Genomic DNA, 69828 nt, shown 5'->3' with positions numbered 1-69828 from the left:
AAGCTCGCTTGCTTGTGGCTGATTGATGGAATCAGACTGGAACCAGTCAGAAGCTTATAAGGTAATAGCTGCACATGATTGAGGCTAACTCAAATCGAAGTTTAGCTCATGCGCATAGTTCATTATGATTCCATGCCACAATATTGTTTAATAATCTTTAAAGCACATATCCTCCTACATTTAATTATAGATACAACTAAATAATAAAAAAATACTTACCTCTTGGAGCGCTATCATGGCTTGTACCAAAGTTGTTCACCTGATGGATGGGCCTTTGAATTGTTTTCCTCATCGGAGTTCAAACCTAAAAAGGTGAACTTGCAAATCCAAAAAAAAAATTGCTGCTTACATTGTCTATAGTAAAACGTTGATATTTTCGTCGTTAAGGACTGGAATTATAAGCCGTAAAGTGTTGTAGAAAGATGACATCAATAACTTTCCAATGATATAAGGCTCACTCTTCAATTATATATGAGCAATTCCAGTTTAGTCCACAAAGTGGAATGATATGCATAGACAGATTGTTGTTTGCATCTTTATTTGTTTCAGAGTTGCTTCATGTTTCGCGTTGGAACTACGCTTGGGTGAGTTTGGAGTTACAAACATACTTTTCATGTCCTCTGAATTAACTTATTCTTGTACTTTAGTTCATAAATGATTGACATGTTGTCTAAACTTAGTCACCTCACTCATTCATTCTAGATGAAGCATTCGGGATTTTGCAGGATTGACTTGAATATTAAGATCACTTTGCAGCGCTCGTTAATCCCAGATTGTAGGAATCCACAAGAATATAGGAAACCTGTCTGATCCTCAATCGAGTTAGGTTTTCGTGTCCTATGGAATAAACATATCTTGTTTGGTGCCCAACAAAATGTGGGGCATCATGGGTCAGTTTATTCACCTGGTTACGATTGGAGTTCTTTAGTCCATGATCGGACTTCGAAGGTGCACTTACTCCGATCTGCCTTACTCCAGATAATTTCAGAGTAAATTAGACTATTAGAGTAACAATGTTGTTCGAATTTCTTCGTGTGTGGGAATCTGAATCCATAATCGCCATGTGATTGAGAAGTCATTCAAAATTCATAAATCTTCTTACTCCATATAGTATGTCCCCTGTTCTTTTCCATTACAAACTAGTAGTGGATGAGGACAATAGTAGAATCACGCAGTGCTTTGTGAGTGACCTTGTTTTTAGCTTGTCAGAGCGGACTTGCATTAGTAGGAATCTTTAAGTTAATTGTTAACTTAGTCATTATTGTGTGTATCCTGGATTTATGGATTGTTCCGGCACGTCGGGTGTCAATTATATGACTTCGGAGGAAGAACTTGCGGAATTCCAGCTTACGCTACAAGTGGTAAACGACGATAATGTTTTCCATGTAGCTTAGAATTGCATTCTTGGAAAAATTTGCATAAAGCTGGCATCCATATCTTCACGATGGTTTATAATACGGAGCCAATTCTTTTAGAGCATGTACAATTTAATCTATCAATTTGACAGTGCTGCTGTGATGTACTGTTTGGGTTAACTTGTTGTTCAACTACCTTGCAAGCCAGATTTGAGGTCGTTATGTCCTTTAGAAAATTCTATAAAATAATAACATTGTAGATACAATCTACTTCTTAGCTTTCTAGGCGTACATGGCACGTCACTTGGAAAAATCGGAGAGGTTCTGAACTCTTAGTTTTCCCTCATCTGTGCAGCTCTAACACGAATACAGCTTCGGATGTCCTTGTTTGAGGAACTGGATGGGTTGGTTGTGTAGAAAATTCTGAAAACTTGACACAACGATCTTCAACATCATAATTTTCATTTCCAACTTGGCTTGTGTTAAAATTCATTCGGGAAATCAATCTTTCGTTCAAAATCATCTAAGTGCGCAGAATTAGCTTTAAGGCACGATTACATTACCCCTAGAGCTTTATAGCACTTGCCGCAGTTGGAATGCTAATGGATTTGGATTTAGTTGTATGAAAAGCTGATTGTAGACCTTAGACGAGAGGTCTACAAGTTGAATTTGCAATGAGGCGTTAGTCAGGGCGAAGCCAAACCTGCCCTTACTTCCTTCTTGCAAGCTTTTGTGAATCAAGTTCATGCTAGGTTAATTTGTTTGGATATGATTTTCCCTAAATAATCAAACTAGTCCTAGTTCATACCCAAAAAAGCTAAGTAACACCATTTGAAAATTAAATAATAATGCCGCCTTGTCCACATAGCACATCACATTAGCCTCTGCCATTTCGAACGCATTGCATTATATATTCACTCTCTCTAGCTTTCTTTCTCTACAATGAAAAGCAGAAGCCTTTTGAGAAAAGTGTAAAGTGGCTTTTTATACAGCGGAGCTTTGAGAGAAAGGTACGTAGAAATGAAGTGAACACTCACAGCTCAGGTTTAAAAGCATCTCCAATGCTGTAGGAAAATATAATAGGCAAAATACTATAATAATTGATGTGGCAAGTTGTCTATTAAATTTGTCTCATGAAAAAAATGTGTTACTCAAATTGAATAAGTGAATCAAGTAGGCAAAATTCTATTTTATTATTTCTTTCACCTTTGATATTTACAGATCTACTATTTGACTATCATACACTATGGCAATGTGGAATCTCAACACGCATCCTTTTGTGAGTAGCTTGTGCCACGTATCCGCGCTCGACGATATGCACAGGATAACAGTTTAGTGATTAGATTTTCCTCACGCTCTTGTGATTCTTTTTTATGGTCTTACTTCGAGACTTGATTATGATATATCCATTAAACATAAATTATAGCAATGGTCCCTCAACTTTAACTCAATTGGAGCAATGGTCCCTCAACTAAAAATCCATTACCATTGGTCCCTCAACTCATCAAACGTGCAATTATGGTCCCTCAACTAAAAATCCATTACCATTCGTCCTTCAACTTTAATCCAACTGGAGAAATGGTCCCTTAACTTTAACCCAATTCGAGTAATGGTCTCTCAACTTTAACCCGATTGTAGCAATGGTTCTTTCAACATAACTCGTTTTGATAAAATTCTGACGAAGTTGATAAAAATGACCATAGCTACACATTTTGATGAGTTAAGGGACCTCAATCGTAGCAATGGTCCTTCTAACATAACTAATTTTGATGAAGTTGATGAAAAAAATCAGAGCTACACATTTTGATGAGCTAAGGGACCAATGGTAATGAATTTTTTAGTTGAATGACCATTTCTCTAATTTGATTAAAGTTAAGAGATCATTGCTACAATGTACTCCAACATATATTGTAATTAGTCTTCTTATTTGGTTTGAACTGTAAGTGTAACACATGAAATCAATCAACGAATTCAAGTTTTGAAAAGATGAGTTTTCATGCCAAGCTCATGATGTTCGAGTTGACATTGACAGATAAAAACAATATACTATAGAGGACTTTATGTTATGTTATTAACTGTCACGTTTAAACGGATGAAAATACTACTAAATAGTAGTTTTACTGATAAATATCAACTCCCCTCTCTATTTTCATTTTCTGTTTTATTTATTTATAAAAGTTTGAGTTGACATTTTAGACCCGATACTATAATGTGGCCCGATGAAACAAATGAATATGAGTTGGCTATAATCGTACCCGTTTCATAATTATGTAAACCTATTTAACATAGTTAATAAATAGTTTGTGTTTCAAGCCAACTCCCTAAACTCAAAAAATGACATGTTTGACAATCATATTATCTGCTAAATCATATACAGCTCATAAAACAATATTACATGTTTTATTTATTTATTTTTTATTTATTTATTTTTTATGGAGTATAACACATTATAAACATTTAAATTTAGGGAAAATTTGAAATAGGTCAAATGACACGTTTAATCCTTTTATTTTATCATTTTTATGTAAACATTATATTCTACATGTGATTTTGTAACTATGAATATTAGTAAATTCGCATATACTAATATACACGTCCGAAAGTATTTTTAAAAATAAAAATATTTCCACACTCGTATCAATCATTTATTAAACTACACATATTTTAAAAATCCAAAATGACATGTACATGTATAACTTCTTAAGTTTAAAATGCATTGTATTTCCCACATTTGTCAATAGTATACATAAAATTACAAGTATACTGCATGTGTTTTGACATATTATTGAAGAAATAATAAAATAAAATAAAAACAAAAATTTTAAAGTGACACACCCCGACCGAGATCGGGGCATGCTGGTCGTCACGTGGAAGTGACGTAACCATGTGCATAGTGCGGAAGCTAATAAAATAATAATAAAAGTACGAATAAATAAAAATCAGCTATACACAAAGTAGGAACATACATGTGCAAGCGTAAGTGTGAAAAACAAAGTTCAGAGCACGGAAGACCTAGTGCAGTCCGGGAGAAACAACACTAAATAAACACACTCAAAGGTGGTCCTACACTGGTGATAATCTGTCAGATATGCCGGGAAAATTCTCTGGGGAACCACCAAAGGCGCTAGCCAAACTAGAACCTAGAGGGGCACAAAACAAAAAGCGTGAGTGGGCAAAAACAAAGCTTTTCAAAAACCATTTCATAAACAAAGTTCTAACCCCTTGCCGTAAAACTTGTATACTTCCCAGAAAATAGAATATATACATATATATAAGTCATGCTCAGAAATATGTCATGCCAAATGTCTCGAAATAAAATACAAGTACTCAGGTAACGCCAAAACAATGCCATGTAATCTGTTAGCCGGAGTCACCTAACGTGACCTGTACGGCTGAATCTAGAGCTCAAATCTCCATCTCACTAACTATACATGCACACGAGTCGGAACCACCTAAAGTGGTCTGTACGACAGGACTGGGTGTATAATAAGTACGCTCAAGTGCTACGATCACGTGAAGGCTAGACGAATAATCACGGGTCACCTACGAGTCGGAACCACCTAAAGTGGTATGTACGACAGGACTGTGCACCTAACTTGGATCCAAGATGAGCGTGTGGTGCGGGAGGTGAACATCACGTGAAGGACTGTGCCCAACTCTGGGCGGGAGCATTAACACCAGGGGTGCAGGTTATGAGCTCTCTATGCATCTCATATCACCACTAAGCCATAAATATAAACCATAACTTACCTGGCACTTACCTGTGCGTCTGCAGCACCAAACACACATATAGATATGCAACTAATAATGTATAATCAACGGCAAACATAATGCATGGCATATAAACGTATAAACATTTCATTTCATTTCATTTTCTAGGAAAAACATAAGTATATAGGTATATACGGAAAACCAAAAGCCCACTCACTGGTATGTAGAAGGGTCGTAACCCCCTTGCCTTGAGTGACCGCGCTCGTCCTCGGGCTAGGTCTCACCACTTTCAAGCACTAAAACTCGAGGAATCTCGTGCGGGAAAACACCACCAACTCCGGCCAAACCTACAACTCACGATCTTGACGTCCAAAACCTTCAAACAAACCACCTCGAGCCTCCTAAGAACCTCACCAAGCTTCCTACAAGCTTGAAATTCCCAAAAACACAAGAATTAACGTGCGCATGAACAGTGACCAAATCAGGGGATCCCGAGTTTGACGTGAAAACGAAGGTATCCTTACCTGAAATGGGTATGGTTGAACCCCTAAAGACCTCACGAGCACGAATATGTAATTTGTTTCCTCGATTTACCACGATTTCGACTTGTTTTGGTGTTGTCCGTACATATGGAGATAGGAAAGGGGGAGAGAGAGGGAAATGGACAGTGATACGGGACATGGAAGGGGTGAGGGAGTGTGGGAGTGTGTGTGTGGTCCAAAATCAGCCAAACAAAACCCAAAAACAACCACACAACGAAACAAACATACTAGGGGCAAAACCGTCATTTCACCCCTACGGTACGAAAAGTCCGGAACGGGCTATCACATAAAGAGATAAACATTAAATTTTAAAAAATACTTTTTTTAACCAATTTACCGAATATATATTTTTCAAGTCAGTATTATACCTATTTTGTATTTTACTAACCTATACCTATAAATATTAAATGAAATAAATGCATCATTACTATGTAAAATGTTTAAATATGTTTGATATTCAATTCAACTCAAAGTCAAAGTTTAGCAAGTGGCCTTTTACCACAATAGTGGAAATGTGAAATTGGTACCAAGCGGAATATCATACAAATAAAAATCTAATTTTGCACAGTAGACTAGTTAAATGAGCTAGTCAACTAGTTACAAGTTAGTCAGTGATATAAAGAGCAGTTGCAAAAACAAATCCTAATTGACCAATACGTCCAACTAATCAAAGTTTGCCCAAATTAGTTTAGCAACAATAATTCCTAAACTTGAACACATTTACATTTCAGTTCATTATGCAAACAGTAGTAACAAAACAATTATGAAACAAAGTACGTTGGATTGACTAGTCAATCTCATCAGTCAACTAAGTACAGATTCGTCAGTTAATCAAACGCAAATCCATGAATCAAACTTAGTTCACTACAAGTTATCCTGGTCAATGACAATTCAATTCATTGCTTATAATATACAGTGTAAACTTAGTCGTAAACACATATCAAATAACAACTTATAGGATGCATGAAACATGTGTTATAAATAAGATATGTGAATAAGTTTAAGAGACAAAGAACACAAGAAGTTTTTGGCCAGAAAAACCCATCTCTGGATTAAAAAATCAGGGACTCTCCATTGAGTCCAATCCACTAGTGTAAACAAGGTTCATACAATGACCACACAAACTCAATTCTTAGATCCCTATCTACGAAACGGTTTTACATTTGTGCAACCTTGCCTTACACGAGATGAACTTTTTCGATCTTCACGAAGTGGCAGTTCATCCTGAGCTCTTCACCTTGTGGCACCGATATAAAGTCAAATCACGAAATGATATGATGTTATGATATATGCATATAAAATCTGGATTCAACAACCAATCAGTTTCTCTAGTCAAACAGTTGAAAGAAGAAATTGATGAGAATCCAAAACGGGTAAGTTTAAAGATTTGAAACTTGGAGAACTTGACCACAAAAATAAAACAAAACCAAGAAGAACAATGTAACCCTATTCTACAATGAGTGGGTGTTTAATGCATGAACATGGTTTTGTAGCTAGGGTTTCTAATGAAGAACACAAGAGGCAATCTAAGGTTTTAAAACACTCTTAGAAAATGTAAAATTTCCCAGCCAAAACAAATGGGCAAACAAGAAGATTTTAAACAAACATTTACAAAGAATGATTTATAAATATTCAAAGAAGGATATTACCCAGAAAAATGTTTGATGCTCCTAGGGAGATTTGAGATGAAGAGGAAAAACAAACCCTCTCAAAATCATAAACTATCTCTCTAAAGAGGAAATGAAATCCTCTAACCCTATTAAAACAAAAACCTTTGATTGCTGCAAACAAAGTACAAAGAGACACTTGTCAAATGTACAAGCAATCTGAGCAAATCAATGGTGAAAAAACTCAATCACGTCTAAAAAGTGCCAGTCAGCCCATGTGGGCTGTCTTAAATTGCATGCCTAGCTAATTGGATAGCAGCAAAAGATTCTGCTAGTCAAAATGCATCAATAAGTTAAACATGAAATGCATATGCATGAACAAACTTCTTGTGTTGATGATTGTCTTTCAGTCAATGCCATTGAACGCATGGTCCAGTAAAATAAACCCACAATAGAGTTGCAAGAACAAAAAGAATCTAGGAGCAGGTGTGGTATCATTTACAACTATTGACAAGGAAAGCCAAACAAATAACTCTAGACTTCACAATCTCCCCATTTAGCTTTCCTTGACAAAATATCTCCAAACCTATGACTAAATTTACAAATATCCCCACTCAAGGTAACATCAATTAACAGAAGAAGACCAAGTAATTATAACAACTCTCACAACAAAAAAAAAATATCTTGGCAAGAAACAAGTGAAATTTATCATAAGTTAGGTAGGTAGTAAAATAACACACGTAATTTATCATATGAAACATCATTAACATAATTTGTCTCCCCCATTTTGTCACGATAGACAAAGACAAGGCGGATATCACACGTAATGTCCAAATTAGCAGCAAAATAACACAACGCGATGATAGCAAAAGCACAGCGGATAACAAAAAATAATAGATCATATGAGCATGCCCAAGCCAAATAAATTAATAATTAAACTAGCAACAAGTAAGCACATGTCATAAAAATAATTCCAAATAAAGCACAAGTGATGCAACTAATAACACAAAGTCCTAAAAGGAAAACTACTCCTAAAAAATTAGGTCTCACCTAAACAACTCACTCCCCCATAAGAAATACTCCGATGACTTTCGAGCTAGAACAAAGGAGATGAACATAGCATCATAACTTCTTAAAATGGAATTCACCCTCAAAGGCATAGTCATCCAACCCAAACTAACTGAAGATATCTTCTTCCAAATTATGGACATAAGCTGCAATAGTACTAAAGGCGCAAAATTCAAAGCATACAACCTCTAGGGTTTTGATGAAGGGACCAAAACCATAGATAACTCAAGGGAATGTTGGAGATATGATAAAGAGTTACAACTTGACATGAAAGAAGCACACAAGATTAGAGTTAGGAAATGAAATTAGTACACACAGAAAAAGAAAAATAAAATCTTACTCTCCCATAACATGAACTCTCAACAAAATACTATACTCCCCTAAAAGGAGTGCTCTCATAAGGCAACATGACTCCCCCGTAATACCCAGATGTGAAGATGGAGAACAACGCATAATATCAACACCAAGTGATAGAATGATACATACGTGCACTTAGGATATACTCAGACTTAGTGGTGTTAGCATAAGTGATGACAAGATAATCATATGGTTTCACTTGAGAAATGTGATTGAGATGACTCCATATAAAAAAAAACAAATAAGAGTATTACTTGCAAATTGACAATCCTAAATGACCTAAGTAACTGTAAAATTGTTCACTCTTCTGACGAGAACCAGTTACTCAACAGAAAAGAAAAACATACCCATTTAAAAATGGTTTGTGCAAGAGCACATAACAATGTACCCAAACAATTTGGACAACACACAACAAAAAAATTGAGATCAAAGAAGATATGCATAATCTCAGCATCAATAAACTACAGCAAACGAGACAATCCATAAGGGAATTGAAACACGGAGTAGTTTGAATGTCTATGCTTCCAAGGTGTGATTAGCAATTCAAGAAATTGAGAAATAGACATGTAGTGCAACTCTAAAATGACAAATCTTCAAAGGCATACATGGACAGTAAAGCACAGATTAACACAAGCTCATAATGCAATAATAATGTGTCAAGGTACAGGAAGAAGGACATGTGATAACCTTCTTGAAATCATAGTTTCATGCCACTAGGCCCAAAGTTAATTCAAAGGCTAACCAAACTTTTAATAGTCTATTAAGCTTAAGAAACAACACTTCCTTCATAATATGAACAAAGGACAAAACTCACAAAGAGCAAGACACAAGCCTTAAAAGAAAGTGAACTTTAGCGTGGAATTTTGAGTGAGGCACCAATTTGAGATATGCCAAGGCCAATTGAATGAAGGTGAATATTTATGAGACACCATTTGATTTTTAGAAATTCAAATCCATGACCTGTAGAAGGGTTTTGAAGCACAACTTCATGTCATTGCATGGAAGGCCAAATTGATGGAAATTTTGCATTTTTTATGATATATGATTTCTTTTTTAAGACACTCCTCTCATACAACACTCTCCCATTTTAATTTTTGTTTCGATTTGGGGAGAGGACAAACAAGAAGAAGAGAAATGACACATGGTTCGAATTAAAGAGTAAGTAAAGTCACTACAACTTAATTAAGACCAAAGTGAACTTAACCCTCAATCAACCCAAGCTTTTGTGAGGTAAGAAAATTGATTTTTCAGAGGCTATCTGAATTAATAGGGAGAACCTTTGACATCACAGTGGAAAAATTATCCAAGGTTAATCCACAAAATACTAACAATGTATGATAGTTAAGAGATGCATACAGAAAAAAAATACAATTATCTGATGGTCAACTGACAAAGCAGAAACATGCACAGAAACTGGATATACTAGAAAAACTTGGAAGCTTCGTTATTCAACCCATTTCATTTAGAATAAAGACAGCTAGCTATTTTTTAGTTGGCACAAAGATTAACGTAAAATTTTTACCTTTGTGATATCTCTAATAGAGTGATGTCGCATGTCAATATGTTTGGTTCTTAAGTGTTGGATAGGGTTCTTCGAAATGTCTCCAAATGGTATGCATTGGCAGATTTAAGTCAAGAAACTTGAGTGAAGATATCATCAATGTTAACGCCTTCAAGTTGAGAGTAACCTTGAGTAATAAGTCTAGCCATATTTCTGATTGCATTTCCTGACCCAACGTACTTGTTCATGTATATCCATTTAGTGCCAGTAATGTTGATGATTGATGGACGAATGCCAATGGACCAGGCAACATTTCTTCCAAGATGATTTGGTTTTTCCTGAACAGTGGAAATCCATTTCTCATCAGTCAACGCATCTTTGATGTATTTTAGCTCGGATTCGGAAACAAACCACACATGATCAGTCCTGATTCTAACCAGAGCAGGAGAACCAGATATAGATTCATTCAGTGTGACATGTATTCAGTGAGAAATTGACGTGAAATGTTAGATTTTTCTCTCAAGAAGCACATTCAGGTGAACATAAAGTATTCATCCATAATTAGTAGACATAAATTGTTTCTCTTCACAGATGGAGGTAGAATTGGACCAACGAGATTCATATGTATTACCTGAAGAGGCATGGATGTTCCAATGTTTGACAATTCCTTGATGGACACCTTAGTTTGTTTCCCCAAAAACCATGATCCACAAACACAAGAGTCAGAGATAAAATGATGTGGCAACCCCCTAACAACCTTTTTCTTGGATAATCTATGTAGATCCTTGATGTTCACATGACCAAATCGTCTATGAAACAACGCACTTGTTTTATCAATTGCTTGGTTAAATAATGAAGATTTACCAATTTTAGAAGCATTAAGGATGTAACATTTGTCTTTGGACTTTAGGAAGATAAGCATATTCTTTCCAATTTTATCGACAATCTGACAATCTCTTTTGGATGAATACAATTCATCAGCTATTTTGTCACATAACTAACTAATATTGATGAGGCTTGACTTCAACGCATCTACATATCCGACATTCTTTAGCTGAGGAAAATCAATAATATTGACAGCACCCTATTTAGTTAATTGAGACTTGTCCCCCATAACCAAACACAACATCACCACCATTAAAGGGAGCAAAAGACAAAAAGGCATTTTTTTTTTTCTTCTAGTTATATGATGAGAAATGACAGTACATTCAGTTTGGTAATTGAAAGTGCGTTGAGTATCACAAGACATTTATCAGAAACTTTCTTAATCCGTTTAGAGCTTGGCTTCAGATGATTCCAACTAGATGATTGAACAAGTTGTGAAATTCTGTTAGCTTTAACGACTAATCCATCAACCTGACCATCCAAGGTGTCATTCTTTCCAGTTTGAAGCAGCCAATACCTTGGTCGAATGTGACCCACTTCATCATAGTGATGACATGTAGGAAAGAATCTTCTCACCGGACTAGGATTGACTTCAGTTGCCACAAGCTTTGATTCATTTACATACTTTGTCTCAGTAACCACAGAGCTTAAATACTTTCAACATAACCAAGACCACTTTTATCACCATATGGCTTTCCAGCACTCGAACATTTTTTCAACCTTTTCAGCTCCAATAATTAGTTGAATGACCATGTTGTTAGCTTTTTTCAATTTGGTTAACTGCGTCAAGTTTATCTCATGGTACATTACATTGTTGGCCTTCAATACATGAACTTGATTTAGCATGTTTTCTTAAGATTTCTTTAAGTCCTAAACTTGAGCGTCAAGGGCAGCAACAACTTGAGCGTAGAGCCTCTGTCGTTTAGAAACTTGACTTAAGCCCCAAGAGAAATAAATTTTTTTCACCCAATTTCATTCCAACAAGTTGGAGTGACTCATTTTGTTTCTGCAGCTTACAGACTTTTCTGGACAACTTAACATTATCCACTTTAGCAACACAAGTTTCATAAAAAAAGAGTCATGATTGATACACAAAACATCATAAGTCACCTCCAAATGATTATCCAACACACGTTCATCAACACTAAGTTGGCCTTCTTCCACTTAAGAAACAAAAGCAACAATTTGTACTTCATTATCAGATGACTGGTTAGATTGTTAAGAGTGCTTACTCTTACAATCACTTGAAGGTTCTGTCTTAACTTTATCTCCTCTATAAATTGGTTTTTTTTTAAGTTATTGGCACATACATCAGCACAATGACCAGCTCTACCACAAGTGAAGCATGATCCAGGCTCACTCAAAGATGTTATATCTCTAAGATTGAAAAGTTTTGCTTGTTTTTTGTCAAAAGACTTATTTTCTTATGAATGAAACTTTGGATCTTTCGAAGAGTCTCTAGTTCTTTTGATATCTCTTCCTTTGTTCTTGAGAGTCATTCTAAATTGTTTGTACAAATAAAGCCAAATCATCTTCAAGAGATAGATCTTTTGATCTCACATTAGCTTTAGCTTATTGAACCCCTTGGAAAGCAACATCCTTCATTTTTTTCCCGTCTGCATCTTTCATATTAAGAGTAAAAGAATCAAGGGCAATCAAACCATGAGCATCGAAGAATATTTGAAACTTCTCACTCCAAGCAGCGTAATTTGTTACATCGAATAAGGAAGGAAAATTAGATGAATCAACAATTCAGTCACAATCCATAATGAGATTCCACCTAATACCAATAACTCCCAGAGATCACTCTATGTATATTTAGATCAAGGCACTGATACCAATTGAAATTGGTACCAGGCAGAATATATTGGTACCAGGCAAAATATCCTGCAAATAAAAATTTAACATTGCACAATATACTAGTCAGATGAGCTAGTCAACTAGTTACAAGTTAGTCATTAATTTAAAGAGCAGTTGCAATAACAAATCCTAACTAACCAATATGTCCAACTAATCAGAGTTTACCTAGATTAGTTTAGCAACAATAATTCCTAAACTTGAAACACATTTTGATATCAGTTCATTATGCAAACAATAATGACAAAACAATTATGAAACAAAGTATGCTGGATTGATTAGTCAAACTCATCAGTCAACTAAGTACAAATTCGTCAGTTAATCAAACACAAATCTATGAATCAAACTTAGTTCACTACAAGTTATCTTAGTCAATGACAATTCAATTCATTGCTCATAATATGCAGTGTAAACTTAGTTGTAAACACGTATCAAATAACAACCTGTAGGATGCATGAAACATATGTTAGTAAATAAGATATGTGTACAAGTTTAAGAGATAAAGAACACAAGAAGTTTTTGGCTAGAAAAAACCAGATCTGGGTTAAAAAAAGGGGGACTCTCCACTAAATCCAATCCACTAGTGTAAACAAGGTTCATACAATGACCACACTAGCTCAATTCTTAGATTCCTATATACAGAACAGCTTTACCTTCGTGCAACCTTGCCTTACACGAGATGAACTCCTTCAGTCTTCATGAAATGGCATCTCCTCTTGAGCTCTTCACCTTGTGGCACCGATATAAACTCAAATCACGAAATGATATGATGTTATGATATGCATATAAAATTTGGATTCAACAACTAGTCATTTTCTTCGGTCAAACCATTGAAAGAATAAACCAATGAGAATCCAAAACGGTAAGTTTAAAGATTTGAAACTTGAAGAACTTGGTTTTGTAGATAGGGTTTCTAATGAAGAACACAAGAGGCAACCCAAGGTTTTAAAACATTCTTTGAAAATGTAAAATTTCCTAGCCAAAACAAATGAGCAAATAATAAGATTTTAAACAAGCATTTGCAGAGAATGACTTATAAATATTCAAAGAAGAAGATTACCCAGAAAAAAATGTTTAATGCTCCTAGAGAGATCTGAGATGAAGAGGAAAAACAAACCCTCTCAAAATTATAAATTTTTTCTCTAAAGAGGAAATGAAATCCTCTAACCCTATTATAACAAAAACCTTTGATTGCTGCAAACAAAGTACAAAGAGACACTTGTCAAGTGTACAAGCAATCCGAGCAGATCAATGGTGAAAAGCTCAATCTCGTCTAAAAGGTAGCAGTCAATCCACGTAGGCTGTCTTAAATTGCATGCCCAGCTAGCTGGACAACATCGAGAGATTCTAACGAGACAAGGTCACTAGTCAAAATGCATCAGTAAGTTAAACATGAAATGCATGTGCATGAACAAACCTTTAGTGCTGATGATTGTCTTTCAATCAATGCCATTGAACGCATAATCCAGCAAAAGAAACCCATAACAAAGTTTTAAGAACTAAAACAATCTACGAGCAAGTGTGGTATCATTTACAACTTTTGATAAGGAAAGCCAAACAAATAACTCTAGACTTCACAAAAGGAGTTGAGCCATTGCTTGATGATGAAGATTCAAACCCCATCAGCGACTAATTTAACATTTAATCTTACAAAATTTATCGTTTGACAAAGAAAACAAAAAAGTCAATTTTTACAAACTAAGGGATGTTATAAACATTGTATTTAAGTGTAATTGTGTAAATCCTAGATTAGATTTGATACTAGTTATTCTTCCATATTAGAACTTATATTCCTTAGAGGAGAAGGATTCTTCCCTCCTTTATTACTATAAACAAAGGCACTGCGTAAGGGGTATAACACATCCTCTACACAACCCTATAAACACATCTTTCTCCTGACTCTCTCTATGTCATGTACTTTCTCTCTCTTTGTTAGATAAAATAAGCCATAGCACATTATTAACACACTCATACCCCTGCGCTTAGGAATCTGACGTGGAAGTTTTCTGCATCAAACCAGTTCATCAATATCATCACGCAATCAGATTCTTCCAAAACAATGGTTTTTATCTCAATATTTTTGCAGCCCTGATAGCATCAACATTCACCATAATGCATGACCTAACTTTACGTTTTCCAAATTTTAGATTCTATATAAATTGTGTACGCATTATATCCAAAATTGGCAAATTAAGTAAATTGATATTGCTATGAATTACATCAAATATCTGCTCATGCCGTGAATTATATGTTGAATATGCATTGAATTATAATTTGGAAATTTAAAAAAAAAAGTTTGAAAAATATATTAGGCTCCCTGAGTTGAGCTGAGTGAACCAAGCCATGCAGCCAAAAGCTCCGAGTTTGTAACCCAGAAAAATCCGACGCTATTAATGGCGTCCTTGTCCATGACCACCACGAGCATGGCCTGCAGCCATCGCCCCGAGCCTTTGGTCACTATCACCGATGACTAGAAGTCATCCCCGACGAAAATTGGATCGAGATTCACTTGAATCTCATCGAAATTTGTTGAAATCTGATTTGAAATATCTAGGGTTTAGTTCTTGAACGTTGAGATTAACCTTCTCTGTTCACCACCATGGTCATCATTGACCCATGTGGCTCGCCCCGAGTTCTCTAAACCCAGACATGGCCGCCAGTTATCTCCTTTGATGCGTACACCTAGCATAGCTGGGGATTTGTGTTTGGTCTGACCCACAACTCTTTAGGCCTGGACTTATCTCGCCCTACAACAATAATTTGAAGAAAAGTTTTTTTCTTGGGTCTACAAACCCAGGCCCATTGGTACTCACCCTAAGCCTATATGACACCAGCCCGTTGGGTTATGGTGTTCTTGTGCATAACGTCACACCAGATCTTATCCTGCAACTGGTGCATCAGTGCACTTGCACTGTGTCACACTGGATCCCAACCTCTGGTTGGTGCATCCGTGTAACCACACACACACGCTCCCAACTCGTTACTGGAGAATCGGTGCACCGCATCATGTCACACTTGATCCACACCTATATGGGCCTCTGGTCTACTGGGCATGTAGCCCACACCTGTTTACCCTAGCCCCATTTATGCCTAAGCCACACGACCATTACTTGCTCAGCTCATCTGTGGGCTTTGGCCCATGTTTTTAGGCCCTAAGCTTAATTGTTTTTTTTTTAATTTTAAACAATTTGGTTTTATAATTTTCACCCACACTTTGATTTTGGCCCCAAGTCCAAATAATTAATTCAAATATAATTCTAGACCTGAAGATCAATTTGCATATTTCTGTATAAATATATATATTTTTTTTATAGGAACATATGAACCTAAAGTTCATAATTCTTTCAAAACCCGAATTTTCTAAAAACATGCTTTGTTTGAAAACATGAAGTTTTCATTAAAAACATCACCCATGAAAACCCGAAGTTTTTTCATGTAAATTTAAACCAATAAATGTCTATTAGAACTTGAATGTTCTACTCTTATGTGATGAATTGATTTTTTTCTCCATTACACTAACCACATTCTTGTCCATTTGTTTTGTGATAGGGACATGTCGAATTTGAACAAACTCAATGTCACCGCTTTAGAGGTCTCTGGAAGAAACTCCCTCAAGTAAGTCTAAGATGTGAAACTCCACCTCATCGCAAAGAATTTGTGTTTCGCCATTAAAGATGAGACGGACAACCCAGTTGGCAAAGCTGAGAAAGCCACTGCCATGATTTTCATTTGAAGACAAAATCATGATGCTCTGCAGACCAAGTACTTTGCTGAGGAAGATCCACAAACATTTTGGCTCACTTTGGCTGATCGTTTCCATCACCAAAATCACATATTCTTACCTGAAGCAAGACACGGCTGGCAGCATCTGTGCTTCCAAGACTTTAAGTCTATGAATGAATATAATTTTGAAGTTTGTCGAATCTGATCACTTCTCAAGTTCTGTAATGAGAACTTGACTGAATAGGATCTCCTGGAGAAAACCTATTTGACCTTCTCTGCTACCAATATTGTCCTACAACAACAATATAGGGCTTATAAGTTCACTAAGTTTTTGGATTTGATCTTTGTTTTACTTCTTACTGAAAAGCAAAATCAGTTGTTGATGAAAAATCATCAAGCTCGACATACTCGGCTGATTGATGCACCTGAAACACACTATAACACAAATCAACACCCAAAATGCTAACATATGCGTGGTAGGGGTGGCCAAAAGTCATTCTGTTAAGGTCAACAGAGGCAAGGCCCATCTAAAGAAGGAAACTGAGCCCAGAAACGCCCTAACCTTGTTCCCAAGGTCCCAAACTTCAAGAATAAGGGCAAAACACTTGACATTATGGACGCGAACATGTGCTACCGTCGTGGTTTAAATGATCATTGGTCCAGTGTTTGTCGTGTTCCTAGAAGGTTGTAGCTAAATATCATTCTAATCGTAAGAAGTTTAAATCAAACTTTATGCAAGTGGATGAATCGGAGAGTACCAAGATGGTGGTTTCTAACTTTTAGGAGGCTATTACCCCTATGGAAGATTAAAATCTTAGACATGAACTATTTTTAGTTGAATTTTTGAACCCTGGTGGCCGAATTCCACCTAGTGGTTGAACCATCCTGTTTTTGGTTTAAGTTTGAACAATTTCCTTTATGTTTAGATTATTTGTTGGTGATTCATTTTTGGATATTAAGTTTTTAATTACCGTTCTTGAATACTTAAATTATTTTGAAGGATATTTGTTTTAGAACTTTTATGCATGTGACTGATTCAAATTAATTTTTATTTCTAGGTATGACTAGTGGGAAAGTTAGTTGTTTGCCAGATAGTGCAACCACGCACACTGTTTTACGTGAACGCATCTATTTCACTAACTTCATACCTAAGAATGCACCTTTGACAACCTTTTCAGGCCCATCCAACTTGATCGAAGGATACGGTAAGGCATATATAATGTTGTCATATGGTACAATCTTGACCATTGATGAGGCACTTTATTCTCCACATTCCGGAAGAACATTGTTGAGTTTCAAAAACTTGGAGATAATAATTACCATGCTGAAATTTATGTCTAAAATGGAGTTGAATTTATGTGCATTACTTTCTACGAATATGGCCAGCAGCGTATTCTAGAAAAGATTGAGTGTATCCCGAATGGTTTGTATACTGCAACCATACACCCTATAGAGAGCCACTATGTGGTCGGCCTTACCTCAGGGACCACGCACGAAATTACACTTTGGCATGATCATTTATGATACCCTGGATGAAAAATAATGTGTTGTATCCTCAAATCTTCACATGAGCATCCACTAACTCGAAGTTTAGGTTCGATTCAAGGAATCATATGTCAAACCGACTCTATGGGAAAACTTATTATTAAGCCTTCTTATGACAAAATTCGTTTGAATCCTCCTATTTTTTTACAAATGATTCATGGGGACATTTGTGGACCGATTCACCCTCCCTGCTGACCATTTAGATATTTTAAGGTTTTGGTTGATGCTTCCACACGTTGGTCACATGTGTGCTTGTTGTCCATAAGAAATGCTATATTCTCTAAACTATTGGCTCATGTTATCAAGCTCAAGGTTCACCACCCAGATTATCAAATCAAATATATTCGATTGGATAATGCTGGAGAATTCACATCTAAAACTTTTGATGACTATTGCATGTCGGTTGAGGTTAAAGTTGAACATCCAGTACCCTATATTCACACCCACAACGGCTTGACAGAGGCATTCATTAAGCGCTTACAAATGATTGCTCTATCGTTGGTCATACGTACCAAGTTCGAGATCGCTGCTTAGGGCCATGCAATATTGCATATAATCATGTTGGTCCATCTGAGGCCTGTTGCAACCCAACCAAATAACACCCTTCAGTTGGCTACTAGATACGAACCAGACATATTGCATCTGTGTGTTTTTTGTTTTGCAGTCTATATGCCATTTCGCTACCCTTACGTACAAAAATAGGGCCTCAGCGAATGATAGGAATCTATGTCGGATAGGACTCTCCTTCAATTATTCGTTACTTAGAACCTTTGACATGCAATCTTTTTACCGCTCGTTTCTCAGATTATCACTTCTATGAGACAGTCCTCCCGTCGTTAGAGAGAGATAAGAACGTCACCGTTTCTGAAGAGCGATGCGAATTATTGTGGACGACTCCCATTTTATCTCATTTAGATCCTGCACAACTCAGTCTGAAACTGAAGTGCAGCGTAAATTAGATATTCAGAGCGTAGCTCAGAGCATGTCAGATGCTTTCACAGATCTAGCACGAGTGAGAAGATCATATATTCTAGCTGCGAATGTATCTGCAAAGATAGATGTACCAATGTATGACGGACTTCCCTCCTAAAGGCTTGGGACGTCAATTTGGCCGATCCACTTACATTAGTGGCTAGCCAATCCTCTACCCCTACATAAAAGCATGGCAGACCTCTTGGTTCAAAATGATTCATACCCCTGGAAAAGAAAACCCACATCACAGGCTGTTGAGCTTACCGTGAATCTGACTGTCACCTACTCATTCTATCCAACTCATGAGGAAAATCTATATTACGGAAGTGTCCTTGAAGAGACGAATCCACTTCCAAGAATTGAGAGATTTTGGTCCATTATGCTAGCTTGAATGATGTTTAGTGTAGAAATAAGATGATCATCGATGATGTATTAGCATATGCAATAGCTATTGAGATCATGTTGAGCGATGACATTGAACCCCTTTCTGTTGATGAATATTGACATAGAACTGATTGGTCAAACTGGAAACAAGCAATCCAAATCGAACTCGATTCGCTTGGGTGTTCGGAACCGTAGCTTCTACTCCTTCACATGTGAAGCTCGTTGGCTACAAGTGGATTTTTGTTCGGAAGTGTAATGAAAAGAATGAAATTATGTGTTACAAAGATCGCCTTGTTGCGTAAGGCTTCTCACAACGCCCCGGGATTGATTATGATAAAACTTATTCACCCGTTATGGATGTGATTACTTTTCGCTACCTTATCAGTTTGGTAGTTTTCGAAAAACTGAGCATCCAGCTGATGGACGTAGTAACTGCGTATCTCTATAGGGATCTTGATATGAAAATTTATATGAAAGTTCATGAAGGATTTACTTTAACTAGATCAAATAGTTCCAAACCCTGGAACACGTTCTCAATGCGTTGAGGTGTTTACTATACAGTTTGAAGCAATCCAGAAGAGTGTAGTATAACTATCTGAGTAAGTATTTGATAGTCAAGGATAAGTGAACAACAAATTATGCTCTTGCGTGTTCATTAAGAAGTCACATTCTGATTTTACGACTGTTGTAGTTTATGTCGACGATATTAACCTCATCGGAACTCCTGAAAAGCTTGAGGGAACTACCGTGCACCTGAAGTCAAAATTTGAGATGAAAGATCTAGGAAAGACTCGATATTGTCTCGGTCTCAAGATAGAGCACCGTTCGAATGAAATCTTAGTACATCAATCGAACTACACCCATAAGGTGTTGTGCCATTTTAATGAGGATAAAATGAAGTCTTTGAGTACTCATATGGTCATTCGATCATTAGATGCAAAATGAGATCCCTTCCGTCCGAAAGAGGATGATGAAGAGATTTTAGAATCGGAAGTTCTTTATCTAAGTGCGATATGCGCTTTATTGTACTTAACTCAATGCACTAGACCCGACATCTCCTTCACTGTTAATCTTTTGGCAAGATAGAGTAAAGTACCTACACCTAAACATTGGACTGGTGTTAAAGACATATTTCATTACATTAAGGGTACTACGAATCTGGGCATGTTCTATCTATACGGATCCTCGAGTGATGTCGTATCCCCTTATCTAAAGTCAATTATCGTCCTGTTGGTTATCCCGACGCATGATACTTATCTGATTTGCACAAGGCGTACTCTCAAACGGGTTATGTCTTTACAGTTTGAGGCACTGCAATATCTTAGAGGTCAACTATACAGACCTTAGCACGAATCTACTTGGGAATGTTTTTGGCTGAGAGCAGTTGTGGGCCATATTTGAAGCTCCTGCAATCTTTACCTCGTCATTGACGTCTTGACGATGATCTATGAAGATAATGCAGTATCCATTGAACAGCTTAAGAAAGGTTACATCAAATGAGACAACACTAAGCACATTGCGCTGAAGTTCTTCTTTTCACATTAACAGCAAGAGTATCAGAAGATTGAAGTCACGCAAATCCGTTCACAAGACAATCTGGTCGATCTCTTTCCAAATCACTACCAAAGGCGACGTTTCAGAAGCTTGTTCAAGGAATAGGTATACATAAACTTTCTGAGTTGTAACATTGTTAGTTATCTTTGGAATTATGTCGAACTCAAAGGGAATATCCTGGAGTATACTTATTTGATCTTAATGTACTATTTTCCCTACGATTAAGAGCATTTTTCCCACTGGGTTTTTACTACCTAATGAGGTTTTGACAAGACACCCACTTTAGGTTGATCATATTCCTGGTGACGTCTCATAGACATTTCATTTGACTTTGCATTACTCATGCATTTTTTCTTAGACTATGGGTTTTGTTCCTACTTGGGTTTTACCATAGCCATAAGGTTTTTTGTGAGACTTAGTTCCATATGCAAGTTCCTACTTTACTTTGAGAATAGCTCGTTCCTAGAATAAGTCCCGACGAGTCGACTTCCTTAACTCTACATGATGTCAAATCTACTTGAGTATTTACACACTCAATGGAGAGTGTTATAAACATTGTATTTAAGTGTGATTATGTACATCCTATATTAGATTTGATACTAGTTATTTTTTTTTCTATTAGAACTTGTATTCCTTAGACTGTCTCCAACCCTTGGGGATAAAGCTTCAAAATTTAAGCCATAACCCAGAAACTGCTTTTCTCCTCCAACCTTTATGGCTTAAAATTTTAGCTCGAGATTATTAAATAATTATTTTAGCCTAATTTTTTTTTTCAGTAACTTTTTTGAAAATAAAATTTATGTAGATTATCCTAATTTATTTTTATGAACATTTTAATAAAAAAATAATTAAATTCTGATAAGTAATTAAAAAACATACAAGTACATAGGTATTTATAAAGTTTTAAATTAAATTAAATTAAAATTATTTTAGACAGATTTAATTTTGGGCTGTTAGATTTTTTATTTTTTTTATTATTAAATTTGATCTCATTTGATCACAACCGTTAGATCATAAGTAAAAAACAAAAAAAAAAAGTTTAAAATATAACAGTTTGGTGGGTCTAAAATATTTTAAGTCAGGCTTAAATCCTCTACACAGCCCTACAAATACCTCCCTCCCAACTCTTTCTATCAGATAAAATAAGCCACAACAAGGACCCGTTTATTTTTATTATAACTTTTTAATTAAGAGGCAATTTGTTTTCTATTTAAAAAAATAAATATTTAAATAATTATCAAAAGACGTATATAAAAGAAACCCGACCCATTGCCAACAGGATCATCTCGAATCTTTTTGGTGAGAATCCATAAATCTTGCGGTCAGTTTTTATCAGGTACTGTTTGTGTTTAATCTTAAATAAAAATATTTAAAATAATTTATGACCGCATGATGTACGATGAACGGACACGATTCATTAATTTTCAGAATCCTCACAAAGAAGATCCGACGAGAATCTAGATTCGATCTATTGTAGCTAAGTAATGGGTTGGTGGGTGGTGGCCCCACTCATGCTTCTTCTAGTCAAGAAAGGAGAAATTTTTCTATGTGACTGGAACACACACCTCAGCATGACAGGTGGTGTTCCCCGTTAATAACCTATTAACACCTGTATTCTTGACATAACAATACTCTTTTTACAATTAACAAAAAAGAAAAAAAAACAATTAAAAGCAATGGTCGACTCCCTCCCGAATACCAGTACAGTCCAACCCCCACTCCCACCCATCCCTTCCTTCCCTACACGTCTCTATCCCTTTCTATTTCGTTTTCAATATTTCTTCCTCTTTTTTGCGCTCCTCCTGAGAAGGACACAAAGAACGCTGAAAATTCATCAGATCATAAAATCGGAGGTCAAAGACGACAAATCTGGGTCGATGGAGGTGGGTGGTTTCTCATAGGGTAGAAGAGAGCGAGAGAGAAGAGGAGAAACAAAAAGAGGAAGAAAGGTGTCGCCGGTGGAATCACAGGGCGGCGATGTGGGTGAGTGATTTAGGGTGGGTGGTCGGCGTGGCAGAAGGAAGTCGAAGAGTTTTCTGACATCTTTCTCTTTCAACTATTATGTTAAGGATATATTAAGAATTTTGTTGACCAATTTATTTAATGTCTATCATAAATAGCAAAACGTGACAAATTTTTTATTTTCAACAATAACATTGACACAATGTTTCATTGGTTGGGAACCCACGTAAGTTAATATGCCATCACCTAGAAAAATTTCTCTCAAGAAAGAGAGAAAAACAAATTCTAGACTCCGCCTACACCTTAGGAAGCAGCTAGCTAGCGGTGGGATCCTCACGGACAGAAAAAGATTGCAGTCAGTTTGATAATGATCGAGTGACATTGCTTCTTCGGCCCGAAAAAAAATATTGTGACATTTCATTTCTTACAAACTTTTCAAATCGACTGATTTTTATATATCGTAACGGATGGTTCCAAAGCTTATAGTCGAAAAGAATAGTCACAATAGATTTTTCAAACTAGAAAATATCTCTTTTTTAGCGACCAAGTCCCTCCAGTCCTGCTCAAGTCCTCCCTACTTTATTCTTTTCCCTTTCCAATCCCACCTACTCTCTCTCTCTCTCCCTCCCTCCCCTCTAGTATCTTGTTGGTTTTCTGACTCTCTCACTCCTCTCATTCACAGCCAATTCCAATTCTCCTTCTCCACACATGGAACCCGTGCCACAGCAACAGCAGCAACCAGCAGGAGGGCCCCGCTTCACTCTGCTGAAGCAGTCCTCGCTTGCGCCGGACCGGGACGACTCGGTGACGCCCGAGCCGGTTGACCCGCGGGTACGGCTCATGTACATGGCCAACGAGGGCGACTTGGACGCCATTCGAGAGCTCCTCGACTCTGGCACCAATGTCAATTTCAGTGACATCGACGGCCGCACCGCCCTCCACGTCGCCGCTTGCCAGGGCCAAACCGACGTCGTCAAGCTCTTGCTCCAAAGAGGCGCCGAGGTCGACCCGCATGACTGTTGGGGCAGCACGGTAAGCAATTTCACTGCAAATTTTGTCACTTTTCTACGTTCGTCTGTATATATATCTGTTGTATGTATAGGTTTCTAGTAGTGTGTGTATGTATATGTGTGTGTATGTATATATATGTGTGTATGTATAGGTTACTAACAGTGTAGTGACTCTGTGACTGATTTATTTGTTGAACAGCCTCTTGCAGATGCAATTTATTACAAAAACGATGATGTGATCAAACTTTTGGAGGATTACGGTGCTAAACCTCCGGTATTTACTGGAGTTTATGTCATCTATTATTGTTTGGTTGTGCAAAGTTTGCTTCTTTTGCTTCTTTCTTTTCTAAAAATTAATTATTTTGTGGTTTTTGCAAAAATTAGATGGCTCCAATGCATGTCCAGAACTCACGGGAAGTCCCCGAATACGAGATTAATCCTGATGAGCTTGATTTCTCCAATAGTGTCGAGATAACCAAGGTAAGTCTCATTTGAAGAAAGGTCCTATCGCATGGGTGTTCGTTTTTGTTTTGTTTTTTGAGGTCTAATTCAAGTTTACTATGACACAACGAATGAGCTTGGGATAACTTATTCAGTTGAGTATGGATTGGTATTGATGGAGGAGTTAAGTAGGACGGTTTAATGGTGATATTGATCTTTGATTGCAAATGAAATGTATGTCAGGGAACCTATCGTATTGCATCATGGCGTGGAATTCAAGTTGCAGTTAAAACGCTTGGGGAGAAAGTATTTGCTGATGAAGATAAAGTGTACGTTTGTCTTTATGCATCAATTTTTGTGTGAACTTTTATCACTACTTGACTTTTGTTGTAATTGAGATAATGAATTAAAAGGTCTCAAGTCTTTCTTTTTGGCTGGAGTTTTAATTGGCTCAATGGAATCTCAGAAATGCATTCAGGGATGAGCTTGCTCTACTTCAGAAGATACGGCATCCAAACGTTGTCCAATTTTTGGGGGCTGTAACACAAAGCAGTCCAATGATGATTGTCATAGAATATCTATCCAAGGTCAATTGAAACATGTGAATGGAATTTTGCTTTATGTCTTTCATTTAATATCATCATTCATTCCTACGTCTTCCACATTTCATTATTTTGCATCTGAGTATTTGATGTTGACTTGTTATAATTTGGATAAGTGATACTTTAGTACCCAGTGAAAGGCCAAGTGATGGATTAGTATACAATTAGGCCCTTCAGCATAATGCCAAAAAGTGTGACTTTTGGTAGATGACTTAGAGTTTTAAATGCCTAAACTGTTGGATTGCGTTGAAGTTACAAAAAGAGAAGGGGCATTAATGGACCATTGACACACTGTAGATTGTAGGACAAACAAAATGAGACAAATGTATTATGTGTTTGTTTAGCATCAGACAATATTTGTAAAAATGCAACATATTTGTTGATCTTCTTTTTCATCTGAGCTTCTATTTTTACTTTTGCAGGGAGATTTTCGTGCGTATCTTAAAAGGAAAGGTGCATTAAAACCACCATCAGCAGTAAAGTTTTCACTCGACATTGCTAGGTCAGTCAAGTTGCTTGTACTCTGAATTTGTTTGCAAGTTTTCTTGGTGAACATCAAAAATGCCATATCTTGACATGGGATCTGAATCATCTGATGTTTCCATGCTGTATCATCAATTTGGAGTTTGATTACCTTTCTTGTGGGGAACTTGAGGCATATTCTTTGAATGATTTGAATAATTTACTGCAAATGTAATTTCCTACATTATTCTGAAATAGGTTACCTGACTTGAAACATATCATCCCAAGTTCCTGGATTTCCTTTGTTTTATGCGGGACAATTTTTTTTTTTGGAGTTGTCAGCAGTTGAAAAATCATAAGGTCAGCTGCTTAATTGGCATTACCTCTGAGGATTACTGTCCCTATGGACACATCCCATTGAATTGCGAACTCTAGATCCATGTAGAGCTAGAGAATTTCTGGGGTGGGAATTCAAATATTGGTTATATCATTGACTGGGATTGGAAACCCAGTTGGTTTAGTTTTGGTGTTACCATTTATTTACTGGGTCATGCTTATCTTTGTTTGATCAACGGAAACAGTATTTAAATGAACTTTTGTGTTTTAAAATTCATAGTGGTGGGAGGTGGATGATTGCTACATGTTATAACCGAGTATTCATTGCATGTGTTCTTTTATCTTAATGAGCACTGTACTGAATTACACTGCAGGGGTATGAATTACTTGCATGAGCATAAACCTGAAGCCATAATTCATCGAGACCTGGAGCCCTCGTATGCTCTCGCACTCTTTCTCTTTATGTTTATTGTTGCTGTTATTTTTGCTAGTAGAGAAATAGATGTATACCAACATAATTTATATCTACTCTGACTCATAAATAAGCGATCGGGGGTTTGTTCCTCTTAGCCTAGCATATAAAGCATCATGCTTAAATGTAGCAATGATCATGTGCTATCAATAACTAAATGATTGAAACTTTTGATAGTTTCTTAATTGTTCGTGAGTAAGATAACAGAAACATATTGCGGGATGATTCGGGGCATCTGAAAGTTGCAGACTTTGGGGTGAGCAAGCTACTGAAAGTTGCAAATACAGTTAAAGAAGACAGACCTGTGACAAGTCAAGACACTTGTATGTTACCTGCTTTTAAAAAAGTTTTCATTCTTCATTTCTTTGATCAATGCTATTTTGTGTGTAAAACTACGTAGCCATCTGATCAATTTTGACCTTTACTAAGAAATAAACCCAGCTAGGCTAGATGAATTTTTTCCTAACTTGAGCTGAGAGAGTGGATACTGCTTTAGTTTACTGCATGGGTAGCTAACCCCAGTAAAATCCCCATTTAGGTTCCGGTGTTTCACTTAAAGCTGTAGAAGCTGTGTCTTTGCCTTGAATGTTAGGCATAACAGGATTAAGGCTTAGGGTTCTGTAAACATGTAATTATTTCAATTTAGATTATAGACTGTAGACTGAGCTCCCATCATCATGTCTTCCTGTTACTGATATAATAACATCTCTAATGTACAGGGAGATATGTGGCTCCAGAGGTTTACAGAAATGAAGAATATGATACCAAAGTGGATGTTTTTTCGTTTGCTTTGATCTTGCAAGAGGTACTCTTTCTCTCTTTGTCCGTACCCCCCTCCCTTCTCTCTCTCTCTCTCTCTCTCACGCACACACCCACCCACCCCCCATTGCTAACGATATTGCAGTAACTACATATAGCTGTTATATAGGGTATTTCTCCATACATTATCTTCTTGCAATATGTTTGTAAATTCATCCTAATATCCAGTTTTTTAACTTGTATTGTTGTATATGGGATGGACTTCTTTCATGTGTGGTATACCCTTACTGGAAATTTTCATGTTAATGAATGTCCTGTATTAATCCAGCACTCAGTTGAATTGATTTGTATTAATGTTTTCCAGTTAAGAGGCGGTTTATTCTTGATGATCAGAGAAAAAGTTTTAATAATTGAAAAAAAATGTTATGTTATTTTCCAGATGATTGAAGGTTGCATACCATTTTCTACAAAGCCAGAAACGGAAGTTCCTAAAGCATATGTTGCAAATGAGCGCCCACCATTTAGAGCGCCACCAAAGCATTATGCACACGGATTGAAGGAGTAAGTTGTTTCCATACATTTGATCTTGTTCTGTATATATGAAGTGTCATTTTCCTTTATATCTAGCCAATCTTTTGTTCGTTATAATGATGTATTATGGTCCCAAAGAGTTACTGTGGTACTGGAGACAAGTTTTTTGACACGTCTTCTGGGCAGTTTTGGCTCCTTAATTCTTGAAACCAAAAAGCGATCCTGATAGGAAAAGCTTTGTACTTTTTCTTCTCTCTTTTCCAAAAAATGGTTATATTGTGCATGTCCAAGTTTTAGAGAGAAAATGCCTTGTTACGATGCTCAAAATACAGACATATTCTCTTCTACAGGGTTAATTCCTTATTAAGAATGCTTACTTAAAGTTTTTGTATAATGTGTACAGGTTAATCGAGGAGTGTTGGCGTGAGGACCCATTCAAGAGACCATCATTCAAGCAAATAATTAAGAGGTTGGATGACATTAATAACCAGTTTGCTCGAAAAAGACGCTGGAAGGTTCAATTCTCTCTCTGCTTTAATAACTCGTTTTTCTGATTGCCTCTACATCTTCTGGAATTATTTCTTGTTGGCACACACACAGGAGAATGTGGAGTTTTTTTTTCTTCAGAGTGACCGGTATTCAAGAGGGTACCCAACATATCATAGAATAAGTGGAGTGATACGGAAAAATATATTATTTGCTCCACTTGTGTTATGACATGTGGAGTAGGTACTTGGAAAAATCTCTCAACACACTGGAAAATTTATTCTCGTGTATATATTGAGTCAAGTGCAAGTCAATTTGCTTAAATACACTTACGTAATATTGTGTATTTCGCACAGGTCACGCCACTTACATGTCTCCAGAATCTCGAGTCCTTGTTGAAGAAAGATCGAACAAGTCCAAGCAGCCGTTCATCTTCCTGCTCTACAATGAGATGAACAACTACAGCCGTATTTCGTGCAGTCATTAAGCTCTTTTTTGCCCCAAACAGTTCAAGCTTTTTTTGTCATAGTAGTTGTGAGATAGTTTACCTTTCATAAGATTTGAGTTTCTCTCTTAGGTGGACCGAGAGACGCTGTTACTCCTCCCTATTCTTGCATAAAGCATTTGTAGAGTTTCTCCGAACCGGAACATTTTTTTCTTTTTTCCTTGTTATAAACAATCATAATGAAATCTCCCTATTTTGTTAGCTCTTTGGAATTTTTTCCAGTTTTATGTTTTATACGGTGTTTATTCTTCTGATAAGACTCGACTTGTGAAGTCTTCAGACACATCGTCGGAAGACGGGTTATATTTACGCATGTCCATGTGCTTGCTTATGGTTTGGAGCCCTGATTTGAACGCTGAAACCTGTGACTTAAACAACTTCAATGCCCAACGCCGTTGGTCTAGAAATCCAGAGGCATTTGGGAGGAGACCTGCAGCTGTAACTTTTGCAAGCTAACCAAGCTAACCAACTGAAAAATTAGGAAGGGACCTAAATTGTATGGGGAAATTGTGAGCAACTCCTTTGGCACGCGGCGACCAATCATACAAATCCACATGTGAATGTTTCTCCATATTGGCGTTGTTTGATTGGCACGACGCACTAATAGCAGTGTACTCGTTCCATGAAAGTTTCTCCAGGCCAAAAACTGGAGAAAGCCCTTAGAGTAAGATGAATAGCAGTGTACTCATTCCATGAAAATTTCTCCAGGCCAAAAGCTGGGGAAAGCCCTTAGGAGACGGCCTCATCATGCGTCTACTCAAAAGGGTTGACATAGCACTAAAGAAACGCAACCGGGGAAGGGGAATCGGAACACAAACTTGCCTGGCATTCAAGGTAAGATATAAGCTCCTTGCCACAGCTGCGCAAAATACGAACAAACGCATAAGCATCGACTATCACATTGAAGGCACTCCCACGAGCACAACAAATCTCATAGTTGCATTGAGCGAAAGTGTAGAAAGCTGTCACAGCAACAGGCACATGAGGTTGCATCTCTGTTAAAATTGACAAACCAACTAAACAAAGTGAAGAAGACGACAATATTTGTCAAAATTTGAGTTTTCCTTGATCAGATGCTAACTTTAGAACACCTCTCTAAGATTAAGTAGTAACTTTTTCTCTCTCACTGCAAATTGTCTCAGTTGTTTTCCAGGTATTTTCTTCCTGCAGTTGTTCCAATGTGTATCCGCTGCCATCGTTTCCTTTTCTGCCGATATCATTGCTACGGTATTTTTTCTGGATGGCATTATCATTCTCAACCTCCTCATCTTTGTTTCCCCATCCACCATTATGATTGCTACGATACTTTTTCTGGGTGACATTATCATCAACCTCCTTTTCGTGTTCGCCAGAAAACCTTTTATAAAACTGCTTAACCTTAGGGTGCACCTTAATCTTGCTGGGATGGAAACCGGATATATACAGGCCTTCCAAGCTTTTCACACGGGAAAGAGTTACATAAACCATTCCATATCCGAAAGATTTTGAGAGATCGGTGTAAAGACGGTCCAGAGTCATGCCCTGGCACTTGTGAATGCTTGAAGCCCAAGCCAGTGTGAGAGGTAGCTGCTCTCTTTGAGCAACTACTGAATCTCCCTCTGTCACATCCCATGTTTTTGGTTTTATCACCTTTATTATCCCCGAATCAAATTTAACTATTGGTAGCAGCCCACCATCACATATGCTTGTCAATCCCACATCTTTGGTCTTACGAAATGCCATAACAGTACCAGTAGCACCATTTACCAGGCCACGCTGAGTGTTCAAATTTTTTAGCAGCATCACCCTTGCATCTTTACATAAGCCAATTTCTTTAGGCGCAATCACCTGTTCAAGCTGTCTCTTCCAAGGATCGTGACCACTATCAACTGAAGTATAAACAACAAGTTCATTACCCAAGCTCTCCAATCTACTTGCATTCACTCTATTTACGTCTTGAATCCTTGGATAGAATTGTACTGCAGACGGATCTGGCTCAGAATCTGCGCAAGAATTTTCTAAAAACTTCAAGTCTTCAGGATCAATCTCCCCTGTTCTAATACCCTGAAGTATCCTGATCAGTCGAGGGTCTGACTGCCGAAAAACCTTTGTAAGATTAACTTGTAAATCAAAGCTAGATTCCCAACAGTCTGCTTCAAATGCAAATTCCTTACTCTCTGAATTCCACTCAGTTTTTACATGTGGTAACTGAAAGAAATCCCCACCCACAACAAGCTGCATTCCACCCCAAATTTCATCAATTTGTCGTATGTATTTTGCAATGTATTCAAGACTATCAAGCAACTCCCCGTCAACCATGCTAATTTCATCTATGACCAACGCCTCGGCTTTCGACCACTTCCTACAAGCCTCCTTATTCGAGAGAACCCTACTCAGCAAAGTATCCCTATCATCATTGCCACAACCAATACCGGCGAAAGAGTGAAGGGTCTGCCCACTGATTGCACAAGCCGCAACGCCAGTAGGTGCCGTGACAAAAACCTTTGAAGGTGTGTGACATCTCTTCAATAGTTTTATAATGTGCTTAACCAACATTGTTTTCCCGGTCCCCGCGGAACCGGTAATGAACACAGATTTCCCCTCAGAAATGGCAGATATGATTTGTTTCTGCTGTTCAGTCCACTTAACTCTAGGGTTTTTGGGTTTGGGTCTGAATTTGTATTTATCTTGAACACAATTTATGCTTTTTCCACTAGTTTTGGTGCTAAAATTTCTCTGTGCAGAAAATGCATACGCAAAAAACTTCACACTCAGCATTTTTTCCACTCAAACTCCTTTCTGGGTCCTCAGGACTTTGTCTAAAAACGCTTCTTTTTCCTCAAATAATCGCATTTAGCAACACTAACAGATGCAACAGTTGATTTGAAAAGCAAGAAAAGATTGGAGCTTTACCTTTCACATCGTGCTCTGGAAATGGACGGCCAGAAATTTAAGGACTTTCCGGCCAAACTCACAAATCACCATCTCCATTCTCCAACATTTATCTCTGATAGAAAAGCGTTTAAAATTCAAATTCTAAAAGGACCGAAAGGGTTTCTCTCTTGCAAATGTTATAACGCTCCTGGTTGAGGGTGACGGATGGCGGAGATTGGGCTTGTGCTTTTCGTTTTAGGTCTCTTGGGCTTCATGAGCAGCCTATGTTGCTATGGGCTTCACGAGCAACCTTGGTTTAGATTTCTTATTTTCTCCCCTCTGTTTTTATTCTCACGCGCTTTTGTTTTTGTGTTTTTTTAGCCTTTGAATTGAATAAATGGAAACAGAGTTAAGAGACAAAAATAAAAGAAGTGCAGAGAAAAAAGACGGGAGTGATAATTAGTACTCAAAATAAATTGCACAAAAAATAGGCTATTGAATTGAAATTGTAAACACGAAAAATCATGTAGCAAATAACAAGAGAATACGTGGAAATTTGCATGTCTACAGAAATATTGGTACTAAAATTTCAAGTTAATAAAGCTGTCAAGGGACCTCTTATGTATTGAAATCCAATTAAACTGAGAGTGAAGATGTTTAAAGCTCAAGTGCTTTTGAATATTTATCCTCGCACTCTAGGTCCTAAGTTCTATTTCTCTACCCGTACAATCACTTATCTATACCACTTATTAATAGAATACTATTTGTCTGCCAAAAACTCATAAAAACACTATTATACCTTTTTCTACATAATTAAAAAAATATATATCAAAAAAGAAAAATTATAGACGTTAATGCAAATATAACTATTATGATATGTTTTTACCATTATCTGTGAAGACAGTGTATTATATTTCAAGTAATTCCTTCTGTTATTTGTTAGGAAAAATGAGAAATAAAATACAAATGAAAAAGAAAGAAAGAATGTGATTACTATATGGTTCATATCTCCAAAAAAACCCTGATAATTTACAACATATATATGCTACATAGAAATAATCAATTGAAAGGGTTGGGAAGAATTAAATCTCAGCTTTTAATATCATGCTAATTGTGATTAATTACCTATAAAAGAGGTTTTAAATCTATATATAGTGGATAACTTGCTATTAGGATCTGGTTCCTCCAAATTACAAACCCTAGATAGTAGATATCCAAAGCGAGGTACTGATGAGTTATTATATGTAGTAAATAATGAGTCACCTACCTATTAACAAAACTATTTTTACCAACTGAAAGAGTAAAATTAAAGAAAAATAATCAAAATAAAAGTTATGGACAATATAGTAAACTGAACACAAAATTTTTTTTTTTTTTTCCAAACCCTCACAACTAGGTAGCCATATCATTTGCTCCCACTTTTTTTTCCACATTTCTTTCCCAAATAAAATACAATTTTAGTGATGAAATAGATATACATAGCATGTCATTAAAGATATGAACAACCTTTTTCAGCTACAGAAAATCGTTTCAAGGTCGCCACAAAAAGCTTTAGTGACCATTTTTTATGTTTCTCTCTTTCTAATTTTTATTTTTAAAATTTTAATAAGCATATACATAGCATGTGTGCAATTGCTTGTATTATATATATAAAGGGAGAAGGCAAAAAAATGAAACTTTTATAATCTCAAAATTGCCCTTCTAACATTAGAATTTCAAAAGAAAAAATAAATTCACAAAAATAAAAAAAATATCAAAATAGTGAGACTGTGTGTGGTTAGAAAGTTTATTATTTTTTCAAGTATATTATTTATGGTTTTGCTTTTTGGTTATTGGTTATTGGTTTTTTACTTTTTTGAACATAAAAAGTAAATAAAAAGGAGTTAATTGTTAGCAAGACTGCAAGAGGTTAGTACATATATGAGAGAGAGAGAGAGAGAGAGAGAGAGAGAGAGAGAGAGAGAGAGAGAGAGAGAGAGAGAGAGAGAGAGAGACTGTGATGTATGAAGAGAAGAAAGTAAATAAAAAGGAGTTAATTGTTAGCAAGACTGCAAGAGGTTAGTAGATATATGAGAAAGAGAGAGAGAGAGACTGTGATGTATGAAGAGAAGAAGGTAAAGAAACGTATATGAAGGTGAGACCGAAAATGACCAAACCAAACACTAACTACAGAAATGAAAATGGTGAAAGTTAGTACACTCGCTTATTAGTTGCATTACATGCACTGATCCCCTGGCACTGCTCAAGAAATATTTGTCATCATTTACCAGCATGTGTACTGCTACTGCTTTTAATTCATGTCCAACAGACGGATCTATATATACCTCCTTGGACGTTGGATATTTAGTGTTTGTGAATTTAAACCATTGATAATTTGATTGTTTAGCTAGCTAGTTTTGTATCTTGACCAAGTTAATTAGCTGTATGCATATATACATTGTTAGGACATGCATGCAGGATCGATGAAGCACGGACAGAACCAAGTTGAAATGAACTTTGTGGCCGGCAAATTCATGTTGGTTGGAGTTTGGACTTTGGACTATATAGTGTGTGAAAATTAATTACAATCGAAATGGGAAAAAGACAGGGGACAAAGGGTATCGTTGTCTGTGCATGGCCTCAAATTTTTAGCCAAGCGGTGAGCCTTCCAACTTGAGGACCTTCTTCACTTGTTTAAATATTTCCTTGAATTTATCAAGTGTTCATTCTCCAAATTTAAAGTAGTAGGGCCAACTCTAAATACCCACTAACTTCAATTCGATCCCCCCTCACTTCTAAGTTCCGATGGCTTCGCATTTCGTGCGCCTAGCCATGCCACTCACGCGCCACTCGATTCTGGGAACCATGATTTGAGATGAAGTTGAGGTTGTTTACGTAAGAAATGAAAATCAAGTCTTTCAGAGTCAAACCGGGTACTGTCCCCATTTAACCATTCGTGCACTCGATAAGTATGGGATTTTTATATAAAAGGCTCCGATGTTTAAGAGATGAATTTTAATATAGGAGAATGCTAAGGAGATTTTTTTAAAAGTTGGACTCTTTATGGTATTTCTGTCACCTCAATTTTTTTGCACAATGTTTATAATGTTAGCACGAGAAATAATGTTAAACTATGAAGGTGATAGATAGTCTATAAAAAGTCCTACTTTAAGAGAGTCTTATTAGCATTTCTTTTTAATATAAAGTTGTGATTATTTTGTAAGATGAATGATGGAGTAGGCTACACGTGAAACCAATTCCACATTGGGTAGTTGGGTGTAGCTAGATTTGAACTCATTCTGATACAATTTTCAAGTTTGAGAGAGGGGAGAGGTCCAACACTTAACCACCATGGAATTCATAGGTGTTAGAATTTTATGCACAAAGTTTCTACACAATTAAAAATATAACCGCTAAATAAGTTGTGATCTATTTTGTAAGATAATCGATATGAGCTTTTTTCCTTTGTCAACACCTAAGGGAGTAAATTGGATTTCATATGAAAAGATAAATATGGGACCAAAATCAGATCCAAGGAGCAAAATTGCTCTCAGGATTATCAGCCCTTTAATATGCCAATATACATGCCAAAAGACAAGGATTAGTTCGACGTGCCCTCGTAAACTATCACCATGCACGATGTTTCGGCATTGGTCCATTACATTTATACATGTTTTAAGTTTAATGTTAGAGAGACCATCTTTTAAACTACATTTTATAAACCATAAGATGTGGTTGTTGATAGTTTCTTTTTAAAAAAGAACTCTTATTAGCACTTTAAAATCTTATTGTGCAATTCTCTCAAAAGTGCGTTTTTCTTTCTAAATATAAAAAGTTTGGAGTAAAAAATAAGTGGAGTGCCAATAACAATTTCGGTGGAGATCTTCGAGCTGCCGTTGAGGGATGACTTGACCGTCCTTGACCAAGCGCAATCGGGGACCATTAGCTTAGCTACCTTCTCTTTTTAAATTCTTAAAGGATAATACTAGAGAGACTATTTATTTAAATAATGAAGTCTTACTTTATTGCCACACCATGTGGTTTAAAAAATATGATTTAAAAATATGGTCTCTCTAGCATTTTTCTTTAGGATGGTGCTATCTACACACCCATATTTACTTCTTCTACACCCCTCTCAATTTTCGGTCTTCGAATCAAATGAATTAAAAAAATCAATAACAAAAAATTAACAAAAATATGTGTGAAAAGTAAAAATGAACGTGTGAATAACACTCTTATTTCCTTTAAGTTTTCTTGTAAAGCATTAGCTTAATTTTATATTAATCGATCAAAAGTTGATTAATATTTAAGAAGGCAGCATTCATAAACAAGGTGTGGAGCACCAAAAGTTGCTCCACAGCATATACGCACCAATAACACCATCATAAGCTTTAAGCTAGCAAGTGATCATTTATCTGAGAAATTTTTCATTCTGACATTGTATTTTTTATATAAGTGGTAGAAATTATATTTTTTAAGTTATTCACTTTTTAGTATACATATTCCACCATTGGTATTGTATCACATAATGTACATCCTGTGTTCTAATCACACTGAAAAATCTCTCAATTTATCAAGATATTGATTACTGGTATCCAAGTTCCAGTCCTTGGAGAGAGAGAGGGGGGGGGGGGGGATCTTGATAAGGATTAAGGAGAGCTCATGTGTAGGATCATGCATGTTGATCACTGCATGGCAAAGTGATTAATATATTGATTAGATAAGTTAATTACGTCATTGTCAATGCCTTAGGGTTCCCTCCGCTCAAATGCTTAGACTTTTCCCCTTAATCATCATTCGTTTAATATTTTACCAAAAGACAAAGTATATTAGTGGTATGGCTCTCAAGTCCAGATATTGATATATCACGTGAATCATGTGATTACATTAACCTGTCACATGCATGCCATGAGTGGCCATAACATTAATAAATTCCCAATTGCTGAGGTTTTTTTACTATAAATATCTAAGCTATTAACTCACATTATGCATGTTCTAAAGTCTGTAGCTACATGAGGGGAGATTTTTCAGTGCCGGGAACACAAGGCGTAATACTAAGAGTATAATAATACAATTGGTTGGAAACTTGAAAAAAAAAAAAAAAATTCAACCAATTGTATTATGACTTAGCCAATGTACCGAGCTGAGTTCTTAAAAATTTCTTCCACATGAGGAAGGAAAACAAAATGCAAAAGCTAGCCTAGCTAGCTAGGGAATCACTGTTCAAGGTTGTCATACCCACCCGCCCATTGGAGGTGAGTCTTTCCTATTAATTTGAAGATTTAAAACGTGTTTAATTTGACCTTATTAAGAAACAATAATGATGAAGAATCTCTCACCAACTTCTTCTCTACACAACTAACTGCTTTGATGCTCTACTTATGTTACAACCTCTTGCTACAAGGCTCTATTTTACATATTAGCACCTACGTTCTAATGGCTTAAGATATTGGAGACTTAAGATTGAAATCTTAGATTTGATTCTACTTATGAAGCAAAACATCTATAATGTACCATAGACTTAAAATGCATATTTTTTCTAACCAAAGTGAGTTTCATATTTGTGTTTTAACACTACAAGAAAAATGAGCACTGCACACAATAAATTATTTGTGCCCTTTGAGGCCAAAAAGCACCAACAATTGTGCTCATAGACCAATAGCAACAATGCAGCTACTATCTTTGCGTCTGTGCCCTCTATGGGCGTCACCATTTGTCAAAGGGCACAATATGTTCTTTGCTGCCCAAAAGGCTCAGCACAAATAAGGGTTTTCTGTGCCTCTTTTCTGACACCATGTCAGATGACTTTTCGTTAGCACAAGTTTGTTATTGTGCCCAATAGGATAAATATATAAAAAAATATATATATTCAAATAGTAATACCATCAATAAGAAATTATTCATACATATAATGAAAATAATTCGTAATACATTTTTTATTCCATGAAAAACTATTAACTAAATCTAAGAACCTAACAAATACCATTACTCTCGAGTTCCTTGCATGCCAGACAACCCTCAACCACCGCAAACAACCTTCAGCCCCTGCTCCAGCCTCTGAAAATGAACATGAGTGAGAAATCTATCGAGCAGTAAAGGCAGCGATGCTGATGCATTGCTACTTTCTTTTGAAAGACTATGTAGCAAAGTTTCGACAGAAACGCCAACCAAAATACATAAATATTTTTCAATCATTGCCTAAATACACATACCATAAACTTTAACGATTTCTTATGTAAGAGAGTAGCTAAATAGCAAGTTGTTACACTAGTCCTAATTATAATAGTAGAAAGATATACTCTTGGCAGCATAATGCAACAACCAGCCAAATTGAAGAAAAGAGCAAAGAATAAGTAAAAAAACAAATAACCAGGCAAGCACAAGCTAATAAATAAGTTTTTTGAAATCTAACCTGCTTATAATCAAGTAGCTTTCAGCTTTGATAATGTCTTTCGTGCTTCCACTCGGTAGGGAACTATACAACAATATGAAAAATCATTATAATTTATCAATTTATTATAAGTCCGAAGAGAGGAAAGGTAACTTATCAATTCTAATACACAAAAAAAAAAAAAAAACATGTAGTTACTCTCCAATGGAATAACCAGACAAAAGGAATCACCAACGGGAAATAATAATGCACTTAGTGTAGCATATACAGAAAGAACAAACTTTTATAATCCAATACAACAGAGGAGAAAACATATACCCTTACAAGAATAAAATTTACTGGAAGGTGAAAACCTAACCTGTTCTGGGATGGAAAAATCTGAATCTTAGCATAGTCCCAAGGTGCACTGGCATCAATTTCCCCTCCATTTTCAATGCGCTTAAAATTGAACCCAAGCAGAGCAACCTGTATGGGAAAAGAGGGAAACAAAGTTTAGGTAAAAAAAAATTCAAATGCAGATTTACAAAAATTTAGCACTTAAACAAACTAAAAGCCTGCGAATTCAGTGTAGTAGATACACATACATACATACATCCGTACGTACATATACATATAAATTCAAAGATAAAGAAAAACCAAATAGTTTACAAGAGCAAAGAAAATGAAGGGATAAAGAATGAAAGATATACCTCTATCATCTGTGGGAGGACTCATATTTGCTTTAGGGGCCTTTCCACCACCTGCTTAAAGATGATTCTTATTTCACAACTCCACCATCCAAAACAACCAACAATGGAAGCAGAAGATTAATAGGGGAAACTACAAGTACTCCTCATAAAAAATACATTTACAAGCAAGATAAAAAACAAACAAAACTTCTAAGATTTTCTATAAAGCAGTTCACACAACCAACAAGAGGGGAAACTACCACATATTTCCCGTGATGTTCAAGGACCAAAAAACTTTCAAACATTAAAAACTTAAAAATGCATTACTAGGTTGTTCAGTCCCATAAAACTTTGCACAAGGTTACATGGCTAGTTGCTCAATGATCAGATTCGTTATAGATAAATATTATCATCTTCATTTTGATTCCAGTATTCAAGCAGAGACTAGAGAAGTTTCCTATCCTTTTAAGTTATGTAACAGACCAAAGAAATTGACCAACTGGAATTACCGCTATTGAGAGCGACCATGGCAAAAACCTGTTGAAACCGACTGACATAACCCTTTGCTTGATGTTAGTGGATAAAAAACCCACTCGGCTAACAGACTACAATATTCATTACATACACATTCATTATGTAGTCAAATAGATACACATTCATTATATAGTCATCAAAACGAATATAGTCGAATTCAAAACCATTCCCACAATCAGTTGAAAATGACACCAAAAAATAGAGTTAATTAAAATCAATACCTAGAAGTTCCAGATCTGCCATAGAGTAAGGCTATCTCAGCATCTTTTAGAACTTGCAAATTCAAAATGTCTTAATCAAGTATATAAAAAGAAAAATCAGGTAAGCAAATACAATAGCTCTGAAGGTTAACATCATAATCCCCTGTTTGTTGTAGAAGCCCTTTGCAAGGTTTGTGCTTTCTTGTGCTTCTTTGGATTAAGACGTATGGAAGTTCTTGTCGGGGAAATTTTAGATGGAAGCTAGTTGGAAATTAACAGCATCATATCAAGCAAATTGCTTCGAGCATACAAAAGCTAGTTGGAAATAAAATTAACTATAAAGGGAAGATTAGGAGAAAAATTGGAAGAGACTTGAACAAATAAACCATTTGCCACTTCCAATACCATAGCAATTTGACAACATATCAAAGTACAACCACTGCCAGTTCATTTGCTTTCTAAGAAACCCCTTCTCTTTCTAGATTGTAAGTTCATCAATACATTATACATACTACTACCAGTACCAATTCATGCTTTATTTCCTAAACTAAATTACTCTACCAGTTCAACTTCCTTAAAGAATCATTGCCTACTGTTCAAATACGAAAACCCACTCGTTGTACAATCAACCTGAATTGTACAAATGCGTTCATAGTGACAAGTCACAAATATGAACAATCAACCTGAATTGTACAATCAAAGAGAAATATGAACAAATTTGAGCAAAATGGAATAACAGCCTTCCAATTAATTATTGTGCCATGAAAAAGCTGAATAACAGCTTTCCAAAGCCAAATATACCATTGGCTAATACATTAATTAGTACATATACAACTCAATATTTGTTAATTCATAAAAACAGCCAATCACCTTCCAGTATAAACCTATTCGAAGTGACAACAGGTCACTTCCCATTCGAAGCAAAAATGGGTATGTTTGAATCTGAACCAGATCAAATCCCCTTTTGATTACCCAAAAGAGAAAAACGCTCAGTTCCCTTGTGTTTCAAACGAACCCTAACCCTAACCCTAACCCTAAAATTAATCACAAATTATTAACTAAATTAACCAATACAAGTTCTAAACTGTTACCATTTTACCTGGAACGAAGTGGAAAGGAAAGAATCCCATTATACAGGCATTGAACTGAAGGGGAACTCGGGATGAGATGAGAGTTGAGGCCAACTGATTTGTAGATTCTGTGTGAAGGAGATGGATTTGCAGAGTCTGAGAATTTGTGAACTCGACTGAAGACTTGAGTTGAGACCCACCGATTTGCAGTGTGTGTGAAATTTGAAGGGGAAGGATTTACAAATTCTGTTTCTGCGTGAGATGTGAACTCCGACTTGAGAATTGAGATGAGAGGCAAGAGAGACACAGAGAGGGAAATAGAAAATTTTGGCGAAAATAGATAAAGAGAGAGAGAGAGAGAGAGAGAGAGAGCCTAGGGTTGAAGAGAGGCTCGGAAGGGGAGAGCCAGAGAGAGAGGAGAGGCGGAGGAATTGAGGAGAGGCTGGGTTGAAAGGGGAAACACAGAGAGGTGGAATGAAGGAATGAGGACAGAGAGGCGTGAAGATTGAGGAAAATGGCTTCTTATTTTGTTTAAAACATTATTTTAAACAAAGGGCACAAAAAATCTACTTTTACTTTAAATATATTAAATTATAGGACACAATTATATTTATGGTGTCATTGCAAATTAATAAAAAATTGTCATTGCTGACATTAACGGCACAAAAGTCATGGTTCTGTGCTCGATAATGTGTTTGTGTCCACTTTTCTTAACATTGCGCACAAGTCATGGTGGCCATTACCAAATGAGCACTGTTCCACCTTATTGGTGTTTAAACAAACACAAACACCTCGTTCGTGTCCCTAATTTTGTGCCCAAAGGCCATTTTTCTTGTAGTGTAATTACAAGCAAGAAAAGATATTGTTCGACCAAGCAAATTATGATTTATATATTAATTTAAACCGTCTTCATTGCACAAACCAATAAGCTCAATACCATCCTTTTTGAACTCAAATATAAAAATATAGCTAATATTGAAGATGATCTCAGACTCTCAAAAACAATTTGAGGTTGCGAAACTGAAATTGTAAATACAAAAGCCATTGAGATGAGGCAGACGATATCAGTGTTCTCAAACATACAAACTCAAGAACTCAAGAGTATCTTCATCGTGAACAAATAATAGATGGAGTTTATACTTGACTGTGTGTATAACGAAAAAAAAAAAGAAAAAAAAAAAGCCGAACAAAAACTTTCTTTTACGTATATAGGGCCAGAAACAAAACAATCTTGAAAGGCACGTTTGAAACAGCAAAACAACTCTATAAAAATGGCACACATCCATTGTGCAACCGATTGCCTATTGGATTTTGCTAGAATTCTGACCATTGATAGTGCGTCATACACTAATCTGCGAAATCTCGCTGTATAACGTGAGTGATCGATTGTAACATAATTCACTCCTATTACTGTAGACTGTTTATTTTATCATGTATATATTCATTTTCTTTTTAGAACTCAGAATAACGATAGAAACGTAATTAATTCAAGGAAACGCATGCTGGTTATCTTGACGCGGATCCTAGTGTACGTTTGATTTAATATATGAAATGAAACCAGTAAGTGAGTGAATAATCATAAAATCCAAGGGTATTCGGACAACGCAGCACATGAATCAGGCGCAGACAGAGGACATAAAAATGGAAAGAGAAAGCTCAAAAAGCTGCTCACAAAAATTATTAAATAAATAAAAGGCGGGAAACATCCCGAATTTCTTAACTTGTCAAAAGTAACCAGAAAGATAAAATTCAGAACCGGAAAAATGTAAAATAAAAAGAACTAAAGAGAAAACATTATTAATTGTTGGAGAAATGTTTAGAGGATTCTTTAAGAGCAGTTTCATCGGGGAACTAATAGGCCAACACCTAGCTAAAAAATCAGCCCGGCATCCAGGCTATCCATTTTAGCCTAGCATTTTGACCGGCACCCAAGCCAAGCCAAGCCAAGCAAGAGACCGGCCTAAAATCGACAAACCCACATGCCGGGCCATCTGATGTCAGCCGAGCCATCAATCTCCCACACGATCAATGTGTCGCATAGAGATCTTGGTGCAGAGCTCCTCGAGGCTGAGGTTGAAGAAGGCCAATTTGCAGGCGGAGCAAAGGGTGGCAGGGATGGGGGGTTGGGGGCCTTGGACGCCCTACTCGAGGCTAAAGTTTAGAGAGAGGGAGAGAGAGATAGATCTCTTCCACTGTGTTCTTCCCATATCTCTTCGTCTTGTTAATGGGTTTCTTTCTTCTGCACATTGGAGGGAAGCGGTGGGGGAGCTTCTGAGGTAGAGACAGGGGAGGGGAGCGGAGATGCATTTGTTAAAAATTAAATTATTATTTTATAATAAAAATTAATAATATTTTAATAAAATTGACTAGGCTATTTGGTTTTAGGGATGAAGATGTTTTGCCCTATTACTGTACACTGGAGTATATTACTGTTCACTTGAGTGGATAAATGAGCTAGGTGCTGGCGCAAAGTCTTTAGGGGTAGAATTGCTCTGAAAAGTGTACTTTTTATGGTCTATAAAAAATAACCTTAAATTGTAAAATAACAGAGAAGTTACGGAAAGTCTCACCATTAAAAAAATTCCTTAGCATTTATCTATTGTAGCAAAACAAACACTCCCCTCATGCATCCTTCTTTTCTTTTTTTTCTTTCTTTCTTGTTTTTCTGATCAACTGCTTTCTTTCTTTGTTTACAGTACTGTTGATCAAAAGATGAGAAGCCCGCACAAAGCTCAGATAATATTTTGTATTACAGCTCAATCTTTTCAAGCATGCAGATTTTGAACACGTTCAATATGTATGATGGTGCAAGTTTTTGTCCAAAAGCGCTCCAATATATTTCTAACCTAGCCCTAGGGCTAGAGGTACAACTACAAGTTTATCATATATGAATGTTCAATCTTGAACCAACTAATTAATTAAATAAAGGCAGCAAGCAATTGGCATGGGCTTGTTCTTTGATTTACACAAGTCTACCAGAAATATGCATATATGTTCCAAGAATATTTCTCTCATTATATTTTGTGGAGGTAATCTGGTAATTTGGAGAAATAAGAAATAAAATGTTGTTGCTTGCTTAAATGCCAAAGCAAAGTACGGGGGAGTTACTTTTGGAACTACAGGAATACTTTGGTTACGAAAGATCTTGAGGAATTTGGATATGTCAGAAAGAAGCCATGAAGTTGTATTGTGACAGTAAAACCACATGTGAGATCGTAGCTAATCCAATTCACATGATCGAAGGAAACATGAGGAAGTAGATCATTTTTTTTGGGGTGTGTTATCCACACACCCTATTTTACTTCTCACACACCCCTTGATAATTTTTGTTCATTGATCTTCTTCAATTCATCCGATCTGACAGTTGAAAATTAAAAAGATGTGTGAGAAGTAAAATGGGGTGTGTGGATATCACACCCTTTTTTTTTCATCAATGAGAATCTGGAATGAAAGATTATTGAAATACTTATAGTTAAGTCTAAAGATCAGTTTGCAGATGTTTTAGCGAAGGCATTATCGAATAAGATATTTGTAAGACTTGTAGGCAAATTGGGCATGTCTAATATCTATGCACCAACTTACGGGAGACTGTTAGAATATGTTAAAAATAAAAGTGTGAATATTGTATTGACTGAGATTTCTTTCCTTAATGCGTTTCCTAAATTAATTGTGAAGGTTTATCAACTACACACACACACACACATATATATATATTCCCTTCTAGTAAAAAGAATAACATTGAAGCATTCACAAATTCTAAGTGTGTACGATTTATAGTTCAAGCCCCTAGATAAATCATGAGTAAAAGAATATTCTGACAACCAATTATGAACAATATACTAATTCTGTATCCAAATAAAGAAAAATGGAATGATCACACCGATGCTCGTAGAAACTCTTAACAATCTTGACATGCTTGTATGAATTGCAAAAATTAGACATTCAAGAAGAAAAGGAATGAATCTTACAGAGGAAGAAAGAGAGCACAATTGTATTTCTCAATATTCTGTTTGTTACAAAATGCTAACCGACTCACTAAAGTAAGAGAGGGAAAGTCTTTATATACAACATTTCAAGATTATCTTATGACATAAGCAATTGCTAACATGACACTTTCTTATGTGTAACATGTATATCCAATACTCCCCCTCAATCTTAGCTGGGATTTCCCAAATTAAGATTGTTACAATGTTTGATGACCATGTAAGCCTTTTGTAAGTATATCAGCAATTTGATCTTGTGTAGGCACATACTGTACTTCCATATTCCTTTTCTGCACCTGTTCTCGGACAAAGTGGAAATCAGTTTCTAAGTGCTTGATTTGAGAATGATGAATGGGATTCATGCTTAAGGCAATAGCTGATTGATTATTACAAAGTAACAACAAAGGATTAGGTATGACAACACAAAGATCATGCAAGACTAATCTGAACCATGGTATATCAGCAGCAGCATATGCAAGGGCCTTATATTCAGCTTCAGTGGAGCTACGAGAAACTGAATTTTGTTTCTTGGATTGCCATGAAACAAGATTATCACCCAGATAGATAACATATCCTATAATGGACTATCTTGTATTGACATCTAGATATCAATATAACCTCTGATATCAATACCAATGTCAGAAGTAAAGGTTAACCCACACTTCATAGTTCCTTATAAAAACCGAATAAGTCTCTTAACTAAACCAAAATAGACATCAATAGAAGCATTCATAAACTAACTGCAAAAGCAATGTTGGGCCATGTGAAAGTTAGATATTGTAGACCTCCTATAAAGTGTAGGTTCCGGTAGCAAGTCACCTTCATCAACAAGAACATAACTATATGGCTTACAAGGTGTGATACATGGTTTACAATCATCCATTCCAGCCTTATGCACCAAATCCTTGACATATTTCTCCTGATTCACAAAGATATCACCATTGGATTTGTACTTAATTTACAATCCCAAAAAATAGGTAAGTGGCCCCATATCTTTTAGATCAAACATAATACCCTGATTATCAATAACAAATTGAATGAACAATATTAGACCCTATAAGTATGACATCATCAACATATAATAATAATATGATCAGATTAGTTCCAACTTATTTCACAAACAGACTTGAATCAAAGAGATATGCTTTAAAACCCACAACTACCAGATAACTAGTGAACTTGGCATTCCAAGCTCGCAGAGCCTGTTTAAGTCCATACAAAGACTTAACTAGCTTACACACATGTGTGGGACAATTAGGATTGACAAAACCTGGAGGTTGCTTCATATAAACTTCCTCATGTAACTCATCATGTAAAAAGGCATTGTTTACATCAAGTTGTCTAAGGGATCACTTATGAGTTGTAGCCAAAGCTAAGATCAACCTTATAGTAGTATGTCGAACCATTAGACTAAAAGTTTTTCTATAATCTAAACTCTTCTCTTGGCTAAAACCTTGTGCCACTAATCTAGCTTTATGTCTAGATATAGTACCATCATGATTTCGTTTAATTTTTTACACTCACTTACATCAAATAGTGTTTTTATCCATAGGAGAGGGAACTAGAAGCCATGTACCTTAAGTTTGAAGTGCATCATATTTTTCTTGCTTAGCCACTTACCATTAAGGTAATTGAGATGCAGCTTTGAAAGTTGAAGGTTCGGCAGAATCTGTCATATCTGCAATGAAATTAAAACCACTAGAAAATTGATGATCCTCATTGGAAACAAGAGATTGCACTTCAAGAAATGTAGCTGCAAGGGCTGAGTAATCTTGTCTAGTTATTGCACTAGTTCTGAGTCTGATTTGAATACCATGAGGAAGTGAACTAGAATCTGCAATAATGGAAACTGAAGAACTAGCTTGAGGTAACACAATTTATAGTTGATGGGGAGAATGGACAAGTAACATGACAAGGGAACTTGAAGGAAAAGCAACTAAATGTGAAGAACTATGAGTAGGATCCTGTACAAAATGAGAACCGCGTAAACTAGAAGCATTATTAGCTTGGGAAGTTGACAGTAGATCATTTGAACTCAACTGATGACTAAGAGATTCACCTTGAGATTGAAAAGCAGGTTGTGTAACATCTTGTCTCAAACTAGGAATATTCAAATTAACTACAATAGGTATTGTAGAAGTACCAGAAGTATGAACAAACTCTATAGCAGAAGATCTTGCATCAAACTTGACAGTTGCAAATGGAAAATAATATTCATCATGAACATGTCTGGAAACCAATAACTTCCCTGTGAGCATATTAAAATACATAACTCCTTTGTAGCCAAATGAATAACCCAAAAACACACATTGGATGGATCTAGGCTGAAGCTTATGAGAATTATATGGCCTAAGATAAGGATATATGGCAGAACCAAAAACCTTCAAAGAAGATATCTCTGGTTGTTTATGAAACAACTTTTGAAAAGGTGAAACCATACTGAGATTCTTGGTAGGCATTCGATTAATCAAGAAAATTGCATGTGCTACGACATGATACTAGAACTTATGTGGAAGTTGTGCAACTGTCAACAATGTAATAATAGTCTTTATAACATGCTTATGTTTCCTTTCCACTAAACCATTATGTTGTGGTGTATACAGACAGGATATAAAATGTAATATGCAATGATTGCAAGATAGTCTTTAGAAACAGTACTTAGAAATTCACCACCACCATCAGACTGCAAAACTTTAATCTTGGTGTTGAATTAAGTTACAACATAAGCATAAAACTTCACAAACTTATCAAAAATTGCTGATTTATTCATTAAAGGAAAGATCCACACAAATCATATAGCTTCATATAAAAAAGACACATAATACCTTAAACCTTTAATTGACACAACAGGTGAAGGATCCCAAACATCACTATGGATTTTATGAAAATGAACCTTAACTCTATCTAGTCTTTCTGGAAAACATAATCTATTCATTTTTCCACTAAAACAATGAGAACAAGGCTGAACATGTACATCATTATTAAAAGAGACATTAGAACTCATAAGCATTGCTTCCAAAATTTCATTTAAGGGATGCCCCAATCTATGATGCCACAATGAAGATTTAACTTCTTTTCCCAAGAATGCAGAGGAAAAAGAAAAACCTTTATTCAGCACCATTGGAAACACGTGTACAAGAATCCTAAGCAACTCATTATTACTAATCTTTTCATGGTAAAGTATCACTCATCTTGCCTTGTCCTGCACATAGAACTCAGAATCATCACAAATAAACCAACTGTGATTGTCTATACATAATTGTTTTACAGACAATAAATTGACTGTTAACATGGGAACATGTAAAACATTTCGAAGATATAATGTATGAGAGGATGTAGGTAACAATGCTATGTTCAAGACAATGACATCAAGACTCATGTGATGTGAGGCTCCAGTGTTAACTATCCAGGAACCATCACCAGAAATTGTTTGTGTAGTCAAAGCATTTATAGAATATGACATGTTATGTGCTGGAGTACCAGAGAAATTAAGAGAAGACTGGCCTTGAGTCACATGTGCTGGATAACCTTGAGGAACTAGTTGAGGACTGAAAAAGGTATCTGGATAACCAATATTGTCAAACACCTGAACATTGGACTGAGGAATAAGAAATTGGAACTGAGGATGATAGTCCTGAAATGCATAATGAGCACTAAGAGAAGGATGAGGAGCTCCTTGGTAAGCATAGTTACCCTTATGTCTGCAATCCCTGGCAATATGCCCTCATTTTCCACAGATTTGGCATTCTTGAGAAACTTGACTGTTATCATTTCTGTATCAACAAATGACAGTTGTATGTCCCTTTCTAGAACAAATTTGGCACTCAGGAATCACATTTTGCCGAGTAGAAGTATTACCAGACCAATAGTTACTAGATCTATACCATTGAACTTAGACTTATAGCCACTATTACCTTTACCTTTGTAACCATTTCCTCCAAAATTATTATTACCAGAAAGACTACCATAGTTATTGCCAGAAGATGGATAGCCTATTGCCAAAAGATATATTTCCCTGATTGCCAAAGTTATTGCCATTACCAGAAAAACCATTAACAGTAGCAGAAGGAGATTGTTGATAACCCTGAGAACTAGTTGACGTAGAACTAGAGTTGGAATAATCTGGAGGAATAAGACCATAACCAAAGTTTGGTAGAAATGAAGCTGAGGAAGAAGACCCATTTGCAATGGAGGAACTGAACCATTAACATACATTGCTGCCATGCTATGAACTGGAGATTGCATTCTAGTCTCTAAACTTTTTTCCACTCCCAAAAGCCGTGCCCTGAATTCTTTTAAAGAAATAGGTGTTTCTCTTACTATGATCACAGTTCGAATCATGTTAAAATCAACTGGAAAACCAGTTAATGCAGTAATAATCAAATCATTATCGGAGATTTTTTCACCAGCAACAATCAATTTGTCTTTAATTGTCTTTATCCTTAATAAGTATTTATCAACATTATCACTTACTTTCTGAATAATGTGTAACTCAGCCTTTAAATGATTCACACTAGGATATGTACCGATCTTGTAAAGCAATCCACACTTCATGATAAGTTTTACAACCCAAAACATATTCCATGGCATCATCACTCAAAGTAGCAATTAAAAGATTCAAGAGAGCCATATCAATTTTAAACTATGCTTTATAAGAAAAATTGATATCAGTAGTAACCCTTAACTCAGGAGTAAGAACATACTTTGGAGGGCAAATAGATTTACCAGTAAAGTGATAAAAAAGATCATACCCACGTAGAACAGAACAAAACTAGAAATTCCACTTGATAAAATTGTCATCATTCAACTTTATAGTCAGCATTCCCAAAAGATTTTCAAGTTTAACTGAGTCAGACACGATTCTTCAGTAGAGAATAACGCAGCAATAAACAATATGACCAAAAAATACCCAGATTCAAAAGTGTAAAAAAATCTCCCAAATCGTAGGATTTAACAAACAAGAAGAGACAATCTTGATGAACAATTGGTTATCGACCTTAATTCATCCAAGAACATGAAATTATTGGCATCGGCCTTCAAGAAAGTAAGTAAGCATCTAATGAAATCAACCAATATAACAAATCATCTGAGCATTGGCCTTGAACATAGATGAATCCAAGATTTGTAATCAAGATAGAATACAAACGAAATCCAAAAAAAAAAAAAAATTCAAAAATTTTCTACAACATTATAGATATGAAATAGAAGATAAAGATGAAGAAAACCTCATTGAATGGAGCAGCGGAAACCTATCCAGAATCCAAAGCATAAGCATAGCTGGCTCACAATACCATCTTAACAATCTTGACATGCTTGTATGAATTGCAGAGATTAGACATTGAAGAAGATAAGGAATGAATCTTACAGAGGAAGAAAGAGAGCACAATTGTATTTCTCAATATTCTGTTTGTTACAAAATGTTAACCGACTCACTAAAGTAAGAGAGGAAAATTCTTTATTTACAACATTTCAAGATTATCTTATGACATAAGCAATTGCTGACATGGCACTTGCTATATCCAATAGAAACATTATAATATGCACTATTAAAAATGGAAAATAGAATGTATGTCAGAAGACGCCTTAAATAATTAGTATGTTAGAAGACGCCTTATTCGAATGGATAATGTTAGGTAGATCAAACTTTTAAATTAAATTTTGTGAACTAAATGATGTGATTGTTGATGATTGGATTGTACTTAAGTGTTGATTAACTTACTTATTTCCTATTAGTGACTCATCATTTGGTTTGTAAATTTAATTTAAAATTTTGATCTACCTAGTATTACTGAATTCGAATACCTTCTTTTGAAAAAGAAAAAGAAAATAAATATATCATATATCGATCTCCATCATATACATCAATACATACTACGCAACCTTATCACTTTGGTTAATATTTGCAATATAAATTAATCATGTAATAGACATGACACTTTTGTTATATAATATTGGGAGGGGTGGTCGAAAAATATGGTATCTCTTGTATTGTCCTCTATTGTTGTCACAAGCCTCTTTTAACACGCTAGCTGCTTGTATTTTTCTCCTTTTGTTCAGTAGGCAAGCAAACAATATTTACTTACTCTTGTATTTTAATTTTTGGTACAATTCGTGTCTTTATCCATGGGACACACATATTACTGGGAGCTGGGGCCTATGACACCTCCCTCAGTGGTGCGGAACGCCTGTCTCCATCGTTACATGAATGCATGGATACATGCATACATGGCTATTACATACATGGATGCATGACAAATTACAGATACACACCATACATGCATAAACATTCTGCATCACCATGCATGCTGCCATGCATATATAACAGCATATACAAGCATAACACGTGTATAATACATGGTGATGTTGAATTGTGAAAGGTAGTGGGGGAACTGGGGAGGGATGTCGGGTATAAAAATATCAACGGTCACTATCATGGCTTGCAACATCCCATAAATTTAATCGTACTTCCAATAAGTTCTAGCCTCACTCTCCAACAAGTCAAAAACATATACTCGCTTAATACCCATATCTAATGGAAGTATCTTTGTCACAGTTATATGTATCTTCTGCGGGCAAGGAGAAAACCCTACTATTCAACTCCTTGTAAATGTAAGATCTTGATACACTATTACTACATACTATCACACAATTTGCAGACTCCTGGGGCGAACTCGAACAACCTGCGAACAATTAAGGAAGAGCTGGGAGCACATTGTGTTTTCGGCAAAAAAAATTCCAACACTCAAGTTAGTGTTCGATGGATATTGTGTTGAATGAACTTAGAAGAATAGTTATAGAGTTTGTATCTCAATTACCTCTAGGTTTAGAATGAGTGATGCTTATATAGCTTTTGAGGTTTAGGTCTGTGTGTGAGATGTTAACTAAGGTTATAGATGTATCTTGAGAATCCATGAGTGAGTATGATATTGTGATTACTCTCAAGCCGTGTTGGCTCTTATCTTTGCCTAAATCCAATTTTGGACTATGTTTAGGTCTCAAATCATGTTGAGGATCAAGTTCATATCTATGATGTATTCAGACCTATCTTTCTTAGGCTCGAGCTAGGGCTTGGAACCTTCAATCATGATTATCTATGAAAACTACGATGTATTCAGACTTAGATTATCTACGATGTATTCAGACCTATATTATTGCTTATTGGGACGAGTCATGCTTATTTGCGATGGTTAGGGCATGTCTTATATTGTAGACATATTGAGACCAGACTTGTTTTGCTAGCTAGATCTAAAGAGGACTTCTAGTGATGGTGATTGCGTCTTTTCTGAGCTCTGACCATGTTAATTAGTGTACCAATAAACCCTAAGTGCTTGGATTCTCATTCATTTTCTAAATCTAACTTACACATAGTTTATGCATCATATAGCTCTTGACTCGCACTAACCGGTGTAACATTATTTAACTTAATCCTTTCTTGGTTCCAGGGATGTCGAAGTAGTTACTCTTTCATAAAATCCATTCCCGATAGCAAATAGCTATTACAATATTTTGAAGGTGTGCCGATTAAATTCTGCTACAAAGGAGTTGAATGGGGGTAGTTGACCTACTCACCAAATATATAATACACATAGTAGTGCGTAAATATAAATTTTAGGGCTTGAGATATATTGTACATCATTCAAGTGATATAAATAGAGAAAGGTAGTGCTGCATGACCAATCTAGCTAGTAGAAGATGAAACTAGCTAACTATATAAGAAGCTAAAAGTTAGAATTAGCAATTTTGTCTTGGTAAATAGCTAGAAGTTACTTATTATTTAAGTCCAGGGGACCATCATACCATCGATATAGCTAGACTTAAATAAACATGTATACAAATGTGGTCCATACATATTACATATGGTGAAGGGAGAGGGTGATGTAAATTGAGTAGGGCCTGGCCTTCACCTCAAGGTCTAAAGGTTCACACAACTAACAAAAGTTAATTCCCCGACCAAACGGGATTTGTCTTATAAACTAAGATAGTATTATCCACACATCTATTTTTTACTTTTTACAGTTTTTTATGAATTGAAAAATATCAATGACAAAAAATTAATGTATCAAAGGTAAAAATGAGTGTGAATAGCACTTTCCCATAAACTACCGTGATTTTTTCACACACACACACACACACACACACATATATATATATATATTGTCACATGATAGATTTTGTTTGATTAAATGTTATAATTAGCCATCGACGGGATTTGAACCCATACCGTCATGCAAGGATTTAAATTTCTATATATTTAATGATATCAAAGGAGGAAAATTTGATCGTACGTAGAATATTGAGTGCAAAATGTTTTAACTTGAATTAAGTTATATAATAGGTCAAATATAATAAATTAGTATTGGACTTGTAGTTATAAGAATTGAATTTAAGACTTCTCACTTACTGTGAAGAAAAATATCACTAACTCGTAGTATCCACTAACAAATTGTCACATCCCGGCTCAGGGTGGATCACTTCCCGGGCCCGCTCCACCACCGTAGCACGATATTGTCTGCTTTGGGCTTACCATTCCCTCACAGTTTTGTTTTTGGGAACTCACGAGCAACTTCCCAGTGGATCACCCATCATGGGATTGCTCTAACCTCCTTTTCGCTTAACTTCGGAGTTCCTAAGGAACCCAAAACCAGTGAGCTCCCAAAAGGCCTTGTACTAGGTAGGAATAGGAATATACATATAAGGCTTACAGGATCCACTCCCCTGGGTGATATGGAATGTTACAATCCACCCCCCTTAGGGGCCCGACGCCCTCGTCAGCACACATCCGACCAGGGATTGGCTCTGATGCCAAATTGTCATATCCCAGCCCGGGCCCCCACCATATCCCGGGCTGGACTCCACCACTGCAGCATGATATTGTCCGCATTGGGCCCCGACCACGGCCTCACGGTTTTGTTTTTGGGAACTCATGAGTAACTTCCCAGTAGGTCACCCATCATGGGATTGCTGTAGCCCCCTTTTCATTTAACTTCGGAGTTCATATGGAACCCGAAGCCAATGAGCTCTCAAAAGGCCTCGTACTAGGTAGGGATGAGAATATACATATAAAGTTTACAGGATCCACTCCCTTGTGCGATGTGGGATGTTACAATATCATAGAAGTGCTCTTGCGTGCTACTCGTTTAACTACGGAGTTCCGATGAACTCCGAAGCCAATGAGCTCCCAAAAGGCCTCGTACTAGGTAGGGATGGGAATATACATTTAAGATTTACAAGATCCACTCCCCTGAGCGATGTGGGATGTTACAATCCACCCCCCATAGGGGCTCGACGTCCTCGTCGGCACACATCCAGTCAGGGATTGGCTCTGATACCAAATTATCACATCTCGACCCGAGCCCCTACCATATCCCGGGCTCGACTCCACCGTAGCAATATATTGTCCACTTTGGGCCCCGACCATGCCCTCACGGTTTTGTTTTTGAGAACTCATAAGCAACTTCCCAGTGGGTCACCTGTTATGGGATTGCTCTAGCCCCCTTCTCGCTTAACTTCGGAGTTCCTACGGAACCCGAAGCCAATGAGCTCCCAAAAGGCCTCGTACTAGGTAGGGATGAGAATATATACATAAGGCTTACAAGATCCACTCCCTTGAACAATGTGGGATGTTACACAAATACTCTTAGCTACTTGAATTGTGAACTCCAAATTTCTACTTAAGATAATTCCAAAGGTGTTAGACAAGATAATTGTTTATGTTGTCCCCTTGGCAAACCAACAATAAAAACAGCAAATAAATGAACAAACTAACTAGCTTAACTTAATTAGTGACCAGCTTAAGTATAGTCGCGTATGTTCACGAGATGCCTTTCAACGTCTGTTGTGTTGATTTTAGCTTTTGCCTGCGTCGGTAGCAGAATCCTTGTTGCTTATGGCTACAAGAATAATCGAATATGGTGTTGGTGGTGTTGACAACTTTTTTAAGAGCAACGATTAATATTTTCCTTATTCTTTTGTACTTTTATCATATACCGTCCAAAGATTAAAATGAAAAGGATTTGTATTACCATTGTTAATTAAAATGGATTCCTTTTAATTTAATTTTCTTTTCTATTTTTTCATACGAGCGGGTGGGGATATGAATAAACTTGACATTCGTATCGTGTTTCTCATATTCGTATCGTTTTCATGTTATATCCAATAGCTTAATAGGTCGTGTCGTGTAATCCCTATCAAAGTAAACGGGTAATATGACCCGACCCGAAATCAACCCATTAATATTATCATGTAATATGACCTGACCCATTACCCGTTAAGAAAAAAATATTTTAAATCAATAAAAATGAAAATGAAAAACATAATTTGACCCAAAAAAATGTAAAAACATATATAATACTAAATTAGTATATACATACTAAATTTCGGAGTTGACCCCTTCATGAAAGTTGTAATGTTTTTCATTACGAGTGATTACATTTTTCACACTTCTACAATAATTTTTATTAATTTTGCACTCAAATAAAAACATTGTTCATGAGATTTGGAGGGTTTTAAAAATCTAAATGACCATGTAACCACCGTCTCAACGTTAAGGATGCAATTATAAACGTTTATTATGCTTTCACATCTTTCAGACTTATACATTAATGATTATGAATTTTGTTTATTTTGAACTCCTTTAAAAATACTATTTATGAGAGTTTGTATGTTTTAAAATTTCAAAAGATCATATACCCATCCTCAAAACGTAGAGGATGCGACTACGAGCGTTTGTATATTTTTTTTTCATATTTTTCGCACATGTAAATTAATTATTATAATTTTTTTAATGTGTTTGGTAGTTTTAAATTACTTGATATTTTTATTTTAATGTGTTTTATGATTTTTAATCTCAATCTTTGCCTATAATACACTATAAAAATAAATACATAAATAAAACTAAAATTTTAAAATTTATATAGAATAATAATTAATAAACAATAAATACATATTCATTATATCTATTGTATTTTATAGTATGTTTTTTTTAGTATAAAAAATTAAAATCCTCAAAATAATTTTTTTCTTATCGTGTCGAAACAAGTTACCCATGTGTCATTCTCGTGTAAACTTGTTAAGGACCCGTTATTAACGAGTTATTATCGTGTGACCCGATAATGACCCAATTAATTATCGTGTTGACCCAAAACTTGTTATTTTCATGTCGTTTACGTGTCGTGTTAACGGATCGTATAAGAAATTGCCAGATCTAGATATGAAAGTGAAAATAATGAATGTTTTTAATTAATTGAGCTACTACTTTTAAAATTCTCATTAAAGTCTTACCACACACATGCATACTCAATCAATTACATAACATATAACATTATATGCCACCTTGGTATCTAGGATTGGGCTGGATTGAATAATATTTACTTTTAAATTCTGTTTAAGTTTTAGGTAGAAGATGAATTAGCCTTGAACGATATATTTCCTAATCTTTTAGAACCAATCCTTGCAAGTGGTCTAATATCTTAATTGTTGGGTTTCTGCCCATGCGTGTTAGGTTCAAATCTCCCCCTCCTATAATAGTAATAATTAAAAAAACAAAATATATACTAATCCATTTAATTCCTTCTACTTAAAAAAGTAAATTATTCATGTAACATATCTTAATGCAACGCTAATCATCACTCGATTAGGTGCGCTCCATAATATTTCTCATAATTGAATTGACTATTTGCTAGTTTATAAATAATCATCCTTGCAAAATTTCACTGAAATTGAAAAATGTTTAGTTATTTAACTGTAATCGTATATAGTGTTATTGATAAACCATGAAATGTGACATCCCACATCGCCTAGGGGAGTGATCCTTAAATGTATATTTCTATCCCTACCTAGCACGAGGCCTTTTGGGAGCTCACTAGCTTCGGGTTCCGTAGGAACTCCGAAGTTAAGCGAGAAGGGGGCTAGAGCAATCCCATGATGGGTGACCCACTGGGAGGTTGCTCATGAGTTCCCAAAAAAACAAAACCGTGAGGGAATGGTAAGCCCACAGCAGACAATATCGTGCTACGGTGGTGGAACGGGCCCGGGAAGTGGTCCGCCCCGGACGGGGATGTGACATGAAATGTTCACAATAATGACTAAAGTCTAAAGGGCTAAATGATTTATAATTTGATTGAATTTTTTCAAGCATGATCAATGAGAACCTAAAATTGAAGGATTTGAATCATGAAATTACCTTGTGGAGCGGACCCAAATGAATAAATAGTTTCTATTAAAATATTAATTGGTTAGCTAGCATTTGAGAGCTTTTATATAGTAACAAGTGTTGGAAAGAATTCACGTATGTTATAATGTTAATACATAATGATAAAGTATTTTATTGTTGTTAGGAAACATAATTATAAAACCACGAGCTGGTGACCTAATAGTAAAGGGCGGATTGCACTGCTTCCTTCAAACTAAAAATTGGAGGTCTTGGGTTCGAAACCCGCTGTTGGTGTGGAAGCCAGACTTGTGGTCAGGGGGAGGCTGAAATGCCTCTGTAAGTCTTCCCGACCCCCGGAAGGGATAGATTACCATAGCTTGCCATGTGTCATTAATATAAAATAATCACTTTAATCAATACTTAAGTAATAATCCAATCATCAATTTTCAGGTCATTTAATTTACAAAATTTAGTCTTCTTACCCAAATATTATATTTACAAAAATCATTCAATTTGGAGATCTTTTAGCCATTCATATACAACAAACAAATAAACGGGCCATCATAAAGATGCTATTTATTACCAAAACCGTTAATTAGTTTAACACGCATGGATGACTACACAATTTTCAGATTTAATGAATTTTTGCATATATAATCTTTAGATAATGATAGAGAATGAACAAAATTAATTATGATGTTCCTGCAGTGAAAATATATTAATCATAAGTGAAAAGACAGATAAATTTTCATGAGAAAATACAAATATCATGGGGAATGCATGCGTTATTCATATTCACTTACACATGCCTCTTATGCAAAGGGATTCCTATTTTTTGTTTTTTTTAAATAAGGATTAGGTGTGAGGCCCACTCCACATCGAACTTCAGCGATTCGAACCGTCTATTTTGTAAGTCTCGTTTCATAGATTATTCTTACAAAAATTCAATTCAATCTGAAACATTTTGCCTATTGTTATTGACACTCCAAAAATCTCATTCTACACTCCAAACTTTCTATATTTTGAAAGAAAAATACACTTGTGAGGATTGTAGAGTGAGATTTTTTTAGTGTCAATAACACTTTCTTAATTATCAAGATAAAATTTTATTGTTTCTTATATAACAAAATATTCGTTAATTTCTTTAAACTCAATTAAATGTCTTAAACATTTCCAATTTGACTAATACTTTGCAAGGATAATCTATGAGACGTAACTTGAAAAATAAATGGTTTAGAAGGTTAAAGTTTGATGTGGTGTGGACTCCACAACTAATCTTCACTTTTATAAAAAAAAATAGAGATCTCTTCCCTTAAAGGTTTCATTCACTTACAATATTATAGTAATTTACCACTACACACAAATTATGCTAAAGTTTATCTGCTTAAAAAAGAATCAACTATCTAACGTCACATTATTATAATTCATAAATATGCTCTGAAAATATATTTTTTTTAGCATTTTCTATTCATATATAATAAAAAGAATATAAAAATAATAGAAATATGGTAAGTGCGTGGGGGATGGGGATGGGGATGACATAGAGATGGGTAGTTGTGTTCGGTCGCTTTAGCGTTTTGGTAGGGGTCTCTCAGGTCGCTGTCAGTCATAATAAGGGGGAAGCAAAGCACAGTGCTCCTAATGCTCAAGAGAGAGATATATACAGGAGAGAGGAGAGAGGAGAGAGGAGAGAGGAGAGAGGAGAGAGGAGAGAGAGAGAAGGGAGAGAGAGAAGAAAGCAAAGAAATACCACCACCTCTTCAGCCCATGAGTAGAACAGTACTACTCTTCAGTTTTTCAGTCTTCAGTCTGTGCTGCTGTCTTCCCTTTTCCTTCAGTCATTCCCTCTCTCGAGCGGGAAAAATAAAAAAATAATAATAATGCTATACACGCACAAACCCAAAGAAAAAAGAAAGCAGGAGAGTAAACAATATGTGCATCTCTCTGTCTCTCTCTCTCTTCCTTTCTCTCTCTATCTCTATCCTCTAAAGCTTTTTATTCTCTCTAGCTTGTAGCTCCAACCATCATCCTCATTTCCTCCTCTTCTTATTCTCCAGAGATTAAACGACCATGGCTGCTGCGTTTGATGGCTTCTCCATCCGGTAAGCTTGCTAGCTACCTCAAATTTAGCAACTTTGCTTTGCTTTGTTTTTTGCCGCTCTTAAAAATTTGTTCTTGTGTTTTTGTAGAGAATATGCAGCGAAGATGCGAACCGTGGACGTTCTGAAATGTTATCCCTTCACGGTTGCGGACATCCACGACGACGAAGATACGAAGAAGAAGAAGGAAGCAGAAGCGGTGGCGTTGCTTCCTCCGATGACTGTGACCAAGTTCAAGTGGTGGTCCCACGAGCTCCACCGCTTGAAAAGATCCAACACAAACCAAGAGGTACTAACCCTTGTGAACAAAGAAAGCTCAGATATTCCGAGAAACGACATCGAGTTCACTGCCGTCGAACGAAGACTTGACAAGGTTGTTGCTGCTGATGGTGATGGTGATGGTGATGCTGAGAGTGAGAAGACCCAAAAATCGTCTGACGACGACTTGTCGTCTTCGGTTTGTCCGGTTTGTAAAGATTTTGCCGGGGCTACCGTGAACGGTGTGAACGCCCATATCGATGGCTGTCTTGTATCGAGGGAGGAGCGGAGGAGGCAGATGAGGAAGGCGAAATCGAAAGCTCCCAAGAAGAGATCGATTGCTGAGATATTCGCCGTGGCGCCGCAGATCCAAACGCATGAAGAAGGAGGTCTTTGTGGAATAGATAAAGTTAATGGAGATGATAATTGTAAGGTGTTGGGTGAGAGTGGCAGTGTTTTAAAGGCAACAAAGAAGGTAAAGAAAAGGAAGAAGGAGAAAAGGGTTTTGTTATTGGAGGAGAACAACAACGACAACAAGAAGTTCAAGAAGAAGAAGATTAAGAAGATGAAGAATGAGGGGTTAATAGCAAACAAGGTATGCGATCAACTTTTCATACCATAAAATATTGACTAAGCAGTTGGGTTATATGTGTTTTTAATAATTATACCATAAGATTGTTGTTAAATTTGATTACTGTAGTGATAGTTTGATTACTTTGTGCATAAAATTATACTGCTAAAAAAGCTGGGAGAAAACACTGTAATTAGTTTGAGGGGAATGAGTGCGTTTGTTGTGATTGTACCTTGTGTTTTATGGGTTCTTGTTTATTGGGTTATGGAGGGAGAGCGTGGTGATCCAACTGTACAGTACGGATTCAGCAGCAAAATCGATTTTATAGGGTGGAAGATTCTTCTTTACCTTGGTTTGGCAAGTGTATAATCCTAGCTAGGCTAATGATGCTGTTTTTTTCCCCCCACTGTTTTGAGTACTAGTCTCTTGGGCAAGATAATATGCTCCAATTTTGATCAGATAGCAATGAAATTTATATAGATTGATAGGATATTGAATTTAGATTGAGAATACGTATGGCGAACGGGTTTCTGATCATCGGGAAATCATGTGATAGAAATGGTTAACATATAATCATATATATCAGGTAAAGTATGGGCATGTAGTAGTACTGTTGTTTAATTTGTGTGATTTCTTGGTGCTGCAAGAAATTAAGAGCGCATTATTGGTGTTTGGACTTGATTTAATTTGGAGCTTCTGGTTGGCTTTGGGGATTATTCAGATATCGTAGACCTTGGAATATCTAGAATACTGGATCTTGTCTGCTCTTTGGTCTGATATGGCTTGGAAGAATATGAACACCCAAGACTTGCTAGCTATATATCAGTACTGGGAAGTCGAGAGATTTCAATATATGTATCACTTTTATGCAGTGTGTGAAAGGTTACAGCAGTTATGGAGGACTGGTTTGGAATGTTACTCCAGCTATTCAGTAGGGGTTTGGTCAAGTAAATTTATGCCAGATCCATGTGCTGGTTTATGAGTGGATCGCATGCCTTGAGGAGATAATGGATCAGACATTGAATCAGTGATCAAATGGGCAGTGGTATAATTGATTCGATTTATCTGAATGTCGTAGATTGGTGGAATTATGAATGCTAGATTTATCTGCCTTCAGGATGGCATTTTATGTCTAGTGGTTAGTGGTATATTTTAGAATCGTTTGGAAGGATCACTCACAGTAAGTGAAGGGAGGGCTTGCAGATAATGCATGCTGGTGATTTTGCATTCTTCTGCCATCATATGATCACAAGATTGTGACTCGAAAGGTGAAACATCTTTTTAGCATGGATGATATTATTCTGCACATGTTAGCTTTTTGGCTGGATATTGTGTCTTGAAATCTAGGAATTAGTTATGAAAGCGAGATTGAATGGGAGTTTGTCCTTGTATCTCAATTTAATTTCTTGGTCTGAACAATCTTTGTGGCATGGCTAATAGTTGGAAACTTCGAAAGGATGATAGTGATACTAAAGAATGATATTTCAGTACTACGGAAGATTAGTCTAATTGTTCGAAGATAAAGATGATGGATTTCTCTCTGCAGAATTAGTAACTATATAAAAATTCTAAAATTGAAGTAATCACTTTGATCTTGTGATCTGGAACAATCTCACATAAAGTTTGACCTAGCTGTGTGTGATGTCATTGGTTCCTACCATCATTATCTTACTCTAAATTCTTTAGTTAAGGAGACTCTTTCAAGAGAAGCATGGAGAATAAGAATCTGAACTGTTCTTTCTTGTATCAGCTATGTCCATTGAAGGTTTAATGTTAATGTTTCGATTGAGTGACATTGTTTGGACAAGAGCAGTCTCTGGGAAACTATATAATTGCGATATGATCTGATAAGCTATATTTGTGTCTTAAATCAGCTTTGGACAAGATAGAGAGGTATATATATGATCTGACAAGTTACAAGCCTTTGTAACGGAGTAGGAAAAATTTCATCTTATTTGCGATGCAGCTAAATCTCAAGACTGCTTTATCTGGATATATGGTAGAATGACTTCAAGTTGTGATTGGTTGACGGATCTATTTGATGGAAAATATCAATCTGCAGTTGAATATTAAAGTTTGTCTTTCGGTCGAGAAAATTAAAGTATTAACTGTTGCTAGAACAAACTTCAGCTGGGGTGGTGTTTTATTAATCTTCTTGTCATTTTGCTCTTTGTTCATTGGAATTTATGGAAAAAGGATTTGAAAAGTGTTTTTTTTTTTTTTTTTGCATTATGCTAGTTGATTTCTGCTGGAATTTCAGTTTTTCTTTTTTGTCAGAAAGATATACTAGTGCTTTAAAATGGATCGGATAATCAATACCTTTAAGTGACTATAAACTTACGGTACGGCAGTCCAAAATACTTGTTGGTTTGGAAAGTCCGTTTGCATGTAAGAGTGCTGTTAATCCAGTAAATTCTGATATTGTAGCTAAAAAAATAATTTCTAATGCTTAGTTTGTTAACTACGATTGAATGTTTATGATCAATTTATACAAAGTTTTACTGAAAGAAAGATATAGATTTATGTAAATTTCTTGTTTGTTTTAAGAATTTGTATGTGACGGTGTAATAACTTTCTTGTATGAATCAGGAGCATTCTTGCAAACTTAAATTGCAAAGTTCAGTCAATTTTGCCAAAAAGCTGAATAAGAGGTGTGCGGTGGATGTTTGGGATTCCATAACTGTTCGTGCAAGGACACCAAATCTCAAATGTTTATCTGCAAAGAAGCGAAAAGTTGCTCAAATATCGAAGTCGTTTCCTAAGCATAAAAAACCGGTGTTTGCCGTTCACAGCATTCTCAAGAATCATGATGCTTGTGGGCAGAACTCCACTTATTGCGGCGTGCAAAGTGATAGTCAATCAAATCCTTGTGGTATTCAACATTCAGAAAGGCATGTCAGGTTTTCTGGAACGGATCACATACTTAGTCCAAGGAATAATGGAGTGTCTTCCCTTGAGAATAATTCAGATTCCTTTGCTAGTCCATCTGAGAAGGATGAGTATGCTGACAGTAATAAAGAAGCAACCCCCGTGGAGGTAGACAGAAGAGAAAATGATGTTTCAATTGGCACAGATATTCGAACGGAGTCTTGCAGTATAATCGGAAGGAAGGAATTGCCTCTAATTCCCAATCATGTTAATATTCCTAGTTTTCTGAGGCCACATATGACTCATCAAGAAAAAGTAAAGCATTTGCCTGATAAATCTGTGCCTTCAAGTAGTTTTGCGACTGAAGATAATAATTTAGGTATGTTTGAGCAAGGCTACCCTACCTCCACACTTAGACCTGCATATTCTGGCATTCCAAGACCGATTTGTTCTCTAGAAGAACCCTGCCTAAGTACTCAAGGAGCTACTGTTTCCAGAGATTTTGAGCCCAGTGGAAAGATTGATTGTGTCGTACATCCTATACACGGAGTTTCTGCAATGAGTTCAAAGGAAAATACTGGAGCATTTCCTGTCTCTTCTTCATCTAGTTTCAGTTTCAATGAGAATGCAAAGGGGAGGTTTCCGTTCCTGTCACAATCTGAAATAGATAAATTCGGCGATCGTGGTCTGTACTCCCAATCAGTATGTCCACCTGTGAACCTGATGGGTGGCTCATATCCCTTTCCGGAGTGGAAACAAAGAGCGGTTACATATAGGGAAAGGTGTGCAGATGAGGATTTTGTTGGTTTGCCTCTCAATTCACATGGTGAGCTAATCCAGTTGAGGAAGACGAATGCTATACCAGGGTTTTCCAGTGGCTTACCAATACAGAATTTTACCCACTTAAGGAGTATGAGTAGCTTACCAACGCAGAATTTTACCTGTGTACCAAGTACGGGAGATTGTTCGACTGGATACAACAAGCATTTTTCGGAAAGAGAACTTCCAAATGACCGGTTGAACTTCTTTCCTATGCAGAATTATGTTAAAGAGAATCCTAGGTCACATATTCGAGATTTGTTTGGTGCTACTTACTTGCAAAATACTCAAAGAGCAGATATACATCAGCTTGATTTTGAGAGCGGAAGCAGCCACTCTTTTCGCCCGATTGTTTCAGACCGAAACCTGATGAATGTCTCTATCAGTGGACGCAGACAATTTGACCAGGTACAGAACCAAAAGATACGTGGAATGATCTCTTCGGAAAATTCAGGCCACACACCATTGAACGTGAATCAACCAACGATGCGGTTAATGGGAAAAGATGTGGCAATTGGTAAAAGTAGCAAAGAGATTCAAGGGTTTGAGGATGGAAAAGTGTGGATGGATAAGGAAATTATAGCAGAGCATCGTCCTTCAAGTACTGCCTTGGATACTTTGTTGTTGAACAGGAATTTCCAGCAGAACTGGTTTCCATGCACAGCATCGGGAAAGTTGAAAGAACCTGCTGCGCAGTCATTTGAAATTGACAGAGAACATACCCCACAACAAAATTTAATGATGAAATCTCCAGAGTCTAGATTTCCCCACCCTTACCGCAATTGGCAAAGCAATTCCATGTTTGAAAATGGCAGCCTTACCGCCGACAGATGTCCAAGTTCTAATTTGATCCGTTTTGCTCAGTTGCCTGCTTCGCCTGCAATGTTTAATGGGCCACCTAACTTCCGGGAGCAATTCATATCTGGAGCTGAATCTCTACAATCCCTACAGTTTGGCTCTCAACTACCAGTATTATCTGCTTCTCTGAATACTTGTGGGCATGGGGTTTTAGGACCTGCTGAACTGAATTACAAGCAGGATCCACCTCATTTTGCGAAATCATCAATCGGCTTGCCTATCCTGAATCCGGAATGTAGAGAAAAGAATGTGGAGTCATCGTGGTTTGAGAGCTCCTCTAAGGGCATGCCCCCTTGGTTGTTACATGCAACACTGCAAGTCCCAAATGCAGCTTCTCAATCTTTTCCAAATGTGGATAGCAGACACCATCAGCATATTGGGCCGACAGCTAATTTTTTTAGCACACATCATCCTTCGGAAATTTCTTATCCTTGCAATTTCATGACCTCTCATTTACAAGTGAGGGAGAATGCACATACTCCGGCGACTACTGGTATTCCTCCTCTTGCTCGAGCCATTCAAGAAGTAAATCCAAAACCAACCTCTGCCACCAACATGGACAGAAACAGAATCAAGATCAAAGATCCCTATCCCTTCAAGAAAACCAAGAGACTGGCCGTGAAAGCTGTAGATTCAACAAAGGCTCCCGACATGGTGCACTTAGAAACGCAGGAAAAGTTGAGTACTGCCGCAGGATCGTCAAGAAGGAACATTTTCGATGAAATGCAGTCTTTGAGAGCACTTGACCTCGACTCAAGTTGGAAGAAAGAAAGCGATTTGGGTTGCAGCCAACATTATTTTCAAAAGGCTAGATTTGAACCCTTTGGAGTCGAGTCTTCCAAAATGGACAGCGTTATGAGAAGTACAGGCCCCATTAAACTTAGTGCAGGAGCAAAACACATCATAAAACCCACTCCAAATGTGGATCAGGATAACTCCAGGTCAATCCATTCAACAATTCCCTTTGTTGCGGTAACTAATGATTTCAGAGAACCACAACCTCAGAAGAAAGCAACAAAGATTTACAGGTTTTAGAAGCAAGTCTTTTAAACTGGTTATATTTTCCTTTCCGCCGCATCCATTTTTCTGTCAGATGCTTATAAAGGTTTTGTGACTGCAACAGGTTCACCGCTTAGGTCAGGATACAGGAATGTTCATGTATGAATGCCAAAAGCAGCATAGTTCATAGGATTTCCGGTCGCTCCGCTTGCAGTAACACTAGCCAAATTAACTGTTGGAAACTTTGTATTTTCACATCTGTTTCTTAAGCCATGTTACTCTTCACATGGGATCTGTAAAATATGACCGTGTAATAGTAGATTATATGCTTTTTCCTACAATTTAATTTAGTTCTTTGCAGACTACATCCTTCTGTATCTGAAATTCTACTGGGTGATTCCTGTTTTGTTGAGTGTATTCGAAAATTCTAGTCCCTTCATTAGCAGGGAAATTTTGGCTTTTTTTCTCCCAAGTTTTTGGTACTTTATGCAATGGAAATTTAAAATTTGTTGTATTTCTTCGAAGTACACATTTTGTACATGCATTTTTTATTTATATTACCAAAGTGATCATGAAAAGAAGGTTAAGAGAATTAGAAAAGTGAGTAAACATAATTTTCCATTCATATAAACAAAATATAGAAGACCATATGCCTATATACAAAGACTAGATTAATGCACATCTCCTCTATATGTTTGTAGCTTCATAGTTGCTGCATGGATCAGTGCCTCCTAGCTTCTCTTTCAGCCTGCAAAATCAGACATTCATTAGTGAACTTAATCTTACCTAGAAAGACATTAATAGATATTAATTAGTGTTTGTACATACTGCTTTGACGACTCTTTCGAAAGCTTCAACTCCATATTGATCGATGAAGTGTTCGACATGCTTCCTTGCGTCGAGGCTCATCATTTGCAGGACCTTTTTCTGACCCGCTGGATAGTTTGAGCTCAAATGGTCTCCAAGCTTCACATACTTCCTCACAACGTTCTCATAAACATAGGCTGCCCCATTGAAAATTGGCAGCACCAACCACATGCAAAATAACAGCTTCATATAGGGCCATATTGGAATCCTATATATGCCAATGTCCAAACAGATGTATAGTTTAATCAAATGTCCAAACAGATGTATAGTTTAATCAATAGTTTCATGAATAATTCTTAGAAAAATGTGTATCAGAATAAAGGAAAATGATTTCCGAATTCTATTTTTCTCCTCATATATGCACTCATTTCTTTTATTTATTTGTAGATTAAATAAATGGAATTAGAAAAAACGACAGTGCGAAATCATCTCCCTAGAGTAAATGTGCATGCAGTATTTTGTTGACATACCAAGCTAGTACTTTCCAGAAGGATAGTTCGAATAAGGTTATGAAAGAGTAAATAACCCAATATGGTAGCCACTGTTGTTCGTCGAGTGCTGAAGGGCTCTCGATTGCTCTCATTGATGCATACCTGTTCATGCATGATTACGAAGTGGAAGGAATAAATATATAAACAAATTAGTCAATCAATTCTAGCTGATTATTTCCCCCTTTCGTCGATTATTAAGAATTTACTTACAATGGATAAAGAAGCATCACTCCTGGCCTGCAAGAAGATCAAAAGCAAACATCTCAAGATTAATCGGTAGAAATGAAATATCAATTAGTAAGTTCCGGTTATGATTAATAAAATACACACACACAGATATATATATATATATATATATATATATATATATATATATATATATATTTGGTCGTTCATGCAGGTTATTATTCATACTTCTTGGATAAATTTAAACCAAATCAAGATTAACATATAAAGATGAAGCTGTGCGTGCTTAATTATTATACGTGGCATGAAAATTGACATTGTTCAGACGAAGGCACCACGCATACAAAACATTTTCTGCACTTTTTGTAATAGACATGCATGTCACATTTGTATCGATGTATGGAGGATATAATTATAAAACAATAACAAGAATAAAAACATATGATATTTTAGGTGTGTCTTTTGCAACATACCCGATTATTGTATCCAAATTCTTAGCAATGACTCCAAGAACACCCATGCTGAAACACTACAATTTGATCTGGTTTGCCCGCTCGTTTCTTCTCACAAATTAACCCTGAAGTGTATGAATAATAATTTCCTGAGAAAATGAGTCGATGATGGGAAGTACAAGTCGTGTATTTAAAGGTCTGTGGATTGTGAAGTTGATTTCATCAAGAAGCCGAAGTAAAAGAATTATTGCCCCATCAAAGGGTTTTCTTTTGCTGATCTCAATTGCATTGGTATATATACCTTAGCTAGCTTTTCTTTCTCTTGAAACTTTATCTCCCTTTTAAAGCTACTTTTACGTGCGTTAATTAGCATCTTATAACATACACATTTCAGTTTTTCTTATTATTTATAACATAAATATTGGTTATAAAAAAAGAATTATAATTACAAGGATTTTTATTTATTAGAAATGCACTCATAAATTAAAGGCTTTGAAAAACCAAGACCCCAATAATCACAAACTTCATGCTGCAACCTCATGAAATTTTATTGATTCGTCCTCTAATGTTTAATACATTGCATGCTTTTATATATATATATATATATATATATATATATATATGCATGATAGAGTTAATAGATGTATGGATTTAATTAGTACAATACAATGCACGCTACTAGAATATCAAGACTTAAAAAACGCATTCAATTACTGAAGAAGTTTTGCATATGAAAATGTATCTTTTGATTTAGAGAAAAACATGTATTTTTATCCCAATCACATTCAACCTCATATACAAATTAGGTGATTAGTTTTAATGTGCATAAGTTAACCAAAAAAAAAAGTGCATAATTACATTTGATATATATTTTACTTTAGGAAGAAATAAATAAATGATGGAAAAAGGGTATAAAAAAGTTGGTAAAAAAAAAGAAAATAAAAGCAGTGGAAACCCTAAAGGTGGAGTGGAGCTGTGGAGGTAATAAAAAGCGACAACATATCAAGGCACGTGAGAGTAGGGCCTTCCTTTATAATTCCAAAAGCTTCATCATTACATGTACTTTGTCCATTCATCAACTTTAACTTGATGTAACATCAACATGTTATGTTATGTAAGACCCAAATCTCACAACACCGTCCACTGTCGGCGGCCTAAGAGCTGGAAACCAAAGGGCAACACCTGAGTTTGTGGCTCTGGTTCTCCCAAATATGGAGGACGAATCTGTCGTCTCTTAATCTCTCTTCCATTTCCTTCGTTACGGTTTAATCTTGTCAACATCTTATATTAATTTTTTTAGAAAGACAATAAGACAAAAAATAATATGTAAAATGAGGAAAGGAAAGGAGATAAGAATAGGAGGGAAGAGAATCCTCCTCTGCATATATTAAACATCCAACTAAGAATTTGCACACACGTTCAATTTCGTTGATTTTTGAGTTACAAATTCTTCTCTTTCTCCCTCCCTCTTTGCTCCCTTTCTTCCAACTTGTAACCAGCCCAATGAAACAAACGAGTAGTGAAGTTCAGTTGGCTTTTTGCATGTGAATTTTCATAATTTTCCATGAAAGCATCATATAGCAGAGGAAGAAGAGAGAAGTATATAAACGGAAAGAGGAGGAAGACAAAAAAGTGACAGTTGCATCTAACAAATGAAAAAGAATGCAATTATTCAAAACCGTACTATCTACGACTAAGATTAATCGATTATTAGGTTCCTCATAGAAAGGATCCAGAGAGGATCTAAGTCCTCTAGTGCGTGGCAGCCACTCGATCTTCATGTTTGAGACATGTTTCTCTTTTACTTTTTCCTATTTTGTCAAAATGCATATTTGATCATAATTGGGTTACGTATGTATCTGATCATAATATGTTTGTCAATATAAGTTATTTTTGAAGTAGAAATTAGAATGTATTCTATAACATATAACTTTTATATGTCAAACAATGTTAAAATTTGAAAACGCTTTCAAATCTTTAAAGAGCGGCACTCTCAAATGAACTTTCTATGTTATTCTTTAATTTCCGTGATATATTTTGAAAAAAAAAAATTTCTAAAATGAAGATTTGATTCTTGTTAAATTCTAGACCTGTCATTCGTGTAATGTTTCTCGTGTTCGTGTTGTTTTCATGTCATACCGGATAACTTAATAGGTCGTGTCGTGTAATACCTGTTAAAGTAAACAGGTAATATGACTCCACCTGAAATCAATCCGTTAATATTACTAGGTAATATGCCCCGACCTATTACCCGTTAAGAAAAATATATTTTAAATCAACAAAAATGAAAATGAAAAACATAATTTGACCCAAAAAATGTACAACATAATACTAAATTAGTATATACATACTAAATTTCGGAGTTGATCCCTTCATGAAAGTTGTAAAGCTTTTCATTACGAGTGATTACATTTTTCACACTTCTACAATCATTTATATTAATTTCATTAATTTTGCACTCAAATAAAAAACACTGTTCATGGGATTTGGAGGGTTTTAAAAATCTAAACGATCATGTAACCATTGTCTAAGTGTTGTGGATGCAATTATGAACGTTTATTATGCATTCACATCTTTCAGACTTATACATTAATGATTATGAATTTTGTTTATTTTGAACTCCTTTAAAAATACTATTCATGAGAGTTTGTATGGTTTTAAAAATTCAAACGATCATATACCCATCCTCAAAGCATAGAGGATGTGACTACAAGCATTTGCATATTTTTTTCATATTTTTTGCACATGTAAATTAATTATTATAATTTTTTTAATGTGTTTGGTATTTTAAAATTACTTGATATTTTTATTTTTATTGTGTTTTATGATTTTTAATCTCAATCTTTGCCTATAATATACTATAAAAAAATACATTTTAAAATTTATGTAGAATAATAATTAATA

The 69828-nt window shown here is 36.0% G+C and overlaps 5 protein-coding genes and 1 long non-coding RNA gene across 12 annotated transcripts; 2 read left to right on the top strand and 4 right to left on the bottom strand.

Annotated features, from left to right (window-relative positions):
* The first annotated feature begins 22818 nt into the window (after window positions 1-22818).
* LOC137707693 (serine/threonine-protein kinase 12) lies at window positions 22819-28828 on the top strand. 2 transcript variants are annotated; one of them, XM_088689458.1, is made up of 13 exons: window positions 22819-23044; window positions 23706-24055; window positions 24233-24307; window positions 24418-24513; window positions 24718-24803; window positions 24941-25061; window positions 25499-25578; window positions 26249-26311; window positions 26554-26669; window positions 27066-27151; window positions 27545-27666; window positions 28040-28151; window positions 28479-28828. In XM_088689458.1, the coding sequence occupies exons 2-13, from the start codon at window positions 23732-23734 to the stop codon at window positions 28575-28577; spliced, it is 1380 nt and encodes a 459-aa protein (XP_088545584.1). In that variant the 5' UTR covers window positions 22819-23044; window positions 23706-23731; the 3' UTR covers window positions 28578-28828. The 2 variants fall into 2 exon arrangements, with proteins under 2 accessions (XP_088545584.1, XP_088545583.1); XM_088689457.1 differs by lacking the exon at window positions 22819-23044 and adding an exon at window positions 23248-23347 and having other exon boundaries at window positions 23564-24055.
* Window positions 28829-29545: 717 nt separating this feature from the next.
* LOC137709083 (ATP-dependent DNA helicase pfh1-like) lies at window positions 29546-31651 on the bottom strand. The gene has a single exon (XM_068448224.2). The coding sequence runs from the start codon at window positions 31382-31384 to the stop codon at window positions 29729-29731; it is 1656 nt and encodes a 551-aa protein (XP_068304325.2). The 5' UTR covers window positions 31385-31651; the 3' UTR covers window positions 29546-29728.
* A 5660-nt stretch (window positions 31652-37311) lies between these two features.
* LOC137727057 (uncharacterized) lies at window positions 37312-40825 on the bottom strand. 5 transcript variants are annotated; one of them, XM_088688397.1, is made up of 6 exons: window positions 40352-40825; window positions 39274-39513; window positions 38540-38590; window positions 38209-38315; window positions 37876-37934; window positions 37312-37516 (listed from the first exon to the last, which is right to left on the bottom strand). In XM_088688397.1, the coding sequence occupies exons 3-6, from the start codon at window positions 38546-38548 to the stop codon at window positions 37356-37358; spliced, it is 336 nt and encodes a 111-aa protein (XP_088544523.1). In that variant the 5' UTR covers window positions 38549-38590; window positions 39274-39513; window positions 40352-40825; the 3' UTR covers window positions 37312-37355. The 5 variants fall into 5 exon arrangements, 3 of the variants coding, with proteins under 3 accessions (XP_088544523.1, XP_088544522.1, XP_088544524.1); XM_088688396.1 differs by having other exon boundaries at window positions 38540-38618; window positions 40352-40823; XM_088688398.1 differs by lacking the exon at window positions 39274-39513 and having other exon boundaries at window positions 40352-40824.
* Window positions 40826-47260: 6435 nt separating this feature from the next.
* Window positions 47261-49674, bottom strand: LOC148689453 (uncharacterized). Its single transcript, XR_015958389.1, has 2 exons — window positions 49531-49674; window positions 47261-47507 (listed from the first exon to the last, which is right to left on the bottom strand). It is a non-coding gene; the product is annotated as an uncharacterized LOC148689453 (long non-coding RNA).
* An 8463-nt stretch (window positions 49675-58137) lies between these two features.
* On the top strand, window positions 58138-65397 carry LOC137708849 (uncharacterized). 2 transcript variants are annotated; one of them, XM_068448004.2, is made up of 4 exons: window positions 58138-58558; window positions 58646-59408; window positions 61974-64957; window positions 65053-65397. In XM_068448004.2, exons 1-4 carry the CDS (start codon window positions 58527-58529, stop codon window positions 65063-65065), a joined length of 3792 nt encoding a protein of 1263 aa, XP_068304105.2. In that variant the 5' UTR covers window positions 58138-58526; the 3' UTR covers window positions 65066-65397. The 2 variants fall into 2 exon arrangements, with proteins under 2 accessions (XP_068304105.2, XP_088546017.1); XM_088689891.1 differs by lacking the exon at window positions 65053-65397 and having other exon boundaries at window positions 61974-64964.
* Window positions 65398-65529: 132 nt separating this feature from the next.
* Window positions 65530-67103, bottom strand: LOC137749280 (HVA22-like protein f). The gene is made up of 5 exons (XM_068489382.2): window positions 66946-67103; window positions 66497-66523; window positions 66266-66388; window positions 65757-66003; window positions 65530-65676 (listed from the first exon to the last, which is right to left on the bottom strand). The coding sequence occupies exons 1-5, from the start codon at window positions 66990-66992 to the stop codon at window positions 65650-65652; spliced, it is 471 nt and encodes a 156-aa protein (XP_068345483.1). The 5' UTR covers window positions 66993-67103; the 3' UTR covers window positions 65530-65649.
* Between the last annotated feature and the right edge of the window lie 2725 nt (window positions 67104-69828).

Source organism: Pyrus communis, chromosome 17 (genome assembly GCF_041283825.1).
Source record: "Pyrus communis isolate YQ-2024b chromosome 17, ASM4128382v1, whole genome shotgun sequence".
NCBI classification, from domain to species: Eukaryota; Viridiplantae; Streptophyta; class Magnoliopsida; order Rosales; family Rosaceae; genus Pyrus; species Pyrus communis.
The sequence above is the reverse complement of the archived record's forward strand: the minus strand, read 5'-3'. Positions and strand labels throughout refer to the sequence as shown.

Excerpts from the sequence above, each read along its gene's own strand:
- LOC137707693 (XM_088689458.1), top strand. The coding sequence starts at position 23,732 with ATGGAACCCGTGCCACAGCAACAGCAGCAACCAGCAGGAGGGCCCCGC. Across the intron at positions 25,062-25,498 it reads TCATAGAATATCTATCCAAG|GGAGATTTTCGTGCGTATCT; the intron begins GTCAATTGAAAC and ends TTACTTTTGCAG. Across the intron at positions 26,312-26,553 it reads CATCGAGACCTGGAGCCCTC|AAACATATTGCGGGATGATT; the intron begins GTATGCTCTCGC and ends GTAAGATAACAG.
- LOC137709083 (XM_068448224.2), bottom strand. The coding sequence starts at position 31,384 with ATGCTGAGTGTGAAGTTTTTTGCGTATGCATTTTCTGCACAGAGAAAT.
- LOC137727057 (XM_088688397.1), bottom strand. Across the intron at positions 37,935-38,208 it reads ATTTTTCCATCCCAGAACAG|TTCCCTACCGAGTGGAAGCA; the intron begins GTTAGGTTTTCA and ends ATTGTTGTATAG. Across the intron at positions 37,517-37,875 it reads TGAAAGCTACTTGATTATAA|AGGCTGGAGCAGGGGCTGAA; the intron begins GCAGGTTAGATT and ends GTTCATTTTCAG.
- LOC137708849 (XM_068448004.2), top strand. The coding sequence starts at position 58,527 with ATGGCTGCTGCGTTTGATGGCTTCTCCATCCG. Across the intron at positions 58,559-58,645 it reads TTTGATGGCTTCTCCATCCG|AGAATATGCAGCGAAGATGC; the intron begins GTAAGCTTGCTA and ends GTGTTTTTGTAG. Across the intron at positions 59,409-61,973 it reads AGGGGTTAATAGCAAACAAG|GAGCATTCTTGCAAACTTAA; the intron begins GTATGCGATCAA and ends TGTATGAATCAG.
- LOC137749280 (XM_068489382.2), bottom strand. The coding sequence starts at position 66,992 with ATGGGTGTTCTTGGAGTCATTGCTAAGAATTTGGATACAATAATCGG. Across the intron at positions 66,389-66,496 it reads GTGATGCTTCTTTATCCATT|GTATGCATCAATGAGAGCAA; the intron begins GTAAGTAAATTC and ends ATGCATGAACAG. Across the intron at positions 66,004-66,265 it reads TTCTGGAAAGTACTAGCTTG|GATTCCAATATGGCCCTATA; the intron begins GTATGTCAACAA and ends TGGCATATATAG.